Raw genomic sequence first — 72,089 nt, 5'->3', positions numbered from 1 at the left:
GTCCAGTTTAGTTGACACTGTTGTTCTTCCTATGGGGTTGCCATCCTCTTCACCTCCTTAAGTTTTTCCTCTGACTCTTCCATATGAAATATTTCACCCTACAATAATACATATATATACATATATGTAATATATATATATATATATATATATATATATATATATATATATGAATGATAGATAGATAGATAGAAGATACCTCATGGTATGTTCTCCAAAATTGACCATGTAATCTGTCGCAAATCACCAGGCAATGCTGGTACACTTTGTTAATCCCAGCACTTGGGAGGCAGAGGCAGGTGGATTCCTGAGTTCCAGGACAGCCAGAGTGAGTTCCAGGACAGCCAGGGCTACACAGAGAAACCCTCTCTCAAAAAAAAATCTCTCACAAATGAAGCCTCAACAGATACAAGAAGACTGAAATATTCTCATGCATCCTATGAAATCAGTACAGAATAATCCTGACTTCAATAATAACAAAAACATCAGAAAGCCACATACTGAACAACTTTCTATACAATGAAAACTTGCTCAGAAAAGAAAGAAAGAAAGAAAGAAAGAAAGAAAGAAAGAAAGAAAAGACTATACTCTAGAATTCAATGAGAATGAAGACACAGCATGCCCAAAATTATGGGACACAGTGAAAACAGTGGTAATACAAAAATTCACATCCCTAAGTGCCCTCATAAACATACCAGAGAGATCCTACACAAGCAACTTAACAGGACACCAGAAAGCTTTAGAACAAAAAGAAGCAAACACACCTAAGAGACATAGACACCAGGAAATAATCAAACCCAGGGCAGAAATGAACCAATTACAAACAAAGAGGACAGTACAGAGACTCAACAAACCCAAGAGTTGGTTCTTTGACAAAATCAATAAGATAGAAAAACACTTAGCCAGACTAACCAGAGGGTACAGAGACAGTATCCAAATTAACAAAATCAGAAAGAAAAAGGAGACGTAACAAGAGAAACTCAGGAAAGTTGTAAAAATCATTAGTTTCTATAAACTGGAAAGTCTAAATGAAATATGTAGCCAGAAAATTGGATAATTATCTAGACAGGTGCTATAAACCCAAATTAAATCAAGATCAGGTAAATTATCTAAACTGTAGTATAGACCCTAAGGAAATCAAAGCAGATATTATAAACCTCCTATCCAAAAAAGGCAAGGGCTAGGTAGTTTTAGTGCAGCATGCTACCATACTTTTAAAGAAGAGCTAAGACCACCTTGGACTATTCTACAAAATAGAAACAAAAGGAAGACTACCTAATTCATTCTATGTGTATTTGTTTTAAAAGTCAATTATTGATTTCAAATGCAATACTGCTATATTCTCCTTTTTGTTTTCATTACCCTTCAATTCCAAGTCATTAGAATTTCTTTTTATTATTTTCAACTCCTGATGATTATTTATTTTTTGTCATAGGAATGTTGTCTGTAGCTGAGGCCTGCCTCTTTGTATGTGATTGAGAATTATTTTGAGCATCAATTCTTTCTCTGCTTCTCAGTGATGAAAAGAGTGTCTTCCAACTCCTCCAGACTGATCCTTGACTAGTCACTGAAAAACAAAAATAAAACACTGAGTGAGTTTCCTACAACCTCTCTGGCTTTTCTTGGGTCTTGAAATGAAGAGAGGCCTGTGGAAGAGTCTAGTTCTATGACCAACTTTGAAGCGGGATTAGTCACAGTACACAAAGGGGTGGAAAAAGAGGGCGAAGGCTTCCCTGAATGTGATCAATATTAGCAAGAAGTTGTGAGTCAATCAATTTTTGATGATCAACAAATGTCCTAATTGGTAATTTTTTGTGTCTGCACACTAGGCAATCAAGAATCTGGGTTAAAAAACTGAACTTATGTTAAATTAATTTACACTAGTTACACTAGTTCAACCGAAATAGGAAATATGGGTATCATGATATGGCCCTGTTTACAAAGACTATTATTTTCTAGGTTTAAAATGTTCAGCCTGAGACAAAAAGTAAAAATAATATTTGATGTGCTCCAATACAAGATCCTAGACTCTGGACATATGGCTGTAAAGCCTGGTTGAACTTTGTACAATAATTTTTGGGACTGTAATTTCATCATTTCTACATTTCTTTCCTGCCTTCCATGATTGCTTAATAAAGATGCCTAAAGCCTGTAGCTGGGGAGAAGAAAGGTAGATGGTGCTTCAGGTCCCATGTTTGGTGTCTGGGGAAGAGACCATGAAGGAGAGAGAAGGGACAAGGAAGGAGGCACCATGGTGTAGGTAGAGTGTGAATGCATGGCCAGTAGGTCTGGCCTGGGAGTATGAGCCCCTAGGGAGAACATGGCACATGTTATCTCACAGATATTAACACGGAAATAGACAAAATAGAAATAGAGGGTTGATATATGCCCAACTCTGTTGCTTTACTGCTTATTGTAAGTACAAAGTATTTTGTATCTTTTATTTGGTAACTCTATGATTTAAGTGGGGTAAGAAACTCCCAAATAATATTTACCACAACAAAATGGCTGTTATTATGGTTTGTGTCCACTGATTGAAATGGAATGGAAAGTGAGATGATAGAGGATACTCAGTAGTCCTGGCTCTGGTTCTTTCTGGAAAATGTCACACTGTGCTTTCAGACACCTTTTCCTCAAAGAAGATGAAAGGAAGGGATTGTTCCAGTAACCATTATTAGATGTTGAAGCTGAAACACAAGGGGCTGCTCCCTGGGGTCACCATGCCTAAGATCTCAGAACCCTACAGACAAGGCTAGATGATCATAAGGCCAAGACATACCTCAGCTACGTAATGAATTTGAGGCTAGCCTAAGCTAAATTAAACCCAGTCTCACTTCCACCTCAAATATGTTCATCCAAAGGAGATGTAAAAATATGTTATATGCATCCATTCATATGTACATATACCTTTCTAATTAATATTTTCATATTACTATATGAATACAATATGAATACAATATTAATACAATGCTGTGTATAACAGCATTGGGAAATATGTAGAATCAATAATAATATATTAAAATAACTCTCTGTGTGGAGAAAATATAGTTTACTTTAGCCTTTGGGTTTTCTATTTGCATCTGTATTTCATCATTTTCTGTGTCATTAACTTAGTTAGAAAGAATCTTGATCATCTGTGTCTTCCATAAAATATGATATTAGTGCTCTAAAGTACACATTATGTAGAACTGACCTAGGGCACATGAGGTGTCAACCAGATTATACTCACTGCAAACCCATAAGGGCACCAGAGGACAGAAAATAAATCCAACCAAAACTTAGTATTCTTTTTTTTTTCTTTTTTGGTTTTTCGAGACAGGGTTTTTCTGTGTAAGCCTGGCTGTCCTGGACCTCACTTTGTAGACCAGGCTGGCCTCAAACTCAGAAATTTACCTGCCTCTGCCTCCCAAGTGCTGGGATTAAAGGTGTTCACCACCACTTCCAGGCAGTAGTCTTCTAATTTAGTGAAATGCTTAGGAATCTAGTGGCATAGGTTTTTCAGAGATATTAATTCTAAGGTGAAAGATAAGTCAGTGCACCTGGCCAATCCCACTGCATAGAAAGAAGCAGAACATCTACCTGCTGATTAGGATTCTGGAGACAGCACACTCCTCACTTGTGTGTGTTACACCAGACAGTGTATCAAGTAGCTCAGAAAGCTGCTAGCTTTCTGTTGGGGGCCAAAACCAGGAGAAGGCTCTGTAACAGGACCAGGATGCTGTGTAGGCTGTGCTACCAGTTTCATGGTTAGATAGGAATGTTGTTTGGAGCCTTTGGCGGTGTTTATTGTGAATCATAGATTTTGAATAATGGAGCAAGGCTCTACCATCAACTCTATCCAACTATTTTTCCTTGGGAAAAAATATCTTCACTTGCTACTCCATCTTAGTAGAAATTGAACATCATGCCACGGAAATGTTAGTGATCCCCAAAAAGACACACATAGGAGCCGATCTGCTGCAAATCACAGGAGGGTCTTTATTCTATTTGACCTAGCTTGCCCCCATTCCCAATGCACCAGCATCAGCCAAGAGTGTTTTGGTGATGGTGGAACCCCATATGTCTATGGGGAAAGGATTTCTTGTAAGCAGCAAGTGGGGAATTGTAGGAGTAGCTAAGGTGGGAGGAGTAAGGAGAGGAAGAGGAGGAGCTAGGGGAGGGTGACATGAGAGGGGGGAACATAGAAGCAGAAGTACGAGTGTCTCTAACAGCCAAAGGTAGTTGGTATATCTAGATTGGGTATTGGGTTACATCTCTGATTGTATAGGCATCTTGTTATTGAGCATTACCAAACATAGAGAGCCTTTGGATAACCTAAGCATTGGCAGAGCCATCTCCCATGCTGGCATCTCATGGGTAGCAGGGCTGGTGTCTCTGACCACCTGAGCAGACTGCTTGAGCTGTGCAGTGGCGGGTACAGCCACAGCCAATTCTGGCCACAGGCCTAGGCTATTCAAGAACATGGCAGGGAATTAAGAAAAGCCTGATTGAATGTTGCCATTTTAAATATCTCTTGCAATCGGGAGGATGTGTGTGAGCATCTAATTGGAAAGCTGCTGTGGTCTTTAACATAATTGGCTGGTGCTGGGAGTCACATCATAAACTTAACTTCACCTCCCCTCTGCATTAGTGGTTGTTAGGCATGGTCTTGTAACCTGAGGTGCAGGTTTGTTGGGGGAATAACCTGGAGACCCTGGTATTGTTTAGGGTGTAACTTGAAAACTCTAGTTTTATTTGGGATTAACTAGAGAGTGAAGCTAGGCTTGGGTTTTGCTGGGGAGAGGGCAATTTGGAAACTAATGCTAGGTACCTGAGTTGCCTAGAAGCCTATAGTTTCTATTCCTGTACAGTGCTCCTGGTATTATACATGCACCTAGAACTTTCTGGTGTAGGTCCTATCATCAAATGACTGAGGAAGAAATAACTAGTTCCTGCTTTTTGAAGGTTCTGCCTGTTATGCAGGCCCCATCCAAAAGTGAACAACTGCAGCATGAAAACATGTTTCTTGGACAATCCTGAAAGACACCAATAATGGGAAATCACCACAGTTCAGAGCTTCATACAGTAGTCATGCTCATGCATTTGTTTGGAAATGTGTGATTATTCACTGAATCATCATCTATAAACAGTGGGATGGCTTAACTCTCAGAGACTTGGAAACAGAACAATTAGAATATTGTTGAGAAAGACATAATAGGAAGAAGTATGTGGATAGATCTCTCACAATGGTCAAAGGATGTAAAGATACTTATGTCCCATGTAAATAGTGATAAGAAGATAAGTTCAGCTGAGTATACACTCAGTAACCAAGTAGTTAGGGTGATCTATTATGTGGGAAGTCAGCTGTGTCTTTAGCATTATCTGTCATTTTCCAATGGGCCCATGAACATAGTAGACATGGTGGATGCAGCGGGGTTTATGCATGGGTACAACAGTAGTGTCTTCCTCTCACCAAGCCTGACATGGCCACATCTGCTGGTGAGTTCCAGATCTACCAGCAGTAGAGACCAACACTGAGCCCTAGATATGGAACTATATCCTGGGTTGACCAGACAGTGACTTGGTGGCAGGTTGACTACATCAGATCATTGCTCTTGGGCAAAGAACAAAGCTTTCTACTTCCTGGAATAGATACATATTCTGCTTATGATTTTGACTTTCATGCACACATTGCTTCTGCCAAATCCATGTGCCTCATTCACCACAATCGCATTCCACACAGTATTGCTTCTGACCAAGGAACTCATTTCACAGCAGAGAAGTGAGACAGTGGGCCAATGATCATAAATTATAATGGTATTAATTATCATTAATACCATATTCCATGTTACCCTGAAGGTGCTGAACTGATAGAAAAATAGAATGACCTTTATAAGGCTCCTTTACACAGCCAGTTATGCAAACAGCCACCTGGAGAGCTGGGCAGGGTCCTAGGCTGTATGTATTTTGAATCAGCTTCCAGTATTTCGTACAGTTTCGCTCATAGCCAAGAATTATGGTTTAAAAAATCAATGTTGTTGGAAACCTGTGTGAAGGTTGCAGTCCCCCAAATGTGAGTGGAACTCAGCTCAAAATAAGGGACCCCCCTTTAGTAGAAGGGCTTCCATTTCTCTGCCTTCATTTTTCTAGACAATGTCCCTGAACATAGGTTGCAGTCTTTGTAGGAGGAGCCAAGGTGAGTGGAGAGGTAGAGGAAGAGGGGGAGGAATGGAGGAAGAGCAAAAGAAAAAGGAGGAGCTAGGGAGGGCGGACATGTAGGAACTATGGAGATCCATGAGGGTATGGAGAGCAGTCGTGGGTAACAACATTTATTTAGGTTAGCTAATTGGAAAACAACTCTCTTTGTATGGGCAAATTGTTATTGAGAATTACTAAAGCCTTTGATTAATCTTTAAGCATTAGAGTCTTATTTTCTTACTGGGCTCGCATGAATGGCCGGATGGTCTGGGCACTGCCCAGTCTTGCAGAGACAGCGTGGAAGATTGGCAGAGACATGTTCCACGCTGGTGTCTCCTGGGTGGCAGGGCTGGTGTCTCTGGCTGGCCATTTCTATCTGCAGTGTGCACGTGGCCTCTGGCCATGGAAGATGGCAGCTGAGCTAGGCAGAGTCGCTGCAGCCTAGACAGTTGGCCTGACCAGCGGCCACTTTTTAAATGTTCACTTCAACAGACCTTATCAAAAGAATGTCCCTGTGTTGAGCTACTTAAACTCAGCACACAAGTCCCATTCTGGCTTCCCTGCCCACATGATACTTAGATATACTATTATGACCAATTAATCCTTTCCACCTGTACCTGTTAAAGCCCTCATATACCTTATTTCTGGAACAATAAAGTAGAATTGACTCAGTGTGCTGGTCTCTGAAGTTAATTTTATAATACTCACAGCCATCTCAAGCCAGATTGCCATGGCTGCTCCCTTTGTCCTCACCATTTGTTGGCTAACAACCACCCAAGAATAAAGAAGACCCACACCAAAGCTACCACCTTTAGTGGCCCAGTTGGATAAAAAATGCTTCCTATTCCTCTGATCTTAAATTCTGTTGGTCTGCAATTATTAGTTATAGAGAGGTGAGCTCTCCTTCCAGGAACTACAGCAAACTTTCAGTCTTCCCAATGGTCAATTTAGGCATCTAAGGCCCTTAACCCAACAAGATAAGAAAGCAATAACAGTGTTAGAAAGTCTGATTAATCACCATGGGGAAGTTAAATTGCTTCTCCAAATGGAGTTACAAAGGCTTATGTCTAGACTGCAGAATCTTTTGTGGTGGTTTTCAATCTTCCTAATGCTGGGACCCTTGAATATAGTTCCTCATATTATGGAGACACCCAAAGCATAAAATGAATTATATTGCTGCTTCTTAATTATAATATTGCAACTGTGATGAGCTATAATATGAATATTTGATTTGCAGTTGATCTCAGGCAACACTTGAGAAAAGGTTCTTAGATTCCCACAGCGGTTGTGACCCACAGGTTGAGAACTAGTGTTTTATGGTATCTCTTCATGATGCAATATCTTGTAATTAAAAGCAATGGAAGCCTACAACAGCCTTACCCAGACAGGATGATGAAGGGCACAGACCGATCAGGAATGAAGGTATGAATCATTCCTCCAGGGAAAGTTCCAGACTGCTGAGGTTATTACCAAGGTTGGGAAAAATACAGCATAGGTAATGGGGGAAGGTCATTATAAATATATATAAAAGCCACATGACTAATTGCAGAAATGAGGATTATAAGTGATGTGAGTGTTCCTGTCATATTTTGTTAATGCTGTATTTCTACAGACAGTTGTGATTAATTTTCTCAATTTCAGGAAATTAATGAAGAGAATATCAATGGTTATCACACTTAAAGTTGCTACACTGAAAAATGTTCCCATGATGCGTTATAACATTTTTATGTGTCTGCACTTGTACAAAAAGTAGTTCAATTGTTTTATGCATAATTTTATGACCTGGTCCAATACATAATGTTTTTTCTTTTTGCTGAAATTTTAACATTTAAACATTATTATGACATGTTTTTTTTTTCCATTTAGAAATTAACCATGACATAAGAAGATATGATTCTGTGTAAAGTTGTTATGGGGTAGAATTGACATTGCTTTCTTGATTGTTGACTCTATTACATCTGGAATTAACTAAAACCCCAAAAGTGACTTTAATCTGAGTCTTGATAGTGGAAGACACAGCTTTAATCCAGGTGTTTGAGTTGAAAAGCCCCAGCTCTAATCTGATCCATGACTTGTACTGCAAGTCTATATAATGACATGGAAGGAGAAGGCTGTGGGAGTAGCTAAGGTGGGAGGAGTAAGGAGAGGAAGAGGAGGAGTAAAGGGAGGAGGAGGACAAGGAAGAGAGGAGCTAAGGGTGAGACTGAGTACAAGAGAGCAGACATGGAGGCTGATGTTCACTTGTGTGTAGCAGTCAAAGGTAGTTGGTATATATAGGTTGGGTACTGGGTTACACCTCTGATTTTAAAGGAATCTTGTTATTGATCATTACTAAATATATAAACTTTTGGATAATCTAAGCATTAGAGTCTCATTTGTACTGAACCCAAGTGGTTGGCAGGATGATCTTGGCAATGCCCAGCCTTGCAGAGTCAGAGTGGAAGATTGGCAGAGCCATCTCCCACACTGGTGTCCCGTGGGTGACAGGGCTGGGGTTTCTGGCTGGCCAGGCAATATGGTGGCTGAGCTGGACAGAGACTCTGCAGCTAAGCCAGTTGGCTTAACCAGTGGCTGCTTTTTTTAAAATAATTACTACAACAGAAGGCGTTCGCTCTTTAGGTGCTTCTTCTCAACTTGATAGCAACTCCATTCACTGACATCAGGGCCACCTTATTTGGAATTTCAGCTTATTCTAAACTTAAGCTGAGACATCAAGCCTTGTGGGCTGAGCAACTACTGTATCCTTGCACTTGGCCTTTATAGCTAGTTATTATTGAATTAGCTAGACCATCACAGCCCTAAGTCATCTAAACAATAGCCTTTAAGTAAAGAGACATTTATTCTATTAGTTTGGTATTATATAGAACTCTGACTAATATACTAGACAAGTACTGAATACTTTTAGAGCAGTTTGGCCCTCACAACCATCTCAGCTCAGATACAAATTCAAAGTGGACACCTTCCCTTAACCTTTTGTTCAGGTGCTTTGATGCTGGGCTGTTACAGCTATTGGAAAAGAAAGTCAATTGCAAACATGTAAAGTATCACAGCTGTAACACAAATAATACAATTATATGAGGACCTCACAAAGAGAGACACAATATTAAGTGAAGAATGAGAAACCAGATGTCTTAGCTTTGTAGGACGAGACCTAGCACCCCTACTCACATGAAGATCAGGTGACAGGAGATTCTTTTAATCATTGATTTTATAGCACCAGTCTGGAGACCCATAAGGTTTCTTGTCCCACACATTGACTCGGTGACTCACTGTGAGGCTCAGAAATCAGATTCTTTCTAGGGATCTTCACAAGAATAAAGCACTGGAAGAAACACTTCTTCAGTGTGCTGTGAGATCTCCAGCAGTTAAAAAGCAGTGTTAACTAACCCTCTCCATTCTTAGCCTTGCAGAGACTCACTCTCCACCAGATGCATGTAAACCCTGAGGTGGGCTCTATTCTCTCCAGCTAGTAGTAAAGTTCCTCTCAACATTGATAAACTGGATGTTCACAGTTCTCTTAAGTACCTTCACAACCAGGAGGGTCTTCTCAACTGTATATGTCACCTGATGGGGCCTCAGGCCCTACAGAGATTTACATACTAATGAGATACCTGAAGGCCAGAGGGTGGAGCCAATTAAGCATTCTTCCCCAGCTCCTCCCCCCTCTCTCCCTCCCTATTTAATTCAGGTCTTCCCTGGATTTTATGGGATTGCACATTCAGATACAATCACCATCTGCCATGACATTAAAGCCTGTAAAAACCCAAGGACTTTCTCGTGTCATCGGGGCTTCGACATGAGAAAGAAGGACAAGGCCTTTAATGAACCCCTGTAGCCACAGCCACTGCGCCTAACTTCCTACCTGGAGGAACCCACAGCATTCCCAACCACAGCTACCCACACCTCTTCACAACCAGGAGGGTCTTCTCAAATGTATTTGTCATCTGATGGGCCTAATATGCATTGCTATCCTAGATGCGAGGTGACAAATCTGTTGCAGAGTGATGATCAGTGATCCTGTGGCTGGATCCTGAACTCACAGGAGTCTTCCATGGATGTGTGGCAGTGTAAGACAATTAGCACGCCTACCTCATGTAGCTGTCACTACAGGTTTGCAGAGTTTTCTCTTTGATTGGGAGTGATCCAGATCACTTGGTTGGAAGGACAAAAGTCAAGTGTAGTGTGGGCAGGAAAGATGTGTTCTCCATTAAGTAAATTTGTTGCAGTCTCAGAGGATGCACATGACAGCTACAAATCTCTTTAACTCGAATTCTAGACAATCTAATTCCTGCTTCTGGCCACTGTGGGAATTGTATGCATGTGGTGCAAAGACATTCAGCAAGCTGAACAACCATGTATTATTTTTCTTTTAAAATAAATGTTATCATTTTGATTGTTATGTTCCATATAAGTGGTAATTGTTATCCACCTTGCCAGTGTAGTTTTTATCATGTGCACTGCTCCTCAGGGAACTCTGTTCTCTTGCACATTTATTTAATTTAAAAACATATTCATAGGTATGATAATTTATTTTTGTTTAATGGGATCAAAGACCTAGTCTGATTCACAAGTACTGTACGACTACACTTATATACATGCTTATAACCCCAGCACCCAGGAGTTGGAGCGGAAAGAAAAACATTTAAGCACATCTTCAGTCAGGACACAAAGAGTTTGAGATCAGCCTGGATCACAGTTTATCAGTAATTGCATGTAGTGAGAACAGCACATTGGCCTTTCCCGGCATCAAATGGTAACACTCATCAGATGGCTTCTCTGTGGTCCTGTCGTCGTCGTCTTCTTCTTCTTCTTCTTCTTCTTCTTCTTCTTCTTCTTCTTCTTCTTCTTCTTCTTCTTCTTCTTCTTCTTCTTCTTCTTCTTCTTCCTCCTCCTCCTCCTCCTCCTCCTCCTCCTCCTCCTCCTCCTCCTCTTCTTCTTCTTCTTCTTCTTCTTCATCTTCTTCTTCTTTCTTCTCCTGCTCCTCCTCCTCCTCCTCCTCCTCCTCCTCCTCCTCCTCCTCCTCCTCCTCCTCCTTCCTTCTCCTTCCTTCTCCTCCTCCTTCTCCTCTTCCTTCTCTCTCCTCCTCCTCCTCCCCCTCCTCCTCCTCCTTCTCCTCCTCCTCCTCCTCCTTCTCCTCCTTCTTTTTATTTGGCCTAGATTCACATTGAATATTGTATAATGATTGTAATTTTCAAATATCCTAAGCTTTGTAGTTTTAGCATAAAATTTCTGTATTTCTCCTGATGTAAACCAAATTGGTTCTTCTCTGTAAACTTTAACTTACAAAAAATGAGAGACAATCTCATGCCAGTTTCAGTGGAAATTAGATAAATAAAGAATACAGTGAAGTTCCTCGTGTTGTAGGAACTTTTATTTGTGTGTGCCTCTGTGTTTCTGTGTTGTTTGGGTGTCTGTGTTCATTCTGTGTGTGTGTGTGTTTGTTTGGGTGTGTGTGTGTTTCTGTGTGTGTGTGTCAGTGTGTTTGTCTGTGTGGGTTTGTTTGTTTATGTGTGTGTCTGTCTGTCTGAGTGGGGTGTGTGTGTGTGTGCACTTGATGACACCTGTCCTGGGGATTTTTATAGCCTTTGTATACACAATTTGATAGATCCAGGTATGTTAAAGGAATAGATATTTCACAGTCACAGTGCGTGATATGTGCGGCCGATTCCCTCATTCTCAAGCTTTCTCAATGGATCTACATGTAATCCATAACTCACACAGAATATTAGTTCCAATCAGCATCTTAGGTGTCTTTCAAGGGTCCATTTTATGTAATTCAGATCCTCTGGTTTGCACAACCACCACAAATACTTGAGCTACCTTCCTTACCTCATTTGAAGAAATAATTGTATGTCAGTGTGTCTTACATTCCTGTATTTTGCCTTTCCCAGTCTTCAGGTTTCTCACAAATTCTCCTGTCTTTCCATGAATCCGTCTCTGGTGATGCTGTGACAAGATGAATATGAGTGGGCTGGCATTGTAGTCACCTTTGAGAGGATATCTGTCCTTTTCGGTGTTTGTACAATGGATCCTTCTACATTGTTAAACTCACCAAAGGGGTGACATAGAAAGAGCAGCAGTTATGGTGCCTCAGAGAAGAGTCTTTCTAAGGGGACAAAATCAAACAAAAGAGGTGACAAAGATTCTTCAAATAAGACAGTCATGGAAGGCAGCACACATGGAAGGATTCTGTTATGTGAGTCAGGCAACATCCACAATACACAAAAGCCAGACTGTTAGGACCATCATTTCGATTAAGGATGTAGTTAAGAACATAATTAGGGCAGTATTATGCATATTATAGGGAGAAAATAGGCAAGAGTACCACCTTAAAACCAATGTCGTGCTTTGTATTGGGTGTTAGAAGACTGATATTTTTGGCCTTCTTGTAAGGCTGTGCCCTTCCACCAGCCATGAGCAGGCCTGAGAGACCTTGTTTACCACAACAGACCAAGTGATAGGATCTAGGTGGATTTACCCACCTTAGCTGCACAAAACACAGAAGCAGAACTGCCCCTGGGCTTGCCTTGAGATATCTCTGGCAGTGACCTAGAATGGATTATGGATTATCCCACCCATCTTTGGCTGAAACCAGTAGGGGTGTGGGGTTAGGCCTCCCCCCTTTAGATTGAGACCTGAACATTAAAGCTGAGAGCCTTGATCAGAAAACTTTGTCTTGGCCTCATCTCTTCTTGCCTTCCATCCCCTTTCATTCTCAGCCCCCCTTTCAGGTGAACCCAGTTGATTCTTGGCCACAGGTGGCTACATAAGGCTAGCAGTTTGGTGAAAAAATATTGAGGAATTTTGGACAACCCATTATAAGTTTAGATTCAACCACAGATTCTCTTCTATTACAATCTTGTGTAATATATGAAGAATTAAATTTTGAGGAAATACTCCTAGCATCATTTTTAACATGGGTTATGTTTTATAAGGTGAATTGTGCATCTATTATGAGTTGGACAATATTCCATAGCCCTTCACAAAAGGATATAACTTGAGCCAGCTGTTTGCTTTCTCAGAACCCTGCATGAAGAGCAGGTACCTGCTGCTCCTACATCACATTTAAATCAGGGAGCAGGCATGGTTAGTGTAGTGAAGGACACAGTCTATTAGTGAGAAGTACTCTTTGATAGTGAGATGGTGTTCTATTTTGGTAAATATGGCTTTAAGATTTGGCGTCAGTATTTAATAAAGTTGTTCAGTTTTCCTCAGCTGTATGTAGATCTTGCCAAGCTGAAGTAAGCAAAGGGTTTTTCCTTGATCGGGGATATTTAGATGCATCTATATATGACAAAGAGAATAAAGAGTGGGAATTTATTTTCTAAATAAGATTTCACAAGATCAAACATAATTTTTGAAGACTCTTGTCCCTTCACTTGCTAAAGAGACACACTGCATTCTGAAAGTGATCATACTTTACATATGCCTGCTTAAGATTACACATTTAGCAAAATCAGCTTCTGTTGACCTTCTGTTAAGGTCTGTTGAAATTTTGTCTAGGTTATCACTTGATCTTCTGAAGAATCTCTGTATCTTCAAGTTTTTCTTTGTACTGTTTTCCCTCTTAGTGAACATTACTCGATATCCTTTCTTGGGCTGAGTGTGACTTCCCTTGGAAGCTCTGAGGGATACATCCCTGTATTTGACTCTCCTCAATGTAGACTGGACACAGGATAGGATAAAACTTAGATTATAACCAGTTTGCCATAAATGTTGATCTGAAGATAGAGACTTTAATCCCATAGGTATTTCCCAAAACTTTTATGATCTAAGTGCCTTAAATACCTGTTGCCAGGTAACTGGAGTAGAGTTAAACAGAATGCTAAGAAATAACCAGGATATTCTTCCTCTTGGGGGTCACATTGATCGATTCCTCCACTGCACACTGAGTACTGGGCTATGGAAGCTGTTCACCTTGATTACAGGAAGAAGAAGGCAAGTGCTGTGAGGAAAGCTCATGTAAGGTCTGGAGTCAGGTCCTGTAACTGCAGGATCATTGCTCTCAGAGGGGAGGAGCAGGCAGCTGAACAGCCAGAGCTGGAATGCTGGGTTCTCCCCCAGGGCTGGGTGGGGTGAGATTCCTCTTTGAAGACAGAAACAAATGCTAATCGAGTGCAAATGACTCCTGAGCTCTGGAAAACATCTGACCCTGGTCTGGAAGCACACTTTAGTCTTGAGGAGTGGTAAGACTCACTGGCCTATCAAGGCTTCCAGACAGACCTGCCAATCAGACAAGGAGGTGGGTTCTTCTGGGTGCCATTCTGCAAGTTAACAGTGCCTGTGCAGGCTTGAATGTACATCTGTGCCCTGCTCTGAGCTCTGCTGTGGGTGCTGTGTGAAGACCTCAGGGAAGCTCTGAAATTGAGTCATGGTGAGCACAGGATCACTGCCCACAATGGGTAGGGGCAGGTGGCTGAGCAGTGGGAGCTGGGGTGCTGGGTCCTCTCTGGGGCTGCATGGGAAGCATCAGTCTGATGTGACCACCGGTGAGGTCTCTGGTGATGCTCCTCTTGTGTTAGATCAGGAAGTGACGTCTGAGTAACTTCACTATCATGGCTGATTCTGAATCTGCCCCAAACATTTGAAACAGTTGCTTTCTTGGAGAAACACAGGCAGTTTCTTTGACTCTGCAGCACATGTGTCCAAACCCTTTTGTCTTTTACAATATACATTAAGAAGACAGGCATAAACCTGATAGATGTGCTTTCATTCCTCACTTTTTTTTGTTTCGTTCAATTTTTGTTAATTTTTTCCATTGCAGTTTTTTATGTTACTTTACTTTTTATGTTTTGTGTTTGATTATTATGTGGAAAAGGGACTTTTTTTCTTCCAAATTGTTGGGTGATTTGGATCTTCTTGTACATTAACAGGCATCTTCTTTGTCTCAGGGAAATTTTCTTTTATGATTTCATTGAAAATATTTTCTAGACCTTTGTGCAGATATTCTTCTTTTTTCTATTCCAATCATCTGTAGTTTTTCCTTTCTCATATGTGGCAGAATTCCTGGTTCTTTAGGGCCAGATTTTTTTTTTTTTTTTTTTTTTTTTTGGTTTTTCGAGACAGGGTTTCTCTGTGTAGCTCTGGCTGTCCTGGAACTCACTCTGTAGACCAGGCTGGCCTCGAACTCAGAGATCCACCTGCCTCTGCCTCCCAAGTGCTAGGATTAAAGGCATGCACCACCGCCGCCGGGCCAGAAAACTATTAGAATCCACATTTCTTTGATGATATATCCATTTTGTCTTATTCATCTTTAACGTTTGAGATTCTCTCTTCCTTTCCTGTTCCACAGAGCAGGACCTTGTCTCTGTAGTTGTCACTGCACAGGCAATTTCAATGCTCTGCTCTCAGGGACTTAGCAACTGCTTAAGTCATTCCCTGCCTCCATCACCTGCTGCTGTTGTCAGGTGTGCTTTATATACAGAAACCACCAGCTACACAGCTTTCTCTGTTTGTTCCCTGTCTCTGTTCTCTGCACATGCCCCTCTCTATTCTCTTTCTCTACTCTCAGGGCTCTCTCTCTGCTCCTTGTCTGTCTGCAGATCCTCTTGTGCATCTCCTATCCCTTCCCCCAAATAACCTATTTTGTACTGTATCTGTTGCTTTTTTTAATTTCTCAGGACCTGCTGTGATAGGATAGCTTGGATTTCTTGGTGACATATTTTCCTGGTTGTTATTTATTATATTCCAATGCTCGTGTCTAGGCCTCTGGGTTTGAAGTGATTATTGATTTGGGTACTGATTTTTGAATTTGTCTGGTTTGGGTGGGAGTTTTGTTTCTGGGTTACTGTTTAATGTATGGATTTGCAGAGAGCCTTGGCTGAGTGTTGCCTCATTTACTGACCTGTTTGTTTGTTTGTTATGTTCAGGAGGGAATGCTTGCTAATGTTGAAAGCTCAGAGAAAAGATGGGCAGGAAGAGATGTACTTAGTAATCTACTAGGAGACTTTGTCATTAGCGATGTTAAGCTGCTTCTGGTGTTTAGTACAGTAAAATTGTGAAAATTGCATTCAGGATAACAAATATGGTGGTAGATCAATGGAAAGTATACCTTGTGTCCGTTCCGGCATGGCATGTGGGTGAACAGGAACTCTTTGCCCAAGTGGGGGCTGTAATACAGGGATGAGGTAGGAAAGGAAAAGCAAGTGGGGATGGTCTGCAGTATCTTTAGGAGATATGCACAGTTTTTGAGATTGTACAAAGTCCACTTGAGGAGACATCCTATGTCAAAACCCACTTATCAACAGCCAATCAAGGTACAACAGCAGGGTTTAGCTACATATAGATAACTAATAAACCTTAAAGAAGAAAAAAAAAGTTATCCTACCCATCATAGTTGTCAGATGGTTTTGCCCCTTTGTTTGATTCTTGCAAATTATGCCAGACATGCCGTATCTAAATAATTAAGTTGCTGACCTGTATATTAATTCCCCAATCTTGCTGTAGCTGCAATAAACACTCAGCACCCCTAGACCCAGTCTCTCAGTTTGGACCTGATGTGAGATTGACTGGTGCAAATTATTGTTACTCAGCTCATAATACAGACCTTTGTATATTTTCATTGCAATAGGTTCTTGGTGGTGATTGGGGTTCCAGTGACCTAGGCACAACATCTTGGTGCACGGACTGGAACCCCAAAACCCTCAGGAATCCCAGCTGAAGGGTTGAAAGGCTGCCTCTTAAGATGTGTCATTGTTCTTTGTGTAAGTGGCTTGTCTGTTAGATTTGTGTTTGTGTTTCTTGGGTTTTAGATTTTTCTTGAGTATTTTCGGAGGGAGATGACAAAAGTGACTGTGGAAGCACAGTATAGTGGATGCACTGGAGAGTTGAAGCCAAAAAGGGCTTGGAAGATATTCCAGGGCCTGGTGTAGGGGACAGTGTGCCTCTGGTCTTAATTTCTGGGAAGGTTAGAGCAGACTTGGAACCCTGCTACAGGGCTCACAGCTGCCATCCTGTCTTTATTTTCTCCTCTGTCCAAGTGGAGGAATCTGCTGGGTAGCCTCTTCTTCCCCTCTTGTGGCTGTCTGTTATGTGTGGCACTTTATTATTCTGTGACTGAGAGAGGAAATGTGACTGTATCCATTCCAATTGATTTAGTTACTTGTCCCTCACCTTGGGTTAAACCCTTCTTACCAATAAAACTAAGACCCATTGAATACTCCATGACAGAAAACTCAATCATGTTCTTCCTACCCTGTTTTATATGGTGGAAAGGACAAATACCTCATTACCCCCTCTCGTTCTACCCTGGATCCAGTCCATATGTGACTCGGTAGTTTGGTAGTTGTCATTAGATGGAAGGTTGTTCTTCATCCATTCCAACAGAGTTAGCATATCTTTCTTGGACCAGATATCCTATTTTGGGGGGAGGCCACTTTCAGGTCTGTGGGGCAATCTGCTTCTCTATCCATCTTCCAGCTGTTTTAGCCACATCTTTCGTAGCACTCCCTTGGGAACCCAAGCTTAAAGACACCTCACCCAAGAGCAGCACAGACTCTGAATCTTCCATTCCAGTATATTCTTCCCTGCTCTGAGCAAGTGCCCTTCCCATTTTGTCCTGGCTCAGCCACGACTCCAAGTCCCTCGTAGGGTAGCATGGCCTCCTGTAATTGATATGGTTAGCTCATTGGTTTGGGGTTGCTACAACTTCCTCATTTATTATTGTGTCTGTGTCATAGTTGTCTTAAGTTCTCAGCATTTTAGAACTACAATCATCTGAAGCAGCCTCAATCGAGGGCATGCACTCATCAGAATGGCTGATTGCTATATCTGTGAAAGATAGTGTTAATGATTGATTAGGAAGCCTCTTCCACTGATGCTGGCAATATCCCTAAACCAGTGGTCCTGGGCTCGATGAGAGAGCAGGATGACCATGAGACAGTGACCAAGCAAAAGAGCAAGCCAGGAGACAGTATGTGTCCATGCTTTTTGCCTTCAGTTTCTAATCTAAGCTCCCAAGACTGTGATCTGACAGAACCATGTACAACAAACATTTATTACCTGAGATGCTTTGCTTAGAGGATTGAATCACAGCAGCAGAGTAGCAAGTTAGAACAACAAAATGGTATCAAAGGGTTATTTTGCTTCTGGACAGAATCTATGTTGTGGATTGTATTCTTGTGGACAGGACAAATTTTGGGTAGAAAGGTTTTTGGAATGGTTGGTGTCTTTACTCTCCACTGGGGGTCCTGCCTGACTGCAGATGTGGCCTCTTCAGCATCCATATCTAACTGCTATGCATCTCAGCTAAGATCAACCCCATAGAGTCCTTGTCATCCTCCAATTCATGGTCTCTGGCACATCCTAAGTGTATGCCCTCCCCCCAGCCAGCTGCAGATTTTGACTCAATTTGCCCTTCTGGCCCTCTCTTGTCTCTCACCACACCTGTTGCTGGTTCTCCCAGATTTCCCCTTTCTTATCTGCTCTCCCATCCAGTTCTCTCTCTTCCATCTTCCTCCTATGATTGCTTTATTCCCCCTTCTTAGTGAGATTCAACTATGTTCATTTGTGCCTTCCTTCTTGTATTGCTTCTTTGGGTCTTTGAAGTGTAGTGTGGGTTTCCTTTTTTATGCTTATTATTCACTTGTAAGTGAGTACATACATGCATGTGCTTTTAGGTCTGGGTTATCTCATTCAGGATAATAGTTTCTAGTTGTATCCATTTGCCTTCAAAATTCATGATGTCCTTGGATTTTATACCTGAATAGTTTTTCCATTTGTAAATGAACAACATTTTCTATATCCATATTTTGTTTGAGTGACATCTGGGATTTTTTCAGTTTCAAGCTGTTATAAATAAAATGGCTATGAACTTTGTGAAGTCCCTACTCTAGGTCCCCTGCCCGCACAGAGTCCCTCCATCCAAAATCCTCTGTTTCTCATTTGAGAAGGTGTGGACCCCTGGGTATCTCCACACCGTAGTGCATCAAGTCTCTGCTGGGTTAACTTCATCCTTTCCATTGAATTCAACATGGCAGCCCAGTTCAGGAAGCAGATTCCAAAGATAGACAGCAGCTTTAGGAACAGCCCCTGGTACAGTTGTTGGGGGACCATCATGACAACTGAGCTGCACATCTGCTACTTATGGGCCAGGATCCTTTTTCCAGCCTGTGTGTGTTATTGTTTGTGGCTTTGAGTGTCCCCAAGGATCAAGGTTAGTTGAGACTGTTGGTTTTCCTGTGGAGTTTCTAACCTCTTCAGGACCCTCAATCCTTTCCTCAACACTTCCATCTGAGTTACCAAGGTTCATGCAATGTTTGACTGTGGATCTCTGCTTCTGCTTCGGTCAGCTCCTGGGTGGAGCATCTCAATGGACAATTATGCAAGGCTCCTGTGTGTGAGCATCACAGAGTATCCTTAATAATGTCATGGATTCAAGCTTGTCCATGGGTGTCTCCAAATGAATGCGTTTTTATTGGCCATTCCTTCAGTCTCTGCTTCAGCTTTACTTCAGCATTTCTTTTAGACAGGACAAATTTTGTACGGGGTGTCTCCAGTGTTGTGGTTGAATCTGATCCTTCAGCTTTCTTCTCATGCTCCCATTTGGACTCTGTCCCTAAATCACATAAGATACTGTACACATATTTGCTATTCAATAATATCCTATTTTGCAGACCTGGTGGTTTTATATTTTTAACTTTATTCATTCTGTTTTTGGTTTTCTTGACCAAATTTTTCTGTGAAGCCCTTCCTGTTCTGATTGTAGATATAGAAACAACATAAGCCACTTGACATGGTTTTGCTAAGTAAGCACATGCTTTTGTGCTGCTCTTCATCCACATCTTTAATTTTGAAATTCAGCCTAATATATAGATTATATTCTATGTCTCTGAATGGCTTCTGCTCCTGTCATCAATATTATCTGATGCTTCAGATTCACTGAATTGCAGGTGTATGCTGTTCTGCCTAACTCTTATGTTTGTTGTGAATTTTTGAATAAATAAGTGTATTATAGCTGGGTGCATGAATATGAATATGCATGTGTGCCTCATCTTTACTGTTGTCAGAAGATGGCCTCAGAACCCTTGATCTTGAGGATATGTACAGCTGTCGGTTCACATGTGTATGCTAGAAATTGACTACCATTATGTGGAAGACCAGCAAGATCTTTCAACTCCTGAGCTATGTCTCCTGAACTATGTTCTTTATTTCTGATCAACATATACATTAATAATATTTTCATCTGTCTATTTTTACCTGTTTAAACATGAATTCCCTTTTATTAAAATTTAATTAATATTGCTGTTTAAACTGGTTCACTACATGTTTTTGCAAGAAGAATACAGAACTGCAGTGAATGCATAATTCTTTGCAGGAACTTCAGTAAAGAACTGTGAGTTCATTCTATCATTTTTGATTCCCGCTTTATTTTTGTAGCAGAGTGAAGTTCCTAACATGTAACTTTTGCTGTCCTGAAACTCATTACATAAACTGTGCTGGGATGCAGCTCAATGACATACACACCTGCCTGTACCTCTTTGATTAAAGACATGAGCAAATACACACAGTTTGCCCATCACCTTTGTAGTTAGTAATTGTTCATCCAGCTTTTCAGATGTGTGCTCAGTACAGTTGATCTCTTTCCTTCTGCATATCCCTCTCAATTGCCATTTGTGTTGCAAGGCTATATCCTATTCAAAGGGTTCAGAAGTGACACAGGAAGCCTTATATTTCAATTTCCTTGTAAACTGCCATGGTGATTATATTATAATTTGTGTGTCAGCAAATAAGTGGATGAATCATGTGAATTATAAGGTTATATTGTCTAGGAGGCATAACTTTACTTTTTAGTGATGTCAGTAGCAGGCTTTGTGTTGTACACATGTGTGTTATATTTTAGGAAACAGTGAGTTTCGATGATGTGCATGTGAACTTTACTGCAGAAGAGTGGAATTTGCTGGATCCTTCCCAGAAGAATCTCTACAAAGATGTGATGCTGGAGACCTACTGGAACCTCACTGCTATAGGTAAGACTGAATTTTCTTTTCCTTCTTAAATTAAGGGAAAATGTTTCTGTGTTACTGATGATCATCTCTTATTTCAATAGAGAACAAGTAACATTGAGTTGAATAAATCAGGTTTATTGCTGTGAAAATACAGAGTAACTTGAATTTTGCCTAATTCCAATGCCATATCATTCATTTTCTGGTACCTTGGTTTCAGGCTATAATTTGGAAGACCACCATACTGAAGAACAACATCAAACTTCTAGAAGTCATGAAAGGTAACTTTAATGTTTAAGCGAATACAAATATGCCTGTGAGGAAATTTTAATATGATCTGCAAGCTTTAAATGAATGCAAGTGTGTAAAATATCAGTCCTTTTATTGTAGCTATGATTTTGATATTCTACCAAAACAATGTATCTCAATGTCAGTTATCTGATTTGTGTTTGCAAGGCATTTGTGTAAGAAAGAAGAGAAGGAAACAATGCCTTAAGTGATTCCTTAATTTGATATGTATTTCCATTAGAGCTAGGTTCTGGAACTACTAATATGTATAGTCTCATAACATTGCACATTGAATAGTGATAAACATGTATCCATAACCTTCTAATAAGCAAATAGTCCATGATAAAGTTGGTGATGCTCATATTCTTGTTGTGAAACTTTTAAGTTTATGGCAAGGTCAATTTATGAGAGTCAAGAATGCTGTCTTGGGGAAACATTCATCATGTCTGCAATGAACAAAAAGTCAATGTGTGTGAATTCAATGTGAAAACCTTTCATTTGTTCTTCCTTTTTAATGGGTATATCAAGTGTCAAAATGGATGAAACCATGTGAGCATAGAGATACTAAAAGGCACAATGTACCTCTATCTATTTCAGAACAATGAGAAGATATATAGCATTCTGTCTTTGGTAGACATTCTGAATATGATAGGTGTTTGCAGTTAATTGGTTTTCTGACTTTACTGGGAACATTGCCAATGTCACATTGCAGAAAATCTCCATAGGTACTAGAAGTTTGGAAATTCTTCTGTTCATCCTGGTTCACAGTGTTCCTGTGGTTTGATTCACACTACAAGAAAAATTAAGAATGCTATCAATGTTGTAATGCTCTGAATTGTTTTGTATTTCTTCAGACATGTGAAATACATCATATAGGAATCGCATATAGAAAAAGCAGGCTATAAATGTGAGCCATGTAATACAGGCTCTTACTATCATAGGCATTTTCAATGAGGTAAAGCAACCCACAGTGAGCAAGTACAACCATGAACATCAAAGGGATAAAACCTTATGATCTGAGTGTTCTTTATTATTAGACCAACTGTAAAATCTATTCATATTGGTAAAATGATTGCTCAGGCTAATGAATGTGGTAAAGCTTTCACATGTACCCATTACTGTTGCAGGCATGAAAGAAGTTATACTGGAGAGAAACTGTATGAATGTAACCAATGTGGTAAAGCCTTTTCATGTCACAGTCATCTCCAAAGACATAAAAGAACACACACTGGAGAGAAACCTTATGAATGTAATCAGTGTGGTAAAGCCTTTTCATGTCACAGTCATCTCAAAAGACATAAAAGAACACATACTGGAGAGAGACCTTATGAATGTAATCAATGTGGTAAAGCCTTTTCTTGGCACAGTCATCTCCGATCTCATAAAAGAATACATACTGGAGAGAAACCTTATGAATGTAATCAATGTGGTAAAGCCTTTTCCTGTCACAGTACTCTCCAAAGACATAAAAGAACACATACTGGAGAGAAACCTTATGAATGTAATCAATGTGGTAAAGCCTTTTCAAGGCCCAGTCATTTCCAATCTCATAAAAGAACACATACTGGAGAAAAACCTTATGAATGTAATCAATGTGGTAAAGCCTTTTCATGTCACAGTGGTCTCCAATATCACAAAAGAACACATACTGGAGAGAAACCTCATGAATGTAATCAATGTGGTAAAGCCTTTTCCTGTCACAGTAGTCTCCAAAGACATAAAAGAACACATACTGGAGAGAAACCTTATGAATGTAATCAATGTGGTAAAGCCTTTTCAAGTCACAGTAATCTCCAATATCATAAAAGAACACATACTGGAGAGAAACCTCATGAATGTGATCAATGTGGTAAAGCCTTTTCATGTCACAGTAGTCTCCAAAGACATAAAAGAACACATACTGGAGAGAAACCTCATGAATGTGATCAATGTGGTAAAGCCTTTGCATTTCAGTGTGGTCTCCAATATCATAATAGAACACATACTGGAGAGAAACTGAATGTCATGAATGATGTAAATCCTTTCCAGGACACAGTCATCTCTGAATACACAAAAGAAAATGTGCAGGAGAGAAACATTATGAATGTAGTCAATGTGGTAAAGCCTTTGCATGTCACTGTAATCTTCGAACACTTGAAGGAACACACACTTTAGAGAAACCTTAAAAAATGTAACAAATGTGGTAATGCCTTTGCATATCTATGTAATCTCCAAACACATAAAAGAACACAAAATGAGCAGAAACATATTGATTGTACTAAAGTCGGCAAATGGTTTACATGCCACAGTGGTTTCTGGATACAGAAATGAACACATATGAGAGAGAAACCATCTGAAAGTCATCAACATGTTAAAGCCTCTGCATGTCCTAATCATTTTTAAAAGCATGAAAGAATTTATAGTAAAAATAAACTGTGGTGATCTAAATTTGTTTGACCCTAAGAAGTGGGAATATTAAGAGATGTCCCTTGTGGGAGATTTTACCTTTTTGAAGGAATTGAATTATTAGGGTGGTGGTCTATGTAGCTCAGGCCAGTACAAAACAGACCCTGCTACCACTTGGCTGGAAGACAGCCTCTTCCTGAATGCCTTCACATGAGGATGCAGAACTCTCAGCTCCTTCTCCAGCATCATGGCTGCCTGCATGCTGACATTCCTGCTATGATGGCAATGGGCTAAACATTTGAAACTGTAACCCAGGCCCAATTACATATTTGCCTTTAGCACAGTTGCCATGGTTACAATGTCTCTTCTTAGCAATGGAAATTCTATCTAAGACAGAAGTTGGTCCCCCAGACTTAAGCATTGCTATGATAGGCCTGACTGAGGTTTTTTGTTTTGATTTATGGAGCAATGTGGGTTTTTAGACTTTGGATTTGTATATGCATTAAGTGGAACTTACTGGGCCGTCCTAGTAAGAATATGGAACACATATGTACTGAAGGTAATTTAGACTTTGTGTATAGTTTCTATGATGTTTTGCTGAAGAATGTTGCTGCCTTTTGCCCCTGTCTGTAGAGTGTCCTTGAAGATAAGGTAAAGAGGTTGATGTTCATTGCATTGACAAAGGAGGTCTCAGTGAAGCCAGAAAAACCTTTGACCTATGTTTAGTCTCATGATGATTTGAGCAAGCATAGTAATCTTACAGAGAAAAAATATAAAATCTTAGGTCAAAAGAGAAAATCTAACCAGGAAGCTGAATGAAGCTAAATTCTGTAATCAATGATTTTAAATGATATTAAAGGAATGGTGAAATTAGTGCAAGATTCCACCCACCTAAACTCATGGATGTGAAGTTGGACAAAGGAGAACTGTATCATGTTAGGCATTATTATTACCTATTTGTTGTTTTCATGTGGACACAAGAGTTACCAGTGTGTGTGAAGTTGACAATTCATGGATTGTGATTACTATTCTGGGTTATCATTTTAAGATCTAAAATAAAATACTTAAGTACAGGCATGGAGGTACGCACCTTAAATCCCAGATAAACATCAAGCAGATCTCGGATTTAAGTCTTCCTGGTACAGAACATGTTTTAAGTAAGGAAAAGCTTAGGTATGGGCAAGTGTTACACACGTATTACCCAGCATTCAGAAGACAGAGCCATGCAGATCTCTGAGCTCAAGGTTCATCTACAGAGCAAGTTTGAGGACAGCCGAGCTTAGGCAGTGAAGTTGTTGAAAAATAGAAAGCTGGTGATGATGTAATCGAAGGGGCCATGTTCCAGCCCCAGCAAGCAGAGGAAGTCAGAAACTTTGTTCATTTGGCTCTGCTTTTAGAGGAAAGAACAGAAGGGACGACTGAGACAATTGATGCTGGTTGGCTGTAGTTAGAAAATTAGTGGGGATGAAGAAGAAACCAGCACCACTGAGGTGAAATCTTCTGGTAATTGTTTTCTGAGAGGAGAAAGAAGTTGTATTCCAGAGGGAGCCAAGGTTGTCCCTTGTGGTGCAGCTTGACTCAGTCCTGAGTAATAGTCATCCAGGTGACCCTGGTTTTAAGGCAGTAATGTTTCATACAATGCAGCTGAGGCTTGGCATCATGAAGGGAGCATGAGATGAACGCAGTTAAGACTGTTTGTCACAGAAGAACCCAGCATATTGAAGATGTCAGTCCCGTGGGATGAGCAGAAAGAACAGCAGCAGCAGTTGAGTGGAGTCAAGCAGAACCTAGTGTACTATAGAGGGAAGAGCTGGAGAGAGACCCAGCTTCTTTTGAGGAGGGCAGAAGATCATCTGTGGATCCAGATACTGGAACAAGAAGCTGTAATTTTGAAGTTACTTTGGAGACCCCAAGAGTTTTAGATTCCCAAGTTATAAGATACCTTCTTAGGAACACTACTTTCAGGAAATAAAATCAGCCAAAGAGAAAGAATTGTGATGCAGTGAGCAGGGCAGGAAGGAGTTGGAGATCTGAAGAACACTTTGACATCAGACATGGAGATGCAGAGTTTGGAGATTTCCTTGCTGGCTTTTGGTCTTTTGGCCTAGTATTTCCTCACAATGGTGATTAGGAATGATGACCTATATCCTGTGAATTTGGATGGATATCATGTGCTATCTGTTTTGTAAAGTATAAGGAATTACAGTTACATGATTGGAATGATCTCAGAAGACACTTTGCACTTTGGACTTTCAATATTTATGAGATTTCTATAGATGATGAGGACTTTTAATTTGAACCTCACATATTTTGCATTATGCTATTTTTAAATATGGTCTCCATACACTCATGTGTGTGTACAATCGCATGGGGGCCAGGCAGTGGAATGTGGTAGTATAAATATGCTAGGCTCATGGAGTGGGAAGAATTTATTATGAGATGTGGCCTTGGAGGAAGTGCATCACTGAAGGCTTTGAAGTTTCCACCCAGTGTAGAATGGGCCCTTGTATTAGCTCCCTGCAGACAGTCTCTTCCTGGCTGCCTTTGCATCAAGATGCAGGACTCTCAGCTTCTTCACCAGCATGATGTTTTCTTGCATGCCTGTCTTGCTTCCTACTATGATAAAAAAGGACTAAATCTCTGAAACTGTAAGCCAGTCCCAATTAAACTGCTGCTTTTATAGGAGTTGCCTTGTTCATGATTTCTCTTCATAGCAATGGAAACACTAAGACAGAAACCCTGTGAGTGTATTTAATACAGTAAAGCCTTTGCACAATTCTCTAGCCTTCATTATCATGAAACAATACATGTTAGAGTCTAAGCACACCCCCTGTGACTCAGAATATGCTCCCTATGACTCAAGACATGCCTCCAGTGACTCAGGACATGCCTCCTGAGTCTTAAACACACCACCTGTGACTCTGGACAGAGTCCTGAACATCCTCCCTGTGTCACAGGACACGCCCCCTGAGTCTTAAGCAAACTTTCTGTGACTCTGGATACGCCCCCTGAATCTTAAGCTTGCCCCGCTGTGACACAGGACATGCCTCCTGAGTCTTAAGCACACCGCCTGTATCTCAGGACACACCCCCTGAGTTTTAAGCATACCCACTGTGACTCAGGACATGCCCCCTCAATCTTAAACATGCCCCCTGTGACCCAGGACATGTCCCTGAGTCTTAAGCATGCTCCCTGTGACTCTGGACTTGCCCCCTGAGTTTTAAGCATGTCCCCTTGTGTCTCAGAACACACCCCCTGAGACTTAAACACACCCTCTGTGACTCAGGACATGTTTAGTATAATGAAGCCATTGCACACCTGTAGTCTTCATCATTATGAAACTATTCATACTGGACAGTGGTTACATCCTGTGCTAAAGCCTTTACATCATGGGGTCCACTGAGATCCAACACAACTCAAACACAGGACAAGGCAAATGATAAGAATTTATTGTAATCAAGTCACTGCTGATAAATTGGGGCCACAAAATTACACTCAGAAGCTCAGCTGCAATACACCCAGCCTCACCCCACCCTGAACCAGAAAGTTATATAGCTTCTAAAAGTCAAAACCACAAAGTCCTCTGCCACGTTAGTTACATTTTTCTCCCAATAACAGTTTTTTTTTGTTGGTGTTACTCTATGTCAAATGATACAGAATGTAGGTTGTATGGTCAACATTATCATAGCCATTTGTTCTTTTGTGGGTAGGACCATGCATTATATTTTGAGAAATAAAACATGAATAACAGAAATTATGGTTACGAACAGTTGTTATGTTTTAGGGAACAAAGCATGAGTGATGAAAGCTGGTCAGATATTGTTAAGTACACAGGTCCCCTATGACCTGGGACGAAATTAGATTCAGTTTATGATTAAGTGAAGAATGATAACAAAAAGGCAGTTCTTAGGGTAAGTTTCTTTTGCATCTTTCAAACATTTTTATATTATAGACATATTTGAATACATAGCAGAACATATATTGAATACATATCTTACAAATGTAATCAATGAGATAAAACCTTTTCAAAACACAGTCATCTATGAACATAAAAGAACACATCCTGGATAATATTAGTATACAGGTCCCCTATGACCTAAAACTTAGTTTGAATTTATGATTAAATGGAGGTTGGTAACCAAAAGGCAGTCCATTTTTTTGCTTCTTCCCAACATTTGTATATTATAGACATATTTGAATATATAACAGAGCACATATTGAAGACATATCTTACAAATTTTATCAATGAGATAAAACCTTTTCAAAAGCCGGGGGGTGGTGGCGCACGCCTTTAATCCCAGCACTTGGGAGGCAGAGGCAGGCGGATTTCTGAGTTCGAGGCCAGTCTGGTTTACAGAGTGAGTTCCAGGACAGCCAGGACTACACAGAGAAACCCTGTCTCGAAAAGCCAAAAAAAAAAAAAAAAAAAAAAAAAAAAAAAAAAAACTTTTCAAAACACAGTCATCTATGAACATAAAAGAACACATCCTGGAGAGAAATGCTATGAATAAGCAATGTAGTAAGCCTATGCATGTGGCAGTCGTCCTAGAAACCATGAGATAAAGTCATAATGCAGAGAAACCCCATACAGGTAGTCAATGTGTTAAAGGTGTGTGCTTTCTGGTGTCTTTATATAAGAGTAAACTCTTCAGCATGAAATCAATCTATTAAAGTCTTTGTGTATCACAGTCATCTTTGAGGACCCTCAAGAATACCCAAAGTAATCTGTGACTACAAAGAATTTGGTAAGATCTTACCCAACACACTGAGTTACTCAAGGTTATTTATTATGAGGAAAAAATGTGACAAGCATCAACAATCAATTCAAACTTTATGATGTCTCTGTATTTTGTTTGCACTTGCAAACTCATTTGTAATGCCACTGCATTTTCTTGGTAGTTTTTATTTGATCATGTATTCAACAATGATGCTGAAAGGGCTTATCAGCTCTAGGAATTAACATGGGAAGTTTTGAACCACTTGTATCATCTGCAAATAAAGATAATTTTGGCCAGGCAGTGCTGGTACACCCCTTTAATCCCAGCACATGGGAGGCAGAGGCAGGTGGATTTCTGAGTTCCAGGCCAGCCTGGTCTACAGAGTGAGTTCCAGGACAGCCAGGCTTACACAAAGACACCCTGTCTTGAAAAAAACAAAAACAAAAAAAGATAATTTTACTTCCTCCTTTCTAATCTATATTACCTTTATCTTCTTCAGTTTTATTGCTCTTGCTAAACTTTTAGATAGTATTTTAAATAGATATGAAGGGAATGGATCACCTCTTCTTGTTTGTGAATTAGTGGAATTAATATTTAATTTAATGTTGGCTATAGGTTTGCTATAGGAGAGTAAGATGATAGAGGATACTCAGTAGTCCTGGCTCAGGTTCTTTCTAGAAAAGGTCATACTGTGCTTTCAGATGCCTTTCCTTTAAGGAAGATGAAAGGGAAAGATTGTTCCAGTAACCAATTATTAGACATGGAAGTTGAAAGGAAACATGCTGCTCCCTGTGGTGGTGCATGCCTTTAATCTCAGAACCCAACAGACAAGTCAGAAAGATCATAAGGCCAAGACCCATCTCATCTATATAATGAATTTGAGCCAAGCCTAAGTTAAATTAAATCCTGTCTTACTTCCTTCTCAAATATTATCATTGAAACTGGTTAGAAAAGGTGTCATGCGAGTACACACATCTGTACATATCCCTTTCTACTTAATGTTTTTAGATGTGAATAAATGCATTGGAAAACAAGAAGAGTTAATAATAAAATATTAAAATTAATTTCTGTGGGGGAGTTTAAATTTACTTTAGCTTTTGGGTTTTCTCTTTTGCATCTATATTTCATCATTTTCTGTATCAAAACTGGGTTCCTTGTGCAGTTTAATCAAAAGCACAAGCTATGACAAACAGTCTACACAACAGGTGTGTTCTGTAATATTTCATTCTAATTCCTAGGGATTTAAAAAATACTAAATACACATTTGTAGCCCAGCTGCAGAGGTCACACATGGATCTGGAATGTCTCTGGTAGAAGGATTCCAAAAAATCTCAGTGCTAAAGAAAAATCACATAATTCCCCGTATGAGATTTTGTTTTCTCATTAAGCAGCATGGAAGCCTTATTCTGAGCAAGACACTGACTTTGAGCCTTCACAAGACCAAGGGCCTCTCCTCCCATTGATGCCCAACAAGGCTATCTTGTGCTACATATGCAGATGGAGCCATGGTTCTCTCCATGTGTACTCTTCAGTTGGTGGTTTAGTCCCTGTGAGCTCTGGGGTATCTGGTTGGTTGATATTGTTGCTCTTCCTGTGGGGTTGCAAACCCCTTCAGCTCCTTCAGTCCTTCCTCTAACTCCTCCATTTGGGAACCCTGTGCTCAATTCAATGGTTGGCTGCAGGTATCTGCCTCTGTATTTGTCAGGCTCTGGCAGAGCCTCTCAGGAGACAGCTGTATCTGGCTCCTGTCAACATGAACTTCTTGGTATCCACAATATTTTCTCCATTTGGTGCCTGTATATAGGATGGATACCCAGGTGGGGCAGTCTCTGGGTGGCCTTTCCGTCAGTCTCTGCTTCACACTTTGTCCCTTTATTTTTCTCCCATGTGTATTTTGTTCCCCTTCTAAGAAGGACCAATGAACTCATACTTTGGTCTTCCTTATTCTCTCTCTCTCTCTCTCTCTCTCTCTCTCTCTCTCTCTCTCTCTCTCTCTCTCTTTCTCTTTGTATTTTTTTAAGACAGGGTTTCTCTGTGTAGCCCTGGCTGTCCTGGAACTCACTCTGTAGACCAGGCTAGCCTTGAACTCAGAAATCCACCTGCCTCTGCCTCCCAAGTGCTGGAATTAAAGGTGTGTGCCACCACTGCTCACCTTGTCTTTATTCTTGAGTTTCATGTTGTCTGTGAACTGTATCAGGTATTCTGAGTTTGTGGGCTAATATTGACCTCAGGACCTTTGGAAGAACACTCAGTACTCTTAACCACTGAGCCATCTCTGCAGCCCACTAAAATGTAATTTTTGATAAAGGACTAGTTTATATTGAATAGGAAATTTCAATATAGGACTAATTAATATTAAATTGGAAATTTCAATATATTACTAGTTAGAAATAATTGGAAATTTCAATATAAGACTAGTTAATGTTAATTAGAAATTTCCATATATGGCTAGTTAAAAATACTTGGAACTTTTAGTATAGGACTAGTTAATATTAAATTATAAATTTCAATATAGGACTAGTTAAAAATAATTGGGAATTTAAACATCAGATGAGTTAAAAAAACAATTGGAAATTTTAGTGTAGGAATAGTTAACATTAAATTGTAAATTTCAATATAGTCCTACCTATTATTAAATTGTAAATTTCAATATAGGATTACTAAATATTAAATTGCAAATATCAAAGTATATTATATTTCAATATAGTACTAGTTAACACTAAATTGGATATTTCAATATAGGACTATTTAAAATTACATTGTAAATTTTATTATAGGACTAGTTAATATTAAATTGGAATTTTCAGTATTGGACTAGTTAATATTCAATTAGGATTAGTTAACATAAAATTGGAAACTTCAATATAGGACTAAATAAAAATAATTGGAAATTTGGATATAGGACTACTTAATGTTAAATTGAAATTTTTGATATAAGACTAGTTAACATTAAATGAAAATTTTGATATAAGACAAGTTAATATTAAACTGAAAATTTCAATACAGGACTAGTTAATATTAAAATGTAGATTTCAATATAGGACTACTTAATAATAAATGGAATTTTCAATATAGGACTAGTTCACATAAAATTAAAAATTGCAATCTAGGACTAGTTAACATGGAATTGTAAATTTCAGTACAGAACTAATTATCATGGAATTGGAAATTGCAATATAGGACTAGTTAACATTAAATTGTAAATTTCAATCTAGGACTAGTTAACATTAAGTTAAAATTTTCATTATAGGACTAGTTAATATTAAATTGAAAATTGCAATCTAAAACTAGTTAACATAGAATTGTAAATTTCAATATAAGACTAGTTAACATGGAATTGGAAATTGCAATCTAGGACTCATCAATATTGAGTTGTAAATTACAACATAGAATTAGTCAACTTGGAATTGTAAATTGCAATATAAGACTAGTTAGCATTAAATTGAAAATCGCAATCGAGGACGAGTTAACAGGAAATTGTAAATTGCAACATAGGAGTATTTAACTTGGAATGGGAAATTGCAATCTAGGACTAGTTAACATTAAGTTGTAAATTTCAATATAGGACTAGTTAACATTAAGTTGTAATTTGCAATATAGGACCACTACAATAGTAGAGTCGTCCTCTCACATTGGATCATTTCTCTTGGGCAAAGGACAAAGCTTTCTTCTTTCTGGAATAGATACATATTCTGCTTATGATTTTGACTTTAATGCACATATTTCTTATGCCAAATCCACGATCCATGGACATACTGAGTGCCTCATTCACCACAATGGCATTCCACACAGTATTGCTTCTGACCAAGGAACTCACTTCACAGCAGAGAAGTGAGACAGTGGGCCAATTGTCATGGATTCTAATGGTATTAATTACCATTAATACCATAGTCCTTGTTACCCTGAAGGTGCTGAACTGATAGTAAAATAGAATGACTTTTAGAAGACACTTTTACACAGCCAATTATGGGACAGCCACCTGGAGAGCTGGGCAGGGTCCTAGGCTGTATGTATTTTGAATCATCTTCCAGTATTTGGTACAGTTTCTCTCACAGCCAAGATCCATTATTTAAGGAATCAAGGCTGTTGGAAACCTTTATGAAGGTCGCAGTCCCCCAAATCTGAGTGGAACTCACCTCAAAATGGAGGACTCCCTTTATCAGAAGGGCTTCAATTTCTTTCTTTCTATTATTATTTAATTATGTATTATTTATTTATTTATTTTTAATGAATTCCATTTCTTTCTTTCATTTATTTATTATTTATTTATTTTTTATAAATTCCATTTCTTTCTTTCTTTTATTTATTTATTTTTTGTAATTTCATTTCTTTTATTTACTTATTTATTGTTTATTAATTTATTTTTAGGGATTCCATTTCTTTCATTTATTTATTTATTTATTTATTTATTTATTTTTAGGGATTCCATTTCTTTCTTTCTTTCTTTCTTTCTTTCTTTCTTTCTTTCTTTCTTTCTTTATTTTTAGGGCTTTTATTTCTCTGCCTCATTTTATCTAGACAATGTCCCTGAACACAGATGGCTGTCCTTATCCAAAGAATGTCCCTGTGTGGAGTTACTTAAACTCAGCACAGAAGGTCCATTCTGGCTTCCCTGCCCACATGATACTTAGATATACTATTATGACCAATTAATCCTTTCCACCTGTACCCATAAAAGCCCTCATATACCTTATTTCTGGAACAATAAAGTAGAATTGACTCACTGTGCTGGTCTCCGGAGTTAATTTTATAATACAGCCATCTCAAGCCAGATTGCCATGGCTGCTCCCTTTGTCCTTACTGTTTGGTGGCTAACAACCACCAAGAATAAAGAAGACCCACACCAAAGCTGCCACCCTTAGTGGCCCAGTAGGAAAAATGTCAATGTGTGTTACATTCCTGTGTTTAGCCTTTACATACTTCAGGTTTCTCATAAATTCTCCTGTCTTTCCATGAATCCATCACTGGTGATGCTGTGACAAGATGAATATGTGGGGGCTGGCACTGCAGTCACCTTTGAGAGGATATCTGTCCTTTTTGGTGTTTGTGCAATGGATCCTTCTAGATTGTTAAACTCACAAAAGGGGTGATATAGAAAGAGCAGCAGTTATGGTGCCTCAGAGAAGAGTCCTTTTAAGGGGACAAAATAAAACAAAAGAGATGACAAAGATTCTTAAAATAATACAGTCATGAAAGACAGCACACATGGAAAGATTCTGTTAGGTGAGTCAGGTAACATTCATAATACACAAAAGCCAGACTGTTAGGACCATCATAAATTTTATTCAGGATATAGTTAAGAACATAGTTAGGGCAGTATTATGCATATTATAGGAAGAAAAAAAGGCAAAAGTACCACCTAAAAACCAATGTCATGCTTTGTACTGGGTGTTAGAAGACTGATATTTTTGGCTTTCTTGTAAGGCTGTGCCCTTCCTCCAGCCTTGAGCAGGCCTGAGAGACCTTGTTTACCACAACAGAACAAGTGATAGGATCTAGGTGGAGTTACTCACTTTAGCTTCACAGAACACAGAAGCAGAACTGCCCCTGGGCTTGCCTTGAGATATCACAGGCCATGACCAAGAATGGATTATGGATTATCCCACCCATCTTCAGCTGAAACCAGGAGGGGTTTGGGGTTGGGCCTCCCCCTTTAAATTGAGAGCTGAACATTAAAGCTTGGAGCCTTGATCAGAGAACTTTGTCTCGGCTTCATCTCTTCTCACCCTCCATCCTTTTTCATTCTCAGCCCCCCTTTCAGGTGAACCCAGTTGATTCATGGCCACAGGCACCTATATAAGGCCAGCAGTTTGGTGAAAAAATATTGAGGAATTTTTAACAACCCCTTATAAGTTTATATTCAACCACTGATTCTCTTCTATTACAATCTTGTGTAATATACGAAGAATTAAATTTTGAGGAAATACTCCTAGCATCATTATTAACATGAGTTATGTTTTATAAGGTAAAATGTGCATCTATTATGAGTTGGACAATATTCCATAGCCCTTCACAAAAGGATATAACTTGAGCCAGCTGTTTGCTTCATCAGAACCCTGCATGAAGAGCCTGTACCTGTTGCTCCTACATCACATTTAAATCAGGGAGCATGCATGGTTACTGTAGTGAAGGACACAGTCTATTAGTGAGAAGTTCTCTTTATAGTGAAATGGTTCTATATTTGGTAAATGTAGCTTTTAGACTTGGCCTCACCCTAGAATAATGGTGAAATAATTGGTTTTACATACAGAAAATTGACAAAGTGTTTCTTATGAGACTGTAGATATCCATCAATCAATCACATTAAAAATACTTTACTCAGTACATCTGGAGACAAATTTACATTACCGAAACAGTTATTCAACTTCCAAGTTGTCCAAATACTGGGCAGCCATGTCATTTTTTTCATAGAGGTTTAGTAACATTTAAAAGCCTTGGTGTGATTATTTTAATTCCTCAAAGCTGAAGGTATGAAAATGGTTGTGGTTTAATTTAGAAGATAAGATAAGCCCTGTGCTGGATCTGTCTCTCTTTGTATATTTATCTGTTTTTAAAGAAGTTTTACTGGATATAAATATCTTTTAAATTATTAACATATTTATGAATGCATAAAATTTAAAAAATGTATATATCATGACTAAAAACATAGATTTGTTAGTCTTGTATGAGTGAGGACAATGTCCAGTAATAACAACATCTTCTGATCTAGGAGTATTCAACTCTTTAAAACATGTTACCTATTGCAAGGAAAAATTCAGACCCATACTAACAGTTTATATTTATTGTACCTGTGTGTAGGGAGCCGATAGAAGGCTGCTATCATCCTTGCAGCCATCTTGAGCCATATACCCTGATAAGAGACTTGATTACAATAGCCTACAACAGCTGAGAACACTCTGATAACATCTTGTTTTAGATACCCAGGACCTTCCCTTGGGTGTGTGAGACTTAAAGGTGTGATTTAGAGCCAAGACTTAAGGGTGTGACTTAAGGTGTGATTCAGAGATAAGACCTAAGGGCATGACTTAAGGATGTGACTTAGAGGTGTGGTTTAGAAGTGAGATATATAAAAGGCAAGAGGCAGGTAGAAGAGTTCAGTACAACTTGGAGTAGAAATTAGGAATTGAGGAAGAAGAATTATTAGACATTAGGCACTTAGCACTTGGAAGAAGAAGCTTGGAACTTGGAGGCACTAGGGACTAGGAACTAGGGACTAGGAACTCAAGACTTGGGACTTGGACTAGAAAGAGAGACTGAAGAATAAACGGGATTGAATCACACTCTGTCTGGTCTCCATTCTTCAAGTCCGTCCTTACTTTCTCTCTTGCTGAACCCCGACCCTCACAATGAAGCAGATTGGGGCAATGTGAGCTAACAAGTTAGTTCCCAAGGCTTTGGCAGTGCGGGTTCCAACATTGACAGAAGGGTCCAAGACATTTTGCCCCCAATCTTGGGGTAGAGCAGTTCTCAACATTTCTGGCCCCTATGTGTCGGGCAGCTCGGGCTGCAACAGGCAACATTCCTTCTTTAAAGGATTTTCTTTGGAAATGGTCTCCGGATCTAGTACCTGCGTCACCTCTCCTCGAAACAAGCTGCCTCCTACCTTTGCTTGTATTATAATCTGTAGGAAGCCGAGGTTAGCTGTGATACATTCCACCATTGCAAGATGGCGCTGACATCCTGTGTCTCTCACAGTAAACAACTAACTGCGCAGGTGCAAGAGGCAAAAGCGTGCCAAGGCACTGCCAATCCGGAGGCGTAACAAGGGGTGATGAGTGAACAGCCAATCAGAAGTGAACACGCCACTCTAGGGTATATATAGCAGTGCCTCTTCCGGGTTCTGGGTCTTCCACTTCAACTGGTACGAGAATAAAACCTCTCTGTAGTAACTACCCGAACACCACCTCTCGTGTCTCTTTCCCAGATGAAGAGGACTCGGGAGGCATGGAACAATAATCAGGCTCAAACATCTTTTAACTTTACTGGCATCTTTTACCTTATCCCTCTTGAGCATACGTGGTAGCCTTGCTCCTCTGGACTCACTCCATGCATACACCTTACCACCATTAAGACTTCAAAAGATCTTTTGTACAGGTTCTCCTGTGGTTAGCCTATTACTCCTCAGATGACTTTTCCACTTATGGAACCAAGAGGAGCGCCTTTCCTGGACCTCACCCTCACGACATGATGAAGTTCTCCTCTGACAAAAGCGAGAGCCCATCATTGCAGTGACCACTGCAGTCATCTTGGGGCTGGGGTCGGTGGGTGTTGGGACCAGAGTTTCCTCCCTTGTCCTATCCAACTGCTATGACTCTGAGCTTAGTGCCACCCTTGATCAAGATGTTAGAGAGCGACAGCAGAGCACTGAAGCCCTTAGTGAGTCGCTTTCCACTTTAGCTAAAGTTGTCCTTCAGAACAGTAAGGACTAGATGTCTTGCTCCTTCAACAGAAAGGAATCTGTGCCACTTTAAAAGAAGAGTGCTGCTTCTTTGCAGATAAATCGGGGGCAGTAAAAGATAGCATGCACACAGTTTGAGAGGGCTAAGAAAGAAAAAAAAAGAAAAAACAAAGCGAGAGCTGGTTTAAGAACTGGTTCTCTACCTCACATTGGCTTTCTACCTCGCTGCCTTCTATCCTTGGACCTCTCATTGGCCTTTTCTTGCTCATTTCTTTTGGCCCCTGGGCCTTCTCTTGCCTTACTACTCTCATAAAGATCCAGGGAGACAACCTGGCAGCCAAGCCACTCCATGTCCATTACCTAAAAATTGGACTCTGATAATGAACCCACTCCAGAACTTATCAAGCGCCAGCCCTGATGCAGTGCTTCAAAGTTCAAACTTCCCAAAATTCCCTAGAGCAGCTGCCTTTGTGGGAAGTCCTGCCACTGATTCTCCTCTGTAAAGGGGGATGCTGGAGGGTACAAGATAAAGTACTGCAGGGATACCTCTTTCTTTGCACTCAAAGACGTTATCCTGAGAAGCATGCCAGATTGCATATGGGTTGGCATAAGTCACTCTTCCTGTCCACTTGAAAAAGCACCCGGGAGGCTGGGGCTTGGCCTCCCCAACCAAGGAGTGCTTAGCCCTTCAGTACAACACCCAAAACTCAAAGGGGATCAGGCCTATGCTTCCCCCTCCATGCTTCCAGTGCTCTATTATACAGGGAAGGGGGAGATGTGGGAATCCATGGCAAGACCTTAACCTTGGCGCTGCTAGCTACTATTCTTCTTTCTGCTTACCTTCCATGATTCACTTGTCAGTTCTCAGAACTTCAAACAAGGCCTCATAGCAACCCACCTTAGTAACCCTTCCTCCTAATCTCTAGATTTAGACATCCTGCTAGACAGATGTTGTTAGAATTCCTGGTATTGGAAAGGCTTTGTGAGAATAATTTAGTTAGACTGCACAGCTGCAGCTTCCTTCACCTGCAAAGCCCTCTTTCCTTTCCTACCCCTCCCCATATCCTGTTTTTAGAGTACATAACTGATGTGAACAATAAAAATTTTGCCAGCTTGATGAGACCTCTTGACTTGCTGTGCTATTTTATCCACCCCCCCCAAATCTCAGTCCTCTCCACAGGGTCTAAGTGTCCCACTTTATTGTCCAGCTTGCCTGGGCAGCCCAGCTGTGAGAAGTCATTTTATAGTTGTTGTGAGCAACTTTGCTTATCATTTCCCATGAGTCAGTTCTTTCTATGTAAATGAGAACATTTCTGTGGTATCTGGTTACAGTTAATTCTGATTGGCTGTGTGATTCTGACATCTTTGTTGCAACAGTTTTCTAGTCTCTAAGTGTTTAGCCTGTTGATTGGGTAGGTGGATCATGAAGTTGTCAGTTGTGGACACAGTCCAGAAGACACCTTTCTCTATTCCGGCAGGTGCACTGGAAGTCAAATCCAGATCCTCTGGTAGAACATCAAGTGTTTTGAACTGCCATGATATCTCTCCAGCTTCTTCCTCTATACTTTAATCTTTCTGTAGTCTCTCTTACTCCACCTGCCATAACAAAAATTTTTCCATGGTTACATCATCTATTTTTAAGAAATGAAACAAACTAAACAACCAAACTAATTACCCCCAAAGAACATCCCTGTAACCTTGTCTGACTCCAGAAATAACTATGGTTGTACATCCATACCATTTCTGTAGATTTCTCTAAAAGACCAGAGGGATGCAACTGAAAGAAGTGGAGCTGTGTCACTAGTAAGCACACAGCTGGGATTCATTCAAAGTTTCTTTTTTTTAAATTTTTACTGATATTTGACAAACACCCATCCTGCTCAGAACCACATTTACTCATTAAAAATGCATAAAGGTGAAATTGCAGAAGTGGTGGCAGAACACCTGCTTTAGATTTCATTCCTTGAATTGGGACCTTTTGTTTGTTTCCTCTTGTTTGTTTTGTTGATTTTTAAGTAGGTGTCCTTGAAATGACATTGTAGACCAGGCTCACCTTGAATTCACAGACAAGCCTGCCTCTGTCTTCTGAGTGCTGGCTGCAAAACTCTGGCCTTGGGAGGGTATAAACAACAACAATGAGAGCTGCTGTCCTTTTTTGTTCAATGTTATCATCAGATACCTCAAGCATGTCAGGAGTCACTCATTTTGAAGGTGTTCAGCAGCATCTGGTTCTATCTGTGCCTATGCCAGGCAGGGAGCACATAGTGGCCACGGAATACTTTCACCAAAGATATATTCCCAGACAATCTATGAGGTAAGACAGGTTTTGGGGGGTTGTTGTTGTTGGCATATCTACCTATATCAATCCCTGCCTGTGCATGATACATTCAGAAATCAGAGAAACACAACATATCTGCAAAAATTAGGGCTATACATGGTATTCAGCTGCTTGTTGGACTAAAACTAAGAGACTGTCTCTGATTGCCAAGTTCTAGAGTTTTGTTTTGGTTTCTGTTTTGGTTATTCTCATTAAAGGAAATTGATTTGGTATGGATTAGGATTGTGAATTTCTTGTGCTCTTGATCCATGGCCACTGTCATTACATTTAGCAAGCAAGGACAGGGTCAGACTCCCTAGTATCTGTATTTATATCTTCAGTAAAATACAAACAGTGTAGTAAACAATCCAGGTCCCCGACTCTCCTTGTTTCTGAAGGATCCACTTCGATAGTTTTCTCCAATCTTTCCACAGTCTACTACACAGACTACTGAGACATGCACAGAAGGCTGTTGAAATTGTTTTGAACTTCCTTTGGTCCTCTGAGGGGAGAAATTGTTTCCAATGTCCATTTGTCCTCTTAATAGAATTGAGTGTTTTGAAAAATAATTAACAATTTTACCTTTAAATGATGCTTAGAAAAAACCAAAAGTTCAGTTCACACAAGTCCTCCTGTCTCCTGATGAATTGCTTCAAGTTTTTCTCAATTTAGGAAAATGTTGCCTGTAAGACCCTCTCTGTCTTTCTCTGTCTCCTGCATTGGAGGTGGCAGAGGCAGGCAGGGCAGACTTCCTGGCTGTCTTGGACACACTTTGTAGACTAGGTTGGCCTCAAACCTGTAAGAGCCTGCCTCTGCCTTTCAAATGCCGGGATTAAAGCTGTACACCACTATGACCAGCTGAGATTCTCATCATTTTTATTAATGATTCTAGCTTTGGCCAGGCAGTGGTGGTGGCAAAGAGAGGTGGATCACTGTACATTTGAGGCTAGCCTAGTCTACAGATCAAGATACAGAAAAGCTGAGGCTAAACAAAGAGGAGCTCTTTCCAGAAATGAAACAACAACAAAATATTTTGGCTTTTAATATACAGAGACATGATTTGTTTAGTCCTATTGTCTGTAGAACTTTGGTAAAGAAGGAGAGTTGAGTTTTACTAAAGACTTTGACTGATTGTGTTTCAGCTCTGATTGTGTGTCTTCCTTAGACATGAAACTAGAACCATAAATGTGTTCTAGGATTTTATTTTACTATCACGTGTTTGTGGACTGTTGTTAAAGGTCGGTTACATAGACTGAGATGGTGGTGAAATTTCTCTCCATGTATTTCTGGTTGTCTGTGAAGTCACTGCATAAACTAGCTTAGTCTGGAACCATGGATATCTGAAACCAGGTCTACCTAGAAAGATTAATGGAGTTCCAGGACAATGAATGATATTTATGTTGATATCATTTTTATGTATTTTCACCGCCTAACTAAGTAAGTCTGCCTGGCATACAGAGTTCCAGGATGACTGATTATATTGATCTTTTATTGTGCAATTTATTTAAAAAATGAATAATAAAATGATCTAATTGACCTGATTTTATTATATTCTCTCTCTCTCTCTCTCTCTCTCTCTCTCTCTCTCTCTCTCTCTCTCTGTGTGTGTGTTGGGAAGGAGGTAGGGGTGGGTTGCGGGTGGGATTGTTACCTGTCTGCCTGCCCATCTGCCTTTTTGTCTGTGAAACCATCTGCCTTTCTGTCATTCAAAAGCCAGATGAAGGGGTCAGATCTGCTGAAATTAGAGTTATGCATGACTGTCAGGCTTGCCCTGAGGTTGGTGGGACTTGAACCTATGTAAGACAGAAACAGGACCGGCAGGAACAGAACTAGGGTGTTCATTAAGCTTCTGTTATTCATTTTTCTCTTACAGAGTTGTGTCTGAGGATCCTCCTAGTTACATGGAACAAAAACAACAATGGGGAAAAACCATACCTGTGTGAGTTAGATTTCCCATTTTACTTAGAGATACTTGATCATCTCTAAGTATGCAGATCAAAGAAAGCATATTTCCAGGATATACTTACAAATAAACAAGCAATCACCACCACCAAAAACAACAACAACAAAATATGTTAAAATTGTATTGATGATTTGATTTTTTGGTGTGAAGTTGTGATGAACTTTGTAACATCCAATCATGTATATATACTGATGTTAGGAGCCATTCTGCATTTGCTGAAATAGCTATACGCTTGCCATTATAAGATGGCGCTGGCTTCCTGTTCCTGGTTCTTCTTGGCCTTGGTGTCTGCAGCTGTGCGCACTCGTAGGCTCGAATTTTCCCACTGATAGTACTATCAGTGGATATGTAAATGAGACCCCAGTCTGTAAGCCAATGAGGACAGATCATGTCTCTTTGATAGTATATCAGTCAGTACATTCTGGGGCTTGGGGTCCTTCCTTTGCTCTCCATCTTACATCCTTCTAACTAAAAGAGCTGTAACAATAAAAGACGCTGTCAGAAGAATCTTGAGTGTGACATGCTCCTTATCGGCGAGGTAGCGTGTTGCATTTGGAGCCGAAACCCGGGAGTGAAAACCGAACGCCCCTGAGGATCGTCTACCTTGAAGGACCCTGTTAGCTTGCAGAAACAAGATTCAGAACTGACGGTGCAGTAAGTCTAGACACTTTTCTGTAAGATATGGTGGATCCTATGCTTGGCCTTGCTTTTGCTATCCCTGTCTGAGCGGTGGTTGTTCTCGTGTTTTGCTCTTGCCTTAATTGGCATATTAAGGGACGGGAGTGTACATGTCCTCCTTTACAAAGTGAACCATAAATCACAGGCAGATAACTGTGCAGGTTCGCCCAGTTCTGTAGATAAAGAATTATGGGCAATCAACAGTTTAAGCCGGCTCTCGTGGCAGTGCAGGCGCTGCTGCAGGAAAGCGGCTTGACTATTTCAGATGGGGTTCTTTTGAAGTTTTTTAAAGAGGTAGATAGAGTTGCTCCATGTTATGGTCCTACAGGATCCCTTACCACTCAATCATGGGAAAAGTTAGGAGCTGATTTAGCCCGGGAAAAGGAAGAGGGAAGATTGAGAGCAGGCACGTTACCTATTTTTAAAATGATTCAGGCATGCATAGCGGATGAGAAATGCCAAGGTCAGGATAGCTTATCAGAAGCAGAAAAGTAAGGGAATGCTAGCAGAAGAAAAGGCAATGATAAACAGCCTTTAAGCCCTCCATGTCAGAAGAAGAAGGAGGGGGAGAAAAGAAAAAAGATAATGGAGCTGAGAAAATAGCTCAGTCAGAGAAATATAAACAAATATATCCAGCCTTGTCTGGGTTTAGAAAATTAACACTGAATGACTCCACCTCAGAGGAGACATCCTCTGAGGAGGGAGAAAACAAGGACGATACTTCGTCCCAGGATGGGTTGGATTCGGACGAACAAACAGAATTAGATGAGGAGGCAGCTCGTTATGAGAAAGAAAGATATCGTCCGGATCCTCCTTATGCACCTGGCAGTTTGCCATCAGCGCCGCAGCTGCTTGTGCGGAAGACAAAACAGGACAGGCAAATATTTAGAATGGATTTGTGTGCTACACAGGCCAGAGATTACATGGCACAAAATCACACCCAATGGAGCTTTGATATGCTAACTGGCCAGGGGAGCTATTTATGTTTTCCCACAGGAGAAAGAAAATCCGATCTGGGTACCAACAAGATTGACAAGAATAGTGAAGGATGGAGAAAAAGAAAATCTGGATCCAGAGGCTGTGGACATCAATGTTTCTGATATTAATTCTTTGGACTCCCATAAGGAGCAGCCTACCTCTGTGGGCAATAGTGAGAACATGGCCCGTTGCAATGCCTGTACATGCTAATTCGACTAAACTTCCTTTATTCTTATCCACAAGTTGTGCCATGGAAGCACCATGCATCAAAACGCCTAAGTTTGAAACAGAACCATATAATGCCACCTCAATAAAATTAAATACGGCATTATGTTTTACTTTCCAAAATGAAACTATTAGCTCTGGAAAAGGGCCATGTATTAAAATTACAAAAATGAAATTGGGATATTGGGAAGATCCACTTGTTGCTAATAAAATTCCCACAGGGATATTAATGAATGCCCTGTCACAAATAAGTACTGGAGCAACTAGTGGAAGTGGAACTGGTGGTAATAATACATCTTCTAATATCACTACCATTATGCTCACTAGCAATATAACTATACCATTACCTGATAATTCTCCTCTTAATGTGACCACTAAAAGACAGATACCATGGTGCTATCCATTATTGGATTTTCCTCTGACATTTACAGCATGTCAACCACCAGAATTACGGAAATTTAAACTATCAGAGGGTTTCTATTTTAATCAAAAGTTAAAAAGATTTAAAACAAATAACACTCACTCAGGCCCTGGGAGTGAGTGGCCATTTTTCGAATGGATAATTATAAATGATGATAATTATAAATGATGATAATTATTAATGGATAATTATAAATGATAATTATAAATGATGATAATTATAAATGATAATCTCTAATTATAAATGAGGCATCTACTAGTATATCAGCTTTTGCTAATCTACAAGGAAGCTTCCATACATCTAATAATGTCAGTGGTACACGATTGGAGACCACGCAAAGTAATAAAACAAAGATCAGTTTATCTAATTTGAAGATTAATCAACAATATTCTAATTGTACACTTGAGCCATCGCTAGTGTGTGTTCAAGCACCATATTTTTTCCTTATATTTGATGAAGAGTTGTTTGAAAACAGCTCAATAATTAATTGCCATAGTCCTAATATTACATGTTACTTAACAGAATGTTGGAATGGAAAAAACCGGACAGCAATTGTGGTGAATATTCCCACATTTGTACCAGTACCTGTTGAAGCTGACCCCAAAGATTTTCCTATCGTACAATTATTGAGACAAAAAAGAGATTTTGGCATTACAGCAGCTATAATCACTGCCATTACTGTTTCTGCTGCAGCTGCAGTGACTGCAGGTATTGCCATGGCCAATCAAGTGCAAACAGCCTCAGTTATTAGTCATATTACTGAAAAGGCATCCGATGCACTTGAGACAGTGAAGAGAACTGATGCTCATTTGGCTTCAGGGGTCTTACTGGTCAATCAGCGCATTGACTTATTACACCAACAATTACAAGCGCTTGGAGATGTACAACTTTCTTGTGTGGCTTCCACACGTTCCCTATGTATAACCCCCTTACTTTTTGATAATTCTTCCCTCGTTAACAGTTCTATTATTTCAGAATATCTGAAGGGGAATTGGCCCCAGGAGTTTATGCATGCTTGTGGGCACAGGATCCCATTGCACCAAGCTGTAGACGGGACAGCCTTTTGATGCCTCCCAGGGCTCGGGTTCCCATTGCACGGGACTAAGGCACAAAAGGTCTCTAGTCACTATATGCTATTTATAAAGAAGGGGGAGACTCTTCTCTCTGAGCGCCGCCAACATGGTGTTCAGGCGTTATGTGGAGGTAGGCCGGGTGGCCTACGTTTCCTTTGGGCCCCATGCTGGAAAGCTGGTCGCAATTGTAGATGTCATTGATCAGAACAGGGCCTTAGTGGATGGACCCTGCACTCGGGTGAGGAGGCAGGCCATGCCTTTCAAATGCATGCAGCTCACTGACTTCATCCTCAAGTTCCCCGCACAGTGCCCGCCAGAAGCATGTACGGAAGGCGTGGGAGAAGGCAGATATCAATACGAAATGGGCAGCCACAAGATGGGCCAAGAAAATTGATGCCCGAGAAAGGAAAGCCAAGATGACAGATTTTGATCATTTCAAAGTCATGAAGGCAAAGAAAATGAGGAACAGAATAATCAAGACTGAAGTAAAGAAACTTCAAAGAGCTGCTATCCTGAAAGCTTCTCCCAAAAAGGCAGCTGTTCCTAAAGCTGCCATTGCTGTGGCGGTGGAAGCAGCTGCTAAAGCTAAAGTCCCAGCCAAGAAGGCTACAGGACCAGGCAAGAAGGCTCCTGCACAAAAGGCTGCAGGTCAGATACTGAAGACAAAAACAAAGACAAAGTCATTGTTCCTTCTTCTCATGCCCCACCCCCCAGCCCCTGCCTTGAAAAATTTTTTCCCTTAGAGGAATTATTCCCTTATTAGAATTTCTTTGTTTTTTTCTACTTAGCATAATAGTGAAATAATTGGTTTTACATACAGAAAATTGACAATGTGTTCCTTCTGAGACTGTAGACATCCTGCAATCAGTCACATTAAAAATACTTTACTCAGTACATCTGGAGACAAATTTACATTAACTAAATAGTTATTCTCCTCCTAACTTGTACAAATACTGGTCAGCCAGGTCATTTGTTTTTTTTTGGTAGAGGTTTAGTAACATTTAAAAAGCCCTGGTGTGATTAATTCAGCAGATCTGAAGTTATGAAAATGATTGTGGTTTAATTTAGAAGACAAGATAAGCCCTGTGCTGGATCTGCCTATCTTTGTATATTTATCTTTTTAAAAGAGGTTTTACCAGATATAAATATCTTTTAAGTTATTAACTTAAAATATTTATGCCTGCATAACATTTAAAATATGTTTGTATCATAATTAAAAACATAGATAAGTTAGTCTTGTATGAGTGAAGACAATGTCCAGTATTAATAACATCTTCTGATCTAGGAGTAGTAAACTCTTTAAAACATTTTAACTATTCCAAAGAAAGATTCAGACCCATATTATCATCTTATATTTATTGTACCTGTGTGAATATATTGATTAAATATATTTTTGTCCTTTCATATCAATTTTTAAGTTTATTTTCATTACGAACAAATTGAACTAGGGTCAAGTTATCAAACTTAATTTACTTGTAATTAATTTGCTATTAAGTACATCATGTGAATAACAAACCATGTCTCAGATGTATATAATACATGTAATTAATAAAAAGTCAATTTTTAATAAGCCATGAATTTGTGTCGATTGCTTGTTTGAGATTCCTGTTTCAGAATTTTCATTGTAAAGTGAAAACTTCACAGAGAAATTTTTTAGGTTGGACAGAAAGTAAACCAGACATGTCTACAGCAGAAGAGTACTGAAGGGCATTTTATCTAAGAAGAAAATTAACTGCAGCAATAGCTGATAGTGAGACCCAGCATAGGGTAGCATAAATGTTCTTTGCTGGCAGCAGGCTGTGTGGCTCTTGGAAACTTATCCTTTGATTATCTGTGGGGTTCTGTGATTATCAAAGTCTTTGCTTCCTTTGTTATTATGCTAGTTTTGGAGGCAAATGGCCAGAAAAACTTTTAGGTTCTTTTGAGAAGCCTTTCTCTAACTAAGAGAGAAGCGCTCAGAATAAGAATAAAACAAACCATTAAGATATAAAATGAATACCTTGTAGGCCTGATATTTCTTCTTTGTGTAATAGGGGTAATATTGATTCAGTGGGACCACCAAGAATAATGGTGACCACCTTAACCTTAACCCTGAGCCCAATCCTTTCCTAACCCTCACCTCTGAATTTCCTAACCTCCTAAACCTCATTCTACAAACCCTTATTATAATCTTAACCATGACTGTCTAATCCCCTAACCCTAACTCAAATCCTGCTTGCTGTGGGGCATATTTCTTAATTACAATTGTTGAAGTGAGAAACCATTTATTAATCTTGCTCTTTTGAGATATTCAGATCCACCTTTAATCTGGGCTATAGATTCTTTTGACAATCTACATATATAAAGGACATTGAACAGGGTGGTGTTTTGTTTTTTGTACATGCCCTACTTTTTTACAAAACAAAGGTGATTTGTTTGTTTGTTTATTTGTGTTTTAAAACTGGCATTAGTAAGTACTTAATTCTTCAGAATTCTGGCATACACTGAAGATCAGCTGTAATATCATGCAGCATAAAATAAACCAGCCCTTGTTTTTCTAATTTGCCTTGTCCAACAGACTTTACTGGGACATTCTGTTACATAACCTTTCTGTATACAAAGATTCAATCTCTCTATGATTTGAGATATGTTTATCTACAGAATCTGTCCTAATACAACTGTTGTTTTTCTTCACTTTTCCACTAATGAAGATGTGCTGGCTATGAATAGTGCTCAACTGTGTTCCCCTTATGTTTCTGGCTTTTCGTAAGGGTTGATTGTTACCTGTCATCTGGTGGAAGGAAGCTGCAGTTTTCCTGAGTCCAGCATCAAGCCACAAAACTAGACTCTTGTTTCCTAAAATCCCTCTTTAATGTTAATGGTGTTAGCATTCTGTCTAAAACTCTACCTCAAAATTACCTGGTGACAGCCAGGTATTCTCCTCCCCATAGTTACCTCTCTTTAAAGAGAGATAGAATGTGTTCTATGGGTGTGTAGTAAGGTGTGGGGGAATGCCCCGGCCCACAGGGATTTGGAAGAGACTCTAGAGAAGGGGTCGAAAAATGAAGAGACAAGAGACACAACGAAGAAGCACCAGTCTGAATGTCTGATCTAGTGCTTAAATTTTATTGTTCAAGCTGCCGTTACAAAGGCAAGCAGGCAGGAGGGTCATCTGACAGTCAGGGTCCAGGGTCATTCCATAATTGCAGAGCCCTCTAAGCCCACAAGAATTCCTAGCCCAAATTACTTATCTAAACATTTTCTCACAAGCAAGAAGGCAATTAAAACATTTCTCAGCTCGAGTTGCTTATCTGATTAATATTTTCTCCATGGGAGAAGGGTAATAAATAAAGTATTCCTAAACTCAGGCTGTTTACTTAACTGACACTTGCTCTCAGGCAGAAGGGGGTCTTGGCTCCCAGCATCTCCTCCTTTCTAACAATTTTAAAAGAGACTGGTCTGAGAAAGCAGACATTTGCAAATCTTTTTGATAAATGAGCAGGCATTAACCAGAGAGGGGAAGATTGACCTGAACCTCCCATTATCATTAGAAATGGTATCTTTTTGGGGAGGAGAGGGTTAAATGTCTGATGGCTTCATAGGTATTTGAGGGTCCTAGTCAGCTGCTTTGAGATAAAAGAAATTAGCACCAACCTCTATGCAATCAGGTTTACTTCAAGGGGAACTCAGATACGGACAATTTGGGTCCTCCCCCTGTGGTACTGTGAAAATAAAATTTGAAAGCAGCGTTGAAACAATAACAAAATTCATGGTCAGCAAAAAAACACTAACAATTTTGTTAAATTTAGTCATAATAAAATATGAAGTCCCTGCAGGGGCAGGGTGATCAAAAATAAAGGCATGCAAGGGCGTGCCCAGACAAGTCCAAACAAGCCCAAGTGAGTAATGGGCTATCTGGTGTTTAGTTCTGCAAGTTGCTGATGTTTGAAATATCCAATCATGTGTAGCTACGCAAAAGTGCAACCAATCATATGTAACTGCGCCAAATTTTCCAGCTCTCCCCAACCCCTACTGATAAATATCCCAAGTTTCCTGGGTCCTCGGTCGGAATCTCTATCTCCTGCATGAGATATGTTCCGGCCTGAGGGCCCTCGTCATTAAACTTCTTCTGCAATTGCATCAAGATGGTTTCTCATGTGTCTTTGGGTTCGTGCAGGTCTGGACTTGGATGAGGGTCCCCATTTGGGGATCTTTCAGTACCTCGTTACCCACCCTTTGCAGGTACCCATGCTGTGTTCATTCCATGCAAACCAGCATGCATAGATCTGAGTTCTATGCAGCTTCTAAAGGAGATATGGCAACACAAGTCTCAACCATGTCTTTATCAGCCAGATTAAGTCTGTGATAATATACTTGTAGAGGTTTAAATGCCAAGGAGTCAATTTGTTGTTTTACAAAGCCAGTAAGGCTGTTTAAAGGACCAAGGGCTGAAAGCCAAAAGGAGAAAGAGACTGACCACAGGGCCCAGGATGGAAGGGAGAAGGGTGGTAGACAAAGGGGAAACGAAAAGCAATTTTAAGCCACCCTTCTTCTTGTTCTCACTGTTTCTTTTGACATTGTAATATCTCTCTGATCTTGGCTATACTCTCTCTAACTACCCCAGTGTGATTAGTATAAAAACAGCATTCCTCCTTGAGGGCAGCACACAGTCCCTTGCTGAACGAAAGCCAGATCTAGCCCTCTGCTTCTTGAGTGAACCACTCAGACAGCAAAACGAGTGATTTTTTCCAGATTAGTGATGTCAATCTCTAGCTGTTCGATGTCTTTGTCAATGTCCCCTCCAAGTTCCAGTAGTAGAAGTCCTGAGGCTGGCACCAGAATTAGAACTTCCAACAGCAGACACCACGGGTGGCATATTTTTATCTGGAAAGAAAAAAATGAAGGGAATTCTCAGGGAGATCTCTCTTCCCTGGAACTGTCATTGTGATCTAAGGCATTTTTGTCATTATCTATTTGTTTAATCAATCGTTCAGTGAACCATCGGGCTCCTCCTTCTTTTGTGTCAAAAATACAAGCAGAGCCCCTGCCCCAGATAAGGACAGGGTCAGGGACATTCCATCTAGATATAAAGGGGTCTCTCCACATAACTTTGGCATAGTTTTTATTGGTCTCAGAATGCCAGAGGTGATCAGCAGCAGACTTGCCATGAGCATCAAGATTTAGAAAATTGAGAACAAACAAGGCATGGTAAAGAATATTTCTAGGGGACCCCTTCTGGATATATAACTTCCCCATTTTTAATTTATGTAAAGTGTTCTTGATAGTCTGGTAGGCACGATCAACAATGCCTTGCCTTTGAGGATTACAAGGGATGCCAGTAATATGTCTGATTTGTAATTGGTGGCAAAACTCTTGAAATTTTTTTCCAGTGTAGCTGGGACCACTGTCAGTCTTAATGATCTTAGGCTTGCCCATGACAGAGCTATAACATTTTTGAAGCCTCTCTATTATGTAAGCTAGCAAAAATAAATCCACTAAAGGTGTCTATGGTCACATGAAGATATTCAAGACTTCTAAATTCAGGAACGTGTGTGACATCCATTTGCCATATTTCATTTGGGACCAAACCTCTGTGGTTAACACCCAGGTGGGGGTGGGCAAAAGTGTGACACAGGCGGGGCATTGTTTAACAATCTGGCATGCCTGTTCACGAGTAATCTTAAAAAGCAGGCGAAGGGTCTGAGCATTTAAATGATGTAAAGCATGACTCTTCTGGGCCTGTTCTACAGAACCTAACAACACTGGAAAGGTCAAGTGGGTGGCAACATCTGCACAGGCATTTCCTCTAGAGAGAGGACCAGGCAGATCAGAATGAGCAAGGAGATGTCCAACAAAAAAGTGGTGGCATCTAGAGGCAATCAGCTTTTGAAGCTGAGAAAAAAGAGGGGCACATTTATGGGGGGTCTAATGTATGGGACCGTTTCAAGAATGGGAACAGAATGAGCAATATAGGCACTGTCAGTATACAACTTAAAAGAGCAATCTTTTAGTAACTGAAAAATCTTTATTACTGCAAAAAGTTCTACAAGTTAGGCTGATTTAAAGGGGGATTAAATTCTGTCCCGATTTAACAGTCAAGGGACCAGAGGTGGACGAGGTCAGGATCTTTATTTCACCTGTGAAATCATTATCAATCACTCTGGGGGAGATATTTAAACCCTAAAAAGTGGAGCTGGTATTCCCAAGAAGAAGTCCAAAAGTATTGGGGGGGGGTCAAGGGGCCAAAGACCCCAGTATGTAGAACTTGTTTCCCCATCTCAGGTTTTAATATTGTATCGGTGGAGGAGCAGAGGTCCAATCCTGTGCTGCTTGCAGTTGCTCCTTCGAGGGAGGTAATGTTTGAGTCTGAGGGGTTAATGTTTGAGGGACAAACTTGATAGCCCCAGGGTTTTGCCTCGGATTTGGGGCCAGGGGCTGGCTCCTCTGGAAGTTTCCCTGCTTCTGAGGCAAGGTATTATTTTGTGTTTTTACCTTGGCATGACACTCTGAAGCCCAATATCTACCTCGATGGCATCGGGGACACAGGAGGCAGGGAGAGTACCTTCGGCCTTAGGGGCTTTGCACTCCCTAGAAAAATGTCCTGGCTGTTTACAGTTAAAGCACTTTTTCTGGTGGTCATCCTGCTTGAAATCCTTAAGGGCAGCTCCAATGGCAAGTCCTATTGCATGAGCTGAACGAATGCCTGCACACAGTTTTATATAATCAGGAATTTCAGCACCACTATGGTGGGGTGGGGTCATATTGCAACCTGGCAGGCAGGATTTGCATTCTCAAATGCAAGGTGTTTGAGAAAAGCATTTTTGTTTTCCTCATGACCAACAAGTTTTTCAGCTGCATCAGTAAGGCGACTGATAAAGTTACTATAAGGCTCATCTGGGCCCTGGGGGACCTGGGCAAGGGAAGTGGTTGCTAATCCTTTTGGAGGAAGTTGTTTCCAAGCCTTAAGACCTGCATTTTCAATTTTGACTAGAAGGCCAGGAAGGAACCGAGCCTGTTTTTCATTAGTATCATAAGGGCTCCGCCCCAAAAGCTTATCTTAGGTCCACTTCTTAGAGGTTTTACTTTCAGAATTGCGAAGTGCTATTTCTCTGCAATTTTCAACAAAATCTGTCTTCCAGAGAACATAGTCTCCTCCAGCCAGAGTGGCATGAGCTAAAAAATACCAATCATTGAGAACAAGCCACTGTTCTCTCAAATTTTGAATTAAGGATAAAGTAAAGGGAGCTGTTGGTCAGTAATTTGTTACTGCCATTTAAAGTCTTTCAGCTGATGGAACCCTAGCTTGTGATACTGTTGACTTTTTATTTCATCTTCCTCACTTTCCGAGTCCCCTGAGGCTTTGTTTTCATTATCATAGGCCTCACTGCTTGAAGATGCCATATCCTTATTGTCTTCCCCAGCAGGAGAGTCATTTCTCCTTTTAGAGGGTGAGGCAGTGTTTTTATTTCTTTTATTGGAAGAGACAGCAGATTTGCTTCTGGTAACAGGAAAGGCCAGTACAGGTTTTTGAGATTTTGGTTTAGATTTATTCTTAGAGATAGCAGGCATTGGGGAGAGGGAAGGTAATTCTAAATCAAGAGCTCACAGTTCTTTTACTAACAGCAAATGTTCCTTTTTTTCCTCTATTAACTTTCTAAGAGAAGCCATTTTTTGTGAAAGTTGGGCTTTAGCCTAGGTGGTATGATCATTAATATTGGCCAAGTCGAGGACAGGGCACAAAATGGAGCAGCAATAGTATATGGAAATGGTCCTGGAATGAATGAGCGCTGGGGCAGCAAGTCAGGATTACAGTATTTAGCTGCCCCCTCCTCTAGGGACAATGTCTCTGCAGGTGATTGTCAGGCCCATTCTTAGTCAGGGATTTTAAGGATGCAAGGGAGGGGTAAATGTTAGCAGGAGGGGGTTTTTGCAGTTACTGGCTCAGCTGCAGCAGCCTCAAGGGGAGCAGCAGGGATGTCTGAATCAGGTATGGGAATAGAAACAGACTCACACACAGAGGTTGGCCTAGAATGTCGCTGTAAGACCTTTTCCCCTTCTTTCACTAACTCACAAATATCTGGAAATTGTATATAGACTTGAAGTATATCGTTCACCAGGTTCCAATAGGAAAAAGCCTGAACAGGGACTTTCTCAGGACCAAAGATTTTGTAAAAATCTTTTAAGCAATCTCCAACCCTAGCCCATCTTTTCTCATCAGTAGTCCCCTCGTGGGGAAACCATGGACAAATATCACCAATGAATTCAAAAAATCTTTTAAGATCCTTTTTTTTAACCCTTACTCCTCGTGCCTTGAGGCTCTCTTTGAGGCCCTGTAAGAACAAATCATGTTTGCTCAATGTTTGTTCCATAACTGCGTTGCTTTTTCTTACCTTCACTGGATCAATCTCACAGGCGGGCTACTCTGTGGCAATCACAATGCAGATCTTCTCTCTTCTCTTTTCTCTCTGGAGAAGCGTTGATCCTATGCTTACAGGATCGCCCCAGACCCAAAGGGCCACAAGTGAGGCGCCAAAATGCCCTGGCCCTCAGGGATTCGACAAGACCCTAGGGAAAGGGTCAAAAGAATGAAGAGACAGGAGACACAAGGAAGAAGCACCAGTCTGAATGTCTGCTCTAGCCCTTAAATTTTATTGTTCAGGCTGCCATTATAAACCCAAGCAGGTAGGAGGGTCATCTGACAGAGTCCAGGGTCATCCCATAATTGCAGAGTTCTTTAAGCCCACAAGTATTCCTAGCCCAAATTACTTATCTAAATATTTTCTCACAAGCAAGAAGGCAATTAAAGCATTTCTCAGCTCGAGTTGCTTATGTGATTAATATTTCCTCCCTGGAAAAAGGGCAATAAATAAAGTATTCCTTAACTCAGGCTGTTTACTTACCTGACACTTGTTCTCAAGCAGAAGGGGGTCTTAGCTCCCAGAAGGGGAAGGGGATGTATGGGAAGGCTCATGCCTCCTTCTGAGATATTTTTTCCCCAGGAGGGACCATGCCTCATGCTGATACAGCTCTTACCCCTGAGGAACCTGCCACAAGACTGTATAGTATAAAATATAGTTTATTCAGAATAGAGGGAGGAGAGTTAAGAAGGTAGTAGAGGAAGAGAAATGCAGAGAGAGGCAGAGAGTAGAGAAGTAGAGGCTGGGCATGAGCATGTGCAGAGAGAAGGGGGAAGGGAAGAGCCCAAGAGGGCAAAGGAAAGAGAACAAAAGGTCAAGAGATCAAAAGAGAGGGAGGGGTAAGCAGCCACCTTTACAGGGGATCAGGCTGTTGCCAGGTAACTGGGGAGGAGTTTAGACAGAATGCTAATAAAAAGTCGGGAAATCCTTCCACTTGTTGGTTAAATTAATACCTCCACTGCACACTGAGTACTGGGCTATGGAAGCTGTTCACCTTGATTACAGGAAGAAGAAGGCAAGTGTTGTGAGGAAAGCTCAGGTAAGGTCTGGAGTCAGGTCCTGGTAACTGCAGGATCATTGTTCTTGAGACAGAACAGCAGGCAGCAGAACATCCAGAGCTGGAATGGTGGGTTCTCCCCCAGGGATGGGTGGTGTGAAATTCCTCTTTGAAGACAGAAACAAATGCTAATTCGGTGTAAACCCCTCCTGAGCTCTGGAAAAGATCTGACCCTGATCTGGAAGCACACTTTATATTTGAGGAGTGGTAAGGCTCACTGGCCAATCAATGTTTCCAAGAAGACCTGCCAATCAGACAAGGAGGCGGGTTCTTCCTGGTATTATTCTGCAAGTTAGAGTTGGTTGAGCAGGCTGTGCCCTGCTCTGAGCTCTGCTGTTGGGTGCTGAGTGGAGACCTCAGAGAAGCTCTGAAATCGAGTCATGGTGAGCACACGATCACTGCACACAATGGGTAGGGGCAGGCGGCTGAGCAGTGGGGGCTGGGGTGCTGGGTCCTCTCTGGGGTTGCATGGGAAGCATCAGCCAGATGTGACCACCTGTGAGGTCCCTGGTGATGCCCCTCATGTGTTAGATCAGGAGGTGACCTCTGAGTAAATTCACTGTCATGGTTGATTCTGAATCTGCTCAAAACATTTGGACAAGTTGTTTTCTTGTAGAAATATGGGTGGTTTCTCTGACTCTGCAGCACATGTGTCCAAACCCTTTTGTCTTTTATAGTTTACATTAAGAAGACAGGTCTAATCCTAATAGATCTGCTTTTGTATGTTACTTGGGTTTTTGTTTAGTTTTTGTTAATTTTTTTCTATTGCAGTTTTTTATATGTCTTGACTTTATATGTTTAGGGTTTGATTATTATGTGGCAAAGAGACCTTTTTCCCAATTTATTTGGCAGTTTGGATGTTTCTTGTACCTTAATAGTCATCATCCTCTTTACTTTAAGAAATTTTTCAGTTATGATTTCATTGATAAATTTTCCAGACATATTTTGGTGGGAGTTTTGTGACTGGGTTATTGTTCAATGTACGGATTTGCAGAGAGCCTTGGCTGAGTGCTGCCTCTTTTACTGATCTGTTTGTTTGTTGTGTTCCAGAGGGAATGCTTGCTAATGTTGAAAGCTGGGATAAGAGGTGGGCAGGAAGAGATGATCTTAGTAATCTACAAGGAGACTTTGTCATTAGCAAGGTTAACCTGCTTCTGGTGTTTAGTACAGTACTAGAGGCAACTGTGAAAATTGCATTTTGGATAACAAATATTGTGGTAGATCTATGGAAAGTTTACCTTGTGTCCTTTCAGGCATGGCATGTGGGTGAACAGGAACTGTCTGCCCAAGTGGGGGCTATGATACAGGGATGAGGCAGGAAAGGAAGGGCAAGTGGGGATTGTCTGCAGTATCTTTAGGAGGCATGCACAATAGGAGGGATAATTTTCACTAATATTCTTTTCCAATGATGAGGGCCACTGGTATTCTATTCTAGTTGTAAGGGCAACTGATATTAGGGTTTACAGTAACAGTGAGGTAGGCCTTTGGATAAAGTACCTGTTCTACTGTCAGGCATGGCTTGCAGGTAAACAGTAGTATCTTTTGATAATAAGTGGCTTAGTCAAAAAGATGAGTTTTTGAAGTCCAACCAACTCTGTTTTTGAGATTGCACAAAGTCCACTTGGGCAAACATCTTATGACTAAACCCACTTATCAACAGCCAGTCAAGGTACAACAGCAGGGTTTAGCTACATGTAGATAATTAATAAACGTTAAAGAGGAAAAAATGTTAACCTACCCATCATAGTTGTCAGATGGTTTTGTCTCCTTGTTTGGTTCTTGCAAATTATACCAGACATGCTGTTTCTAAAAAAATAAGTTGCTGACCTGTATGTTAATGTCCCAATCTTGTTGTAACTGCAATAAATACTCAGCACCCTTAGACTTGGTCTCTCAGTTTGGACCTGATGTGAGATTGACTGTGGAAAATCCTTGTTACTGAGCTCATAGTACAGACCTTTGTTTTTTTGCATTGCAATAGGTTCTTGGTGGTCTTTGGTGTACCAGTGAGTTGGGCACAACATCTTGGTGCATGGACTGGAACCCGGAAACCCTCAGGAATCCCAACTGAATGCTGATGTGTCATTTGTCTTTGTGTCAGAGTAGTGGCTTATCTGTCAGATTTGTATCTGTGTACCTTGGGTTTTAGATTTTTCTTGAGTATTTGCAAAGGGAGATGACTAAAGTGACTGTGGAAGCACAGTATTGTGGATGCACTGGAGAGTTGAAGCCACAAAGGGCTTGGAAGATGTTTCAAAGCCTGGTGTAGCAGATGGTGTGCCCATGGTCTTAATTTTGGGGATGGTTTTCAGTTGACATTCATTCTAAAGCCAAGAAAATGCCAGGTTTAGAACTAAGTGTTTAGATAGGAGAGATGACAGAGGTTCTGGTTAGTCAACAAAATGATGGACTGGGTATTAGGACTATCTTGCACCTCACTGGTACAATTAGAAATAATTATGTTCTAATTGTACTTTGAGAGAAATGTTTTATTTTAACAGGAAGGATGATATGTAGGAGGAGCTAAGGTGGGAGGAGTACTGAGAGGAAGAGAAGGACTAAGGAGAGGAAAAGAAGGAGAGGAGAAGGAGAGGAAAAGTTAGGTGATGGGAGAAAGAAAGAGAAAGAGAGGGAAGACATAGAGGCAGATGTTCATGTGTCTCCACCAGTCAGAGATAGTTGATATATCTAGGATGGGTATTGGGTTACACTTTTTTTGGTTTTTTGAGACAGGGTTTCTCTGTGTAGCCCTGGCTGTCCTGGAACTCACTCGGTAGACCAGGCTGGCTTCGAACTCAGACATCCGCCTGCCTCTGCCTCCCAAGTTCTGGGATTAAAGGCATGGGCCACCACTGCCCAGCTGGGTAACACTTCTAATTGAGCATTACCAAACTTATAAAGCCTTTGATTAACATTTTTAAAAATTTTATAAAATCAAAAAGGGAAAGGGGGCATGGAATAGGGGTTTTCTAGGGAGGGGAAGAGGGGAAAGGGGATGGCATCTGAAATGTAAATAAAATATCCAAAAGAAAAAAATTGGGAAGGTTAAAGCCTACTTAGAACCCTGCTACATGACTGACAGCTCCCTTCCCATCTTCATTGTCTCCTCTGTTCAAGTAGAAGAATCTGCTGGGAAGCCTTTACCGCCCCCTTGTGGCTGTCTATTTTTTGTGTGACACTTTGTTATTCTCTCACTGATGAAATGAGACAGACTCCATCCTAATGGATTTAGTTACTAGCTCCACACCTTGGGTTAAATCCTTCTTAACAACAGTACCTAGACCCATTGACTAGTCCATGACAGAGAGCTCTTCCAGACAGCATCCAGGGCACAATCAGGCTCTGCCTACCTTATTTTAAAGAGTAGAAAGAGAAAGACCTCATTTCTCACCTTTTGAACTACCCTCTGCCCAGTTCATATGTGACTCTGTAGTTTTGAAGTTGGAGCTGTCATGAGATGGAAGCTCGGTCTTCATCGATTTTCAGAAATTTAACATATCATCTTTGGACCAGAGGTCTTGTCTTTTGTCGGTGGCCATTTCCAGGTCTGTGGGACAAACTGCTTTTCTGTCTATGTTCCAGCTGTTTTAGCCTCCTCTTTGGTAGCACTGGCCTGGGAACCCAAGGTTAAAGATGCTCACCCCAGGTCAGCACAGCCTCTGAGCTCCCCATTCCAGTGTATCCTTCCCTGCTCTGAGCCAGGTGCCCTCCCTATTTTCTCCTTGCTCAGCCACAACTCCAACTCCCTCTTATGGTGGCAGGGCCTCCTGTATTGATATGGTTAAACATTGATTTTGTGTTATAACACCTTCATTTATTATTGTGTCTGTGTCATATTTGTTTTCAGTTCTCAGCATTTCAGAGGTACAGTCATCTGAAGGAACCTCAATCGAGGGCGTGTCCTCATCAGAATGGCTGGTTGCTATGTCTGTGAGAGATAGTGTTGATGATTGATTAGGAAGCCTCTTCCACTGAGGGTGGGAATATTCCTAAGCAAGAGGTCCTGGGCTGGATGAGAGAGCAGGCTGAGCATGAGACAGTGACCAAGCAAGACAGCAATCCAGGACACAGTGTTTATCCATGCCTTTTGCCTTAAGTTTCTAATCTAAGCTCCCAAAATGATGGACTGTGATCTGACAGAATCATGTACAACAACCATTTATTACCTGAGATGCTTTTGCTTAGAGGATTCAATCACAGCAGCAGAGTAGCAAGTTAGAACAACAACATGATATCAAAGGGTTATTTTACTGCTGGACGGAATCTATGTTGTACATTGCATTCTTGTGCACAGGAACAAATTTGGGATAGAAAGGTTTTTGGATTGGTTGGTGTCTCTAACTCTCCACTGGGGGGTCCTGCAGGATGTGGCCTCTTCAGGGTCCATATCTAACTGCTATACATCTCAGCTAAGATCGACTACATACACTCCTAGGTGCCCTCAGTTTGTGGTCTCTGGCACATCCTAAATGTACCCCCTCCCCCTAGCCAGCTGCAGATTTTGATTAATTTTCCCCCTCTGGCCCTCTCTTATCTCTCATCTCACCTGTTCCTGGTTCTCCCCGATTACCCTTTCTTATCTGCTCTCCCATCCAGTTCTCTCTCTTCCATCTGCCTGCTATGATTGCTTTACTCCCCCTTCTGAGTGAGATTCAACCACGCTCATTTGGGCCTTCTTTCTTGTTTAGTTTCTTTGTGTCTATGGAGTGTAGTGTTTCCTGTATTTTATGCTTATTATTCACTTGTAAGTGAGTACATACATGCATATATTTTTAGATCTCGGTTACCTCAATCGAGATAATAGTTACTAGCTGTATCTACTTGCCTGTAAAATTCATGATGTCCTTGTATTTTATAGCTGAATAATGTTTCATTTTGTAAATGAACAACATTTTCTATATTCATATTTTGGTTAAGGGGCATCTGGATTCTTTTCAGTTTCAATTGTTATGATTAAAATGGCTATGACCTTAGTAGAGACCCTGCTCTAGGTCACCTGCCTTCACAGAGTCCCTCCTGTATCTTCTGTTTGTCCTTTGAGAGGGTGTGGGCCCCTGGGAATCCATGATGGTGTATCAAGTCTCTATTGGGTTAGGTGAATCCTCTCCACTGAGGCCAGACCTGGCATCCCAGTTAAGGGAACAGATTCCAGTGATAGACAGCAGCTTTAGGGACAGCTCCTGCTACAGTAGTTGTAAGAACATCATGAAAACTGAGCTGCATATCTGTTACTTATGGGCCAGGGTCCTGTGTCCAGCCTGTGTGTGTCATTGTTTGTGGCTCAGTCTCTGAATGTCCCCAAGGATCGAGGTTAATTGAGTCTGTTGGTCTTCCTGTGGAGTTCCTGTCCTCTTCAGGGTCCTCAATCCTTTCCCCAACTCTTCCATCAGAGTTACCAAGGTTCATGCAATATTTGACTGTGGATCTCTGCTTCTGCTTCAGTCAGCTGCTGGGTGGAGCCTCTCAATGGACAATTATGCAAGGCTCCTGTGTGGGAGCATCACAGAATATCCTTAATAATGTCATGGATTGGAGCTTGTCCATGTGTGTCTCCAATTGAATGCGTTTTCATTGGCCATTCCTTCAGTCTCTGCTGGTCAAATATGATCCGTCAGCTTTCTTCTCATGCTTCCATACATTCCCCATTTGGACTCTGTCCCTAAATCACATAAGATACTGTGCACACATTTGCTGTTTAATGCTATGCTATTTTGCATACCCGGTGGTTTTATATTTTTAACTTTATTCATTCTGTTTTTGTTTTTCTAGACCAAAGTTCCCTGTGAAGGACTTCCTGTTCTGATTGTAGATATAGAAAGCACATAAGCCACCTGACATGTTTTTGTTAAGTAAGCACATGCTTTTGTGCTGCTCTTCATCCACATCTTTAATTTTGAAATTTAGCCATATGTATAAATTATATTCTATGTCTCTGGATTGCTTATGCTCATGTCATCAATATTATCTGATGCTTTAGATTCATTGAAATGCAGGTGTATGATGTTCTGCCTAACTGTTATGTTTGTTGTGAAATTTTTGAACAAATAATTGCACTATGACTGTGTGCATGAATATGAATATCATGTGTGCCTCATCTTTGCTATTGTCAGAAGATGGCCTCAGAACTCCTGATCTTGAAGAAATGGGCAGGTGTTGGTCCATATGTGTATTCTAGAAATTGATCACCATTATGTGGAAGACTAGCACGAACTTCCATCTCCTAAGCTATAACTCCTGAACTACATTCTTTATTTCTGATCAGCATATACATTACTAATATTTTTATCTGTCCATTTTGAACTCTTTAAACATGCATTTCCTTTTAGTAAAATTTAATTAATGTTGCTGTTTAAACTGGTTCACTTCATGTTTATGCAAGATGAATAGAGAACTGCAGTGAATGTATAATTCTTTGCAGGAACTTCAGTAAAGACTTGTGAGTTCTCTCTATCATTTTTGTTTTCTGATTTATTTTTGTAGCAAAGTGAGGTTCTTAACATGTAACTTTTGCTGTCCTGAAACTCATTTCATGACCTTGTTGGCATCCAGCTCAATGACATACACCTGCCTGTACCTCTGTGATTAAAGACATGAGAAATATATATATATATATATATATATATATATATATATATATATATATATATATTGTCCATAATTTCTGTGGTTAGTAATTGTTCATAATGTTTTTCAAGTGTTTGCTAAGTACAGTTGATCTGTTTCTCCCTGCAAAACTCTCTCAATTGTCATTTGTGTTGCAAATCTATATCCAATTCAAAGAGTTCAGAAGTGACACAGGTGAAGCTTTCAAGTTCCTTCTAAATTGACATGGTGACAATAATTCATGTGTCAGGAAATAAGTGGAGGAATCCCCTGAATTATATGTTTACATTGTCCAGTAAGCATATATTTGCTTTGCAGTGGTGTCAGTATCAGGCTTTGTGTTGTACACATGTATGTGATATTTCAGGAAACAGTGAGTTTTGATGATGTGCATCTGAACTTCACTGCAGAAGAGTGGAATTTCCTGGATCCTTCCCAGAAGAATCTCTACAAAGATGTGATGCCTGAGACCTACTGGAACCTCACTGCTACAAGTAAGACTGAATTTTCTTTTGATTCTCAATATAAGGGAAAATGTTTCTGCATTACTGATGATCATCTCTTATTTCAATAGAGAACAAGTAATATTGAGTTGAATAAATCAGGTTCATTGCTGTGAAAATTCAGAGTAACTTGAATTTTGCCTAATTCCAATACCATATCATTTATTTTCTGGTACCATGTTTTAGGCTATAATTTGGAAGGCCATCATACTGAAGATGTCAAATGAAGATGTCAAATGTCTAGACATCATGAAAGGTAATTTTAATGTCTAAACTGATACAAATATGCCTGTGAGAAAATTTTACTATGATCTGGAAGCTCTAAAGGAAAGCAAGCATGTAAAATATCAGTCCTTTCATTGTAGCTATGATTATAATATTCTCCCAAAACTATGTACCTCAATGTCAGTTATCTGATTTCTGTTTGCAAGGTATTTCTGTAAGACAGAAGAGAAGGAAACAATGCCTTAAGCGATTCCTTTATTTGATTTTTATCTCCATTAGAATGATGTTGTGGAACTACCAATTTTTATAGTCTCATAATATTTAGATGTTGCACATTGAACAGTGATAAACATGTGTCCATAACTTTTTAATAAGCAAATCCTCCATCATAAATTGGTGATACTCATATACTTGTAGTGAAACTTTTAAGTTTATTGTGAGGTCAGTTTATTAGAGTCAAGAATGTTGTTGTGGAAAAACATTAATCATGTCTGATATGAACTAAAAGTCAATGTGTGTGCATTCAATGTAGAAACCTTTCATTTGTTCTTCTATTTTAATGGGTATATCAATTGTCAGAATGGATGAAACCTTGTGAGCATAGAGATACTAAAAGTAACAAAGTACCTCTATCTATGTCAGAACAATGAGAAGATATGTAGTATTCTGCCTTTGGTAGACTTTCTGAATAAGATAGACATTTGCAATTAATTGGTTTTCTGACTTTACTGGGAACATCCCCAATGTCACACAGCAGAAAATCTCTATGGGTACTAGAAGTTTGGACATTCTTCTGTTTGTCCTGGCTCACGATGCTGCAGTGGTGTGAGTCACACTATAGGAAAAACTAAGAAAGGAATCAGTTATTTAATGCCCTGATATCTTCAGCCATGTGAAATATATCATATAGAAATCTCATATAGAAAATGGATGTTATAAATGTGAGCCATGTAATAAGTGCTCTTACCATCACAGATTCTTGCAAAGAGGTAAAGCAACCCACAGTGAGCAAGTACAACCATGAACATCAAAGTAATAAAACTTTAAGATCTGAGTGTTCTTTATTATTACACCAACTGTAAAATTTATTCATATTGATAAAAGGATTGATCAGGCTAATGAATGTGGTAAAGCTTTCACATGTGTCCGTTATTGTTGCAGGCATGAAAGAAATCATACTGGACAGAAACCACATGAATGTAATCAATGTGGTAAAGCCTTTTCACATCACAGTAATCTCCAAAGACATAAAAGAACACATACTGGAGAGAAACCTTATGAATGTAGTCAATGTGGTAAAGCCTTTTCATGTCACAGTAATCTCCAAAGACATAAAAGAACACATACTGGAGAGAAACCCTATGAATGTAATCAATGTGGTAAAGCCTTTGCAATATCCAGTCATCTCCAATATCATAAAAGAACACATAGCAGAGAGAAACCTTATGAATGTAATCAATGTGGTAAAAGCTTTTCATGTCACAGTGGTCTCCAATATCATAAAAGAACACATACTGGAGAGAAACCTTATGAATGTAGTCAATGTGGTAAAGCCTTTTCATGTAACAGCAGTCTCCAATATCATAAAAGAACACATACTGGAGAGAAACCTTATGAATGTAATCAATGTGGTAAAGCCTTTTCATGGCACAGTCATCTCCAATATCATAGAAGAACACATACTGGAGAGAAGCCTCATGAATGTAATCAATGTGGTAAAGCCTTTTCATGTCACAGTAGTCTCCAATATCATAAAAGAACACATACTGGAACGAAACCTCATGAATCTAATCAACATGGTAAAGCCTTTCCATAAAGTTTTTTCCTCCTAAAACATACAAGAACACATATTGGAGAAAAACTATGAATGTAATCAATGTGCTAATGCATTTGCATGTCCTACTAGTCTGGAATGACACTTCATGATTGTAATCAATGTGGTAAAGACTTTTCAGAACCTTAGAATCACCATTATTATAAAAAACACATACAGGAGAGAAGCCTTATCAATGTAATAAATGTGGTAAAGCATTTGCAAGTTCAGTCATTTCCAGTGACAGGAATGATTACATGCAAGAGAGAAACCTGCTTGAATATTAACACAACAGAAAGCACAGTGGAGAGAATCCTCATTAACGTAATCACTGTGGTCAAATCTTGGCAATTCACTTTTATCTGTGACTACATAATAGAAGACATTCATGGGAGTCACTCAAGGTAATCAAGGTGTTAAGCCCTTGCACAGCATGGTCATCATCCAACACATAAAAGAACACATACTGGAGAGAATCTGAATGTCATGAATGAGGTAAAGCCTTTCCAGGACACACTCATCTCTGAATACACAAAGGAAAATGTGCAGAGTAAAACCTTATGAATGTAGTCAATGCGATAAACCCTTTGCATTTCACTGTACTCTCCAAACACTTAAAGGAACACACGCTTTATAGAAACCTTAACAAATGTAATGAATGCGGTAAAGCCTGTGCATATCTCTGTAAAGTTTGAAATGATTGTTGACGCTTGTCACATTTTTTCTCATAATTAATAACCCCGAGAAACTCAATGTCAGCGTGTTGGGTAAGATCATATAACTTATTGGCAGTCACAGATTACTTTTGCTATTATTTAAGGTGCTCAAAGACTGTTGTGATACACAAAGGCCTTAATAGATTGATTACTTACTAAAGACTTTAGTTTTTTATAAAGATAGCAGAAAGTATTGTAGAAATAATCTGTGCTGATTTGAATATGCTTGACCCTAAGAAGTGGCAATATTAAGAGATGAGTCTTGTGGGAGATGTTACCTTTTTGAAGGAATTGAATTCCTACAGTGGTGGTCTTTGGAGCTCAGGCCAGTACAAAAGCAACCCTCCTACCACTTGGCTGGAAGGCAGTCTCTTCCTGGATGCCTTCACATGAGGATGCAGAATTCTCAGCTCCTTCTCCAGCATCATGGCTGCCTGCATGCTGACATTCTTCCTGCTATGATGGCAATGGACTAAACAGTTGAAAGTGTAAGCCAGGCCCAATTAAATATTTGCCTTTAACACAGTTGCCTTGGTTACAATATCTCTTCTTAGCAATGGAAATTCTATCTAAGACAGAAGTTGGTACCACAGACTTAAGCATTGCTATGATAGGCCTGAATGTGTTATTTTTTGTTTTGTTTTATGGAGCAATGTGGATTTTTAGACTTTGGATCTGTATATGCATTAAGTGGAACTGACTGGGCAGTCCTAGTAGGAATATGGAACACATATGTACAAAGGGTGATTTAAACTTTGTATATAGTTTTATGATGTTTTGCTGAAGAATGTTGCTGCCTTTTGCCCTTGTCTGTAGAGTGTCCTTGAAGATAAGGTAAACAGGTTGATGTTAATTGCATTAACAAAGGAAGTTATAGTGAACCCAGCAAAGCCTTTGGCCTATGTTTACTCTCATGAAGATTGTTTTGAGCAAGTATAGTAATCTTAGGAAGAAAATAAATATAAAATGTTAGGTCAAAAGAGAAACTTGAACCATGAAGTTGAATGAAGCTAAATTCTGTGATCAATGGTATTAAATGGAATTAAAGGTACGGTGACATTAGGGCAAGATTCCATCCACCTAAACAAATGGATATGAAGTTGGACAAAGGAGAACTGTATCGTGTTAGGCATTATTATTAAGTAGTTGTTTTCATGTGGACACAAGATTTATCAGTATGTGTGAAATTGACAATTGATGGATTGTGATTACTATTCTGGGTTTTCAATTTGAAATCTACAAGGATATACTTAAGTCTAGGCATGGTGGTACATGCATTAAATCCCAGGAGATCAGAGTCAGGCAGATTTCTGATTCAAATCTTCCTTGTTCAAGTGTTCCTAAAACAGAACAAGTTTTAGGTAAAGAAAAGCTTAGGTACAGGCAAAGTGTTACACATATATTATCCAGTGTTCAGGAGACAAAGCCATGCAGATCTGAGTTCAAGATTCATCTACAGAACAAGTTCAAGCACAGCTGAGCTTAGGCAATGAGGTTGTTGAAACCTATAAAGCTGGTGATGATGTAATAGAAGGAGCCATGTTCCAGCTCCAGCAAGCAGAACTCAGCAGCCTTGTGCATGTGGCTCTGGCTTTAGAGGCAAGAATAGAAGGGATGACTGAGACAATTGATGCTGGTTGCCTGTAGTTAGAAAATTAGTGAGGATGAAGAAGAAACGAGCATCACTGAGGTGAAATCTTCTGGTGTTTTAAAACAGGAGAAAGAAGTTGTATTCCATAGGTAGCCAAGGTTTACCTTGTGGTGCAGCTTGACACAGTCCTGTGTAAGACTCACCCAGGTGGTACTGGTTTTAAGGCATGAATGTTTCATGCAGTGCAGCTAAGGCTTGGCACCATGAAGGGAGCATGAGAGGAATGCAGTCAAGACTGTTTGTCACAGAAGAACCCAGCATATTGAAGATGTCAGTCCTGTGTGATGAGCAGAAAGGACAGCAGCAGCAGTTGAGTGGAGTCAAACAGAACCTAGTGTCCTATAGAGGGAAGAGCTGGAGAGAGACCCAGCTCGTTTTGAGGAGCTGAGAAGATCATCTGTGTATCTCACATACTGGAACAAGAAGCTGTAATTTTGAAATTACTTTGGAGACCCCAAGAGTTTTAGATTCCCAAGCTATGGGATACCTTCTCAGGAAAACTACTTTCAGGAAATATAATCAGCCAAAGAGAAAGAATTGTGCTGCAGTGAGCAGGGCAGGAAGGAGTTGGAGATCTAAAGAACACTTTGACATCAGACATGGGGATGCAGAGTTTGGAGATTTCCTTGCTGGCTTTTAGTCTTCTTTTGGCCCAGTATTTCCTCACATTGGTGATTAGGAATGGTGAAGTATATCCTGTGAATTTGGATGTATATTATGTGCTATTTTTTCAAAGTATAGGGGATTATGGTTACATGATTGGATGAATCTCAGAAGAGACTTTGAACTTTGGACTTTTAACATTTATGAGAGTTCTATAGATTATGGGGATTTTTTACTTTAAACCTCACATATCTTGTATTATGCTATTTTTAAATATGGTCCCCATAAAATCATGTGTTTGTACAATCATAGGGGGGCCAGGCAGTGGAATGTGGTAGTATAAATATGCTTGGCTCAGGGAGTGGGAGGAAGTTATTATGAGATGTGGCCTTGTTGGAGGAAGTGCATCACTATGGGGGTGAGCTTTGAAGTTCCACCCAGTGCAGAATGGACCCTCCTACTAGCTCCCTGGCAGATAGTCTCTTCCTGGCTGCCTTTGGATCACGATGCAGAACTCTCAGCTTCTTTGCCAGCATCATGTATTCTTGCATGCCTGCCTTGCTTCCTGCTATGATGAAAAAGGACTAAATCTCTGAAACCGTAAGCCAGTCCCAATTAAACTATTACTTTTATAGGAGGTGCCTTGTTCATGATTTCTCTGCATAGCAATGGAAACATTAAGACAGAAACTCTGTGAGTTTATTTAATACAGTCAACCCTTTGCCCAATTCTCTAGTCTTCATTATGATTAAAGAATGTGTGCTGGAGTTTAAGCACACCCCATGTGACTCAGGACATGACCCCTGAGTCTTAATCAGGTTCCCTGTGTCTCAGGACATGCCCACTGAGTTTTAAGCACATCCCCCTGTGTCTCAGGACACACCCCTGAGTCTTAAGCCCTTTGTGACTCAGGACACACCCACAGAGTCCTAATGGACATGTTTAGTATAATGAAGCCTTTGCACACCTCTGTAGTCTTCATCATTATGAAACTATTCTTACTGGACAGTGGTTACATACTATGCTAAAGCCTTTAAGTCATGGCGTCCACTGAGATCCAAAACAACTCAAACACAGGACAAGGCAAATGATAAGAATTCATTGTAATCAAGTCACTAATGATGAATCAGGGCCACAAAATTACACTCAGAAGCTAAGCTCCAATACCTCAGCCTCAGCCCCACCCTGAATCAGAAAGTTATATAGCATCCAAAAGTCAAAACCACATAGTCCTGTGCCAAGTTACAGTTACATTTTTCTCCCAATCATGTTTCTTTCTATTGTTACTCTATGTCAAATGATACAGAACGTAGGTTGTATGGTCAACACTATCACAGCCATTTGTTCTTTTGTGGTTAGAAACATGTATTATATTTTGAGAAATAAAACATGAGTAACAGAAATTATGGTTAGGCACAGTTGTTATGTTTTAGGGAACAAACCATGAATAATAAAAACTGGTCAGATGTTATTTAATACAGAGGTTCCCTATGACCTGGAACTTAAACTTAGTTTCAGTTCATGATTAATTGGAGGTTGGTAACAAAAAGGCAGTCCTTAGGGCAAGTTTCTTTTGCTTCTTCCCAACATTTGTATATTATAGACATATTAGAATATATAACAGAGCACATATTGAAGACATATCTTAATAATTTTATCAATGAGATAAAATCTTTTCATAACACAGTCATCTATGAACATAGAAGAATACATCCTGGAGAGAAACACTATGAATATGCAATGTGGTAAAGCCTTTGCATGTGGCAGTCGTCCTAGAAACCATGAGATAAAGCCATAATGCAGAGAAACCCCATAAACGTGGTCAATGTGTTAAAGTCTTGTACTTTCTGATATTTTTATAGAAGACTCAACTCTTTAGTAAGTAATCAATCTATCAAAGTCTTTGTATATTACAATAGTCTTTGAGCACCTTCAATAATATCAAAAGTAATCTGTGACTACAAATATTTTGTATGATCTTACCCAACACACATTGAGTTACTCAAGGTTATCATTATGTAGAAAAAAAATTTGACAAGCGTCAACCATCAGTTCAAGCTTTATGATGTCTCTCTCTTTTGTTTACACTGGTAAACTCATTTGAACATATGAAGGTCATTGGTTTTTCTTTTTCTTTTTTGTTAATCATGAATCCAACAGCTTTGCTGAAAGTGTTTACCAGCTCTGGGAATTGCCTTTGGGAAGTTTTGGTTCACTTGTGCTTACTATTGTATCATCTGCAGATAAGGATAATTTTACTTCCTCCTTAAATTTACAATTGAATGTTAACTTATTTAACATTCAATTGTAAATTGCAATATAGGACTTGGAATATAGGACTAGTTAACATTAAACTGTAAATTGCCATACAGGGCTAGTGAGTATTAAATTGTAAATTGCAATATAGGACTAGTTACCATTACATTGTAAATTGCAGTAAAGGACTAGTTAACATTATATTGTAATTTCAATATAGGAATAATTAGCATTAAAATTTTAGATAGTATTTTGAATAGATATGGAGAGAATGGATCACCTTCTCTTCTTTGTGAATTAGTGGAATTAGAATTTCTCTTCATAATTTAATATCAGCTATAGGTTTACAGTAAAGTGACATTATTATATTTAGGTATGTCCCTTGTATTCTTAATCAATCCAAGAACTCTATCATATACTGGGGTTAAATGTTGTCAGAGAATTTTTCATCATCTAAGAGATTACAACTTTTTTTTCTTACACTTTAATCACATTATGTTGAACCATCCCTGCACCTGTTGAAAGAAGCCTACCTCATTGATCATGGTGAATGATCTTTTGATGTGGTTTCTATTTTATTTTGTTAGTTTTGTTTCATTAAGTATTTTCACAAAATTTACACAATTTCCATAACTTTACAGAATCTGCATAATTCTTACATAAATTTGCATAGTCTTGCATGATTTGCATAATTTACATAAATTACATGGTTTTTCATAATTCACATAATTTCACATTATTTTACACAATTCACATATTACATAACCTTACATAGTTTTTTACATAATTACATATTTTTACATAATTTTGCACAGTTTTACATAATTTACAAATTTTAAAATAATTTACATGATTTTAAATAATTTCTCACAGTTCTACACAATTTCACACAATTCACAGAATTTGCATATTTTTACATGTTTACATAATTTTGCTTGGTTTTAAGGAAAAATTGGTCTATAATTCTCGTTTGTTACTGAGGCTTTATATTGACTGCATATTTGTGTAAACCAAAACAAATTGGCTAAAGTTTCTTCTTTTTCTATATTGTTGAATACTTTGAGGAGTATTCTCATGAATACTTCTTTGAAAGTCTGGTAGGATTCTACCCTAAAATTCATGGCCTTGGGCTCTTTTTGTTGGCAGACTTGTAATGACTTCTCTTTTTCTAGATGTTTAGGCAATTTGAGTTGTTTCCCTTAGTTTGATTTAACTTTGGTAAATTATTATTATTATTGAGGACATTTTCCATTATTTTTAGACATTCCAGTTCAATGGGGTTGAGGTCTTTTAAAACTATGTCATCTTTAATCCCAGCACTTGGGAGGCAGAGGCAGGCAGATTTCTGAGTTCGAAGCCAGCCTGGTCTAAATAGTGAGTGCCAGGACAGCCAGGGCTTTATAGAGAAATCCTGTCTCGAAAAAAAAAATACAAAAAAATAAAACTATGTCATTACCATTGTCTAGATTTCTTCATTGTCTGTTATTTTGTCCCCATTTTCATTTTAGATTTCATTAACTTGTATATTCTCCATCTTTTAAGAAGGGTTTGACTATCTTATCTAGTAAAATGCTCAAAGGACCAATTCCATGTTTCATTAATATTTTGCATTATTCTCTTTCTATTTTGTTGATTTCAGCCCCCAACTTGATAATTAACTGATGTCTAATTCTTTTTTTTTCATTGCTCACTTCTTTCTGTTCTAGAATTTTAAGCATGCTGTTAAATTGCTAGTGTGAGAGCTCTCCAGAATTTTCATGTACGCATTTTGTGCTATGAACCTTCATCTTAGAACCAGTTTCATTTTCTTTGTATTCTGTGAAATTGTGCATGTTTTATATTCACATGCATTGAATTCTAGAAAGTCTCTAATGTCTTCCTCTATGTTTGTCTTAAGCTATTTTTCATTCATAGTGAGGTGTTCAGCTTCCATGAGTTTTTAAGCTTTTTTGTCTTCTGGTTTTGTTGATATCCAGCTGTAATCCATGGTGATCTGATAGGATTCATGGTGTTATTTCAATTTTCTTGTATGTATTGAGGTTGGCAGTGTGTCTGAATGTGTTCCGTTTACAAGTAAGTTTCATGAGGTGCTGAGCAGAAGGCATATTCTCCTATATTTCAGTAGAATGTTCTCTAAGTATCAGCTGGACTCATGTTCAAGTTATCAGTTAGCTAAAATATTTCTCTTTTTTGGAGGGTGGAGGTGTCTGGAGAATTTGTCCACTGGTGAGAATGGGGTATTTAAATCTTGGAATATAAGTGAATGAGTGTTATGTGATTTTAGCTTTAAAACACTTTCTTTTACAAAGGTTGGTGACCATGTGTTTAAGGCATATATGTTAAAACTTGAAATGGCATCTTTGGTGATTTTTTTCCTTTAAGAAATCTTTAGTGTTTTTCTCCAATTCTTTTGATTAATTTTGTTTAAAATTAAATTTGCTATATTTTAAAATGACTATACCAGCTTGCTCCTTTGGTCCATCTACCCAGAGTATCTCTTTACATCAATTTACCTTGAATTAATTCTTATTCTTGATGTTGAGCTATATTTTTTCTATGCAATTGAAGTTAGATATTTATTAGCATCTATTCTGTTAGTCTTTCTCTTTTTATTGGTGAACTGTGGTCTTTGATACTGAGAGAGTCACTGAACAGTGATTGTTAATTCCTTGTATTTTGTTGTTGTTGCTGCTGCTGCTGGTGGTGCTGGTGTTGGGGTATCTGTGTGCTTTCCTTTCTTTTGCAGATAATACAAGGTTACTTACTACCTGTGTTTTTATGTGTATTGTTAACTTCCTTGGGTTGGATTCTTTGTATATCACTTTGTATAAGTTTGTATGTGTAGATAGATATTATTTAAATTTGACTTTTCCATGGATTATCTAATTTTTTCATTAGTAGCAATTAAGCTTTTTCTACATATAATAATCTGGGCATCTGCAGTTTCTGCAGCATATATGTTCAAGCCCTTCTGACATTTACAGACTCCAGTGAGAGGCCATCTGCAATTTTAATAGATCTTCATTTATATCTTTCTTGGCTTTTGATCTTTGCAGCTTTTAGTATTCTTTGTATTGGATGTTTTGATTATTATGCAGGAGACTTCCTTTTACGGCCCATTTTATTTGGTGTTTTGATGATTCTTTTACTGTGATAGATAACTCCCTCCTTATGTTAGGAAATTTTTCTTCTAAGATTTTGTCATCAATATTTTCTGAGAATTTGATCTAATATACTTCCTATAGTCCTAGTATCCTTATGTTTTATCCTTTCATAATGTCCTAGATTTTCTGGATATTTTATATCAGGAAGTTTTAGATTTAACATTTCCTTTGTGTGATATTTCCATCCCTTCTATTGTATCTTCAATGCTTGAAATTTGTCTTCCATCTCTGTATTCTATTTGTGAGTCAACAGTTTTTTGTTTCCTTCTACTCTTGGTTTGTTTTTCTTGGATTTATTTATAAGATTGGTTGGTTTTCTCCCCTTTTTTGTTTATGTTTTCCTGGCAGTCTTTGAGGTATTTATTATTGTTTGTGTTTTATTGTATTTCTTTAATTTAGTCATTTTCACTTTAAGGGCCTCTATTATCTTTACATAGATGGTTTCAAAGCCTTTTTCTAGTACGCAGATGTGGGTCCCTTGTTCCAGAGGGTGTCCCACCATGATCTCTGGCCCAGCTCAGGACAGGGTGTGAGCAGGA

At 39.6% G+C, this 72,089-nt stretch overlaps 1 pseudogene; it reads left to right on the top strand.

Moving 5' to 3' along the window:
• Positions 1–14,575: 14,575 nt before the first annotated feature.
• On the top strand, positions 14,576–63,447 carry LOC117696000 (uncharacterized; annotated as a pseudogene).
• The last annotated feature ends 8,642 nt before the right edge of the window (positions 63,448–72,089 follow it).

Source organism: Arvicanthis niloticus (genome assembly GCF_011762505.2).
Source record: "Arvicanthis niloticus isolate mArvNil1 chromosome Y unlocalized genomic scaffold, mArvNil1.pat.X SUPER_Y_unloc_2, whole genome shotgun sequence".
Taxonomy (NCBI): Eukaryota; Metazoa; Chordata; class Mammalia; order Rodentia; family Muridae; genus Arvicanthis; species Arvicanthis niloticus.
Note: the sequence above shows the minus strand (reverse complement) of the source record. Positions and strands in the feature narration are given on the sequence as shown.